Source organism: Dipteris shenzhenensis, chromosome 28 (assembly GCF_047967505.1).
Source record: "Dipteris shenzhenensis isolate YYH24624 ecotype China chromosome 28, Dip_SZ_1.0, whole genome shotgun sequence".
Classification (NCBI taxonomy): domain Eukaryota; kingdom Viridiplantae; phylum Streptophyta; class Polypodiopsida; order Gleicheniales; family Dipteridaceae; genus Dipteris; species Dipteris shenzhenensis.
This window is the reverse complement of record NC_141623.1, coordinates 24,262,245-24,334,333: the sequence shown is the minus strand read 5'-3', so window position 1 is coordinate 24,334,333 and position 72,089 is coordinate 24,262,245. Positions and strand designations below refer to the sequence as shown.

General features: G+C 41.8%; 1 pseudogene; it reads right to left on the bottom strand.

Moving 5' to 3' along the window:
* Window positions 1-32,432: 32,432 nt before the first annotated feature.
* LOC147883357 (putative dynamin-related protein 4A) lies at window positions 32,433-37,802 on the bottom strand (annotated as a pseudogene).
* Between the last annotated feature and the right edge of the window lie 34,287 nt (window positions 37,803-72,089).

Here is a 72,089-nt window from a genome sequence, read left to right as displayed (position 1 = left end):
ATAAGAGAATCCAACCCGTGATCCCCTAGCCATAACTAGATTGCCTCTAGCAATCTTCCATGCATGCATGATCACCCAAAGAGACATGATAACCTGCCTCAACCAACTGTCCAGTACTGATCTTGCTCGTAGCAAGTCCTGGTATATGTCTAACCCTCTGTAGAACAAGAATAGAGCCACTAGGCATAACAAGGTGGATATCCCCATAACCATAGACATCCATAGAATGATCAATGCCCATCAAACCACTCTTCACAATGCATTCCTGATATGCACTGAACCATGACCTATGAGGGGTCATATGACATGAAGCACATGGATCTAACATCCAATCACCAAGAATGGGTACATCAGTGGCCAAGAAGGAGGTGTCAGACATAGACAAAAGAATGCCTTCATCACTGCTACTGTCAGTGGAAACCCTGGCATCGATGCCTTGAAGCTCAACATGCTTCTTCTCCTTCTTCCTATCATTCTTAACCTTGCTCTTCTTCTTGTATTTTCTCAGCCATTTCCAGCAATACTTTTTCATGTGGCCATACTTTCCACAATAGAAACATCTAACACAAGTCCGAGAGCTAGACTTGCTCCTGGAATTCCCCCTTGAACATGACCTGTTTCTACCAATTGATCGACCTTTGGAGTGCATATCAAGGCTGTATTTCAGCCCATCAGGACATTTCAGCCCATCATGCTGTAACATAACACTATCATGGTCATACATCCGGCATATACGAGTATAAAACTCATATGCATGGTAGTGTACACCCTGTACACCATCCTGTACCTGCAAGTAGACTGACTTCGAGAGTGATGCCTGAATGATAGAGCATGCTTGCTCATCCATGTCATCCCAATCACTCTGTTTAATGCTATTAGGCTTGACACCTTTGCATTGAATGGGCTTATGCTTCCTCTTCTGCACTAACACATCATAAATCAGCTCTTTCCAATACTGAAAGTTTGAACCATCTAACCTCTCAATATCAAAGAGGGCACTACCAGCTGTAGATGCCATATCTGTGGCACAATAGCTCACAACCAAAGAGCAGTATAGTGCAATAGGCAACCCAAATGACCAAATATATAGTGTTGTCCAGACCAATCAGGTCTCCAAATAAACTGGCTGATCCAATGCTTAAAAGCACTCAGCCATAAAGAGGAATAAACAAGAATATATGCAGCCCAGTAACCTGCCAATGCTTGGCAATTGAAGTCAGAAATGCACTGAACCAAATAAGCAATGCCTGCTCAACCAATGGCAATAGGAGCCCAGCTCAACTATCCATAAACATTAGTGTGGCATCCACCAATGCAAATCCATAATGCATCGAAATGGCATTTACTGCATCACCAATGCATCACCTCAAGTGTGCAATCCTTTGGCAACAAAATCAAGCATTCACCACTTGCCAAATGTGCCAAAGTGACTTGCCAAAATGCCAATAATGCCCTTGGACTGAAGTGAGATCCCAATCACTTTTGTAATTTACTGTGAGTTCCCAATTCACTGTTGTGCAAGAGAAATCCCTACAACAATACCTCACAGCCACTTTGGGCAAAATAACACGTTGTCCCTGTCTTTGAACAGCAATATCTTTTCACTGAAAGACCGGATGCCAAAGCTGTAAACAGCAAATTTGTAGCTGGTAGAAAGATCTATAACTTGTTAGTTGACCTCAAGAGCCAAATCCTTCTGGATTCTTAGATATTCTCACCTGAAAAACAGCTTCCTGCACATTGGTCACAAATAGACAGTAGACTGCAACTTTTTGTGGTTTTGCAGAGGCTGTAACTCTTGCAGCTTATACCGGATCAACTTGCTTCCAAAAGCAAAGTTGTAGTATTTTCTGTGAACTATAACTTTTCAGTTCAGCACAAAGTGCAATTCCACACCAGGAAAGAGATATTCAGTCCTATAAATGACTGTTCTGTCATTAAAAAAAACAGCAGCAACTTTTCAATGACCTGTCAGTCAAGAATATCAATCATTTTCTCGTGGGCTTCAAAGCATAACCAGATATTGAACATCCAATTTCTGAGCAAAATACTTGCATATACTGTGGCATCCAATGCATAAACCGCTTTCTGGAAATTGCATACCAGAGAATAAAAAATGCCTTTCAAGAGTCCCCAAAATGCATTTACTGCATGTATATGGCATCATTCTATTGGCATTCAAGTGAACATCAAATTGTATGCATTTGCCTCTCACTTATGCATCCAAAATGCATCACCAATGGCATATACCAAGTGACATTTACTGCATCATTTTGCCAAAATGCATCAACTTGCCAAAGTGTATCAACATGTATGCATTTGCCAATATACAGTCTGCAAAATGGCTGTCTGCACACTAGCTTTTGCTCCACCACTTTTGGTGTCTCCTTATCCCTTTGTGTATGCTCTCCTCTCCCACAACTGGTATCAAAGTGCTACTGAAAATAGAACCTGAGATGCTTCAAAACATGGGCGCCATTGCATAATCGGACTCAGCAAGAAATCTGCAAATATCTCTCTTCTGCCAGAACTCCAAAATCCCAACCGATGAGTGAGAAATGGGAGTCAACACTTATCCACTGCCATGTGGCATAAATCTAAGGTTTCAAAACCTTAGTATGAAAAATGCATAACAGAGAGACGAAATCGAATACACAGAGATATATAACTCTGAAAATCCTCCACCGAATCATGCAAGAACTGATAGGTAGGGGTTTTTGGGCGTCCGGAACGCAATGGGACAGACGGTTTTGGAAACCGTGGTCTCAATCACTGGGTCCAACACAGGGGCTGAAAAACATTTTCTGAAATAGAGCTGTTTGTAAATTCCACCGGAGTGCGAATGATGAGCAACATAGAAGTTTTAGGACCTCCTGAGTCCAGCGGAACTGACAAATCTGCAAATGGTTGCTCCAAACTTGAGTTCCAACACCCGGGCAAAATACGCAGAAACTAACACAGTGAGCCAGAATTCCAATGAAATGATCCCAGATTCAAGAATGAAGGTGTTTCCAAGCTCCTGAAGTGAAGTGGACACCAAAAGCAAGCAATAGTTGCCTCTACAAGTCAATACAGAATCTCTATCATCGAATGGAACAGGGAAAAGCTCAAAAAACGACTTTTTCTTTGAAAGCTCTTAACAGGCTCTCAAAACCACTTCGCAAAGCCAAAATAACTTTTCCAAAGGTTCCTCCAAGGTCTCTGCATACTCGGATGCAAGTAAAGTCGCCCACAAAGCTTCCCACAAAGCTTCTCCTTCCTCCCACAGAGCTGCTGAGCTACAAGCATTCACGCACGCTCAGCTACATCACCCGGGCTCTGATACCAGTTGTGGGAGAGGAGAGCACACACAAAGGGATAAGGAGACAACAAAAGTGGTGGAGCAAAAGCTACTCCAGCTTATTTCTCTATCATATATATATATGAGTATACATGGGCACTGTACAAGTGGGTGGACACACTGCCCTTTACCCAACAGTGGAAGTAATCTTGACTAGATTTCAAGGAACTTGAGCATGGATGGATAGAACATTGAGGCAATCAAAGGTAGAGGGAAGAATCTTCTTCAACATGATGGAAGTGGTCATTCTTTAGCATTTACCACTACACCCATTAATATTTTTATGTCTTGTATGTGTTCTTTTCCTTTAGAGGACACCTATTCTAGTATAGTGTATCCTTTTGTAGACACTATATTTTGGCTCCCCAATGGAGGTTGCTTGTACTTGCCCTTTCTATGGTAATTGATATTATTTCATTCTTAAATAAATAAATGTCATCATTCTCATGAAATTGAAAGTAAAAATCATAATCTATGTTGTTTTATTATTGTTGTCTTATTCTTGCTGCTTGATGAAGTTTACCCAAAACTCAATTTCAGAAAGGCCTCTTGGACTCAATGTGCATGTGGGTGTGCAATTGGATCAAACAATGTAAGTTTGGCCCAAATGTGTGCTTGGCCAAGAGGACTTTGTTGTATCTTATGACATTACTTCTTGTCCCTAATCAGCCCCTTCCTCTCTATAATGAACATCGGTACACCCCATTAGCCACACATCTATACAAAAAATCAGTTGAGCCAAGAAGAACAAGTATTATGTAAACAAAGAAAGGAAACCACTTGAACTAGGCTTCAACAAGATTGAGCCCCAAATAGTGGTTCCCAACAAATTAAAGAGAAAAAAGATGCTTGGGAAAAATATTAGGCAATCTTGACCCCCCCCCAAAAAAAAAAACTATTAGGCATCCTTGATTTGTTGAGAACCAAAGTTTGGGGCATGGAGAGACATTCCCCCCAAAACAATTTGGAAAAAAATTGCCAGATGGCCCCATGTGTGAGAAGGCAGGCACGACTTTGGGCTAGATGGGGACCCCGTCTGGCCCAAAGTCATGTGCACCTGCTCACACCTGGGGCCATCTGGCCATTTTTTAAAAACTTTTTTGGGGTAATGTCTCTCCATGCCCCAAATACTATTGGGCCCAAAGTCATGCCTGCACACACCTAGGGCAATCTGGCCATTCTTTTCCAAATTTGTTTTGGGGGATTGTCTCTCCATGCCCCAAATACTGGTCCCCAATAGTATTTGGGGCATGGAGAGACATTCCCAAAAAAAAAAAAGGCAAGATGGCCCTAGGTGTGAGTAGTTCCGACTTTGGGCCAGACGGGGACGGCCCAAAGTCACATCTACTCACATCTAGGGCCATCTGGCCATTTTTTTCCAAATTATTTTTGGGGGAATGTCTCTCCATGCCCCAAATACTATTGGGGACCGGTATTTGGGGCATGGAGACACATTTCCCCAAAACAAATTTGAAAAAAAAATGGCCAGATGGCCCCAAGTGTGAGCAGGCACAACTTTGGGCAAGACGGCTCCCCATCTAGCCCAAAGTGGTGCCTGCTCACACCTAGGGCCATCTAGCCACTTTTTTTTTCAAAATTTTTTTTGGTGAATGTCTCTCCATGCCACAAATATTGGTCCCCAATAGTATTTGCATGTGCCACTTTGCATGGGACTACATAACATCTAATTTGAGTCTTTTGCAAAGTATCATGCCCATCAGATCTCATTTGCAAGGTCAGGATCCCATTTTCCCTTATTTCTCTCCATGCATGATACATGAAGGTGAAAAAAGATGCATCAGGGTGTGCCACTTTACATAGACTACATTCTTTAATGCCAATGCAAAGTGTTATGTTCATTGGATCTTATTTGCTTGGTCAAGATCCCAATTTTCCTTGTTTTTTATCAAGCACAACATAGAGGGTCAAAAAGTCACAATATCAGGGTGTGTTATTCAAACCTAAGAGTCTACAATGGATGTGCCACTTTGAACATGCCTATCAGATATCATTTGCATGGTCAGGATCCCATTTCCCCTTGTTTTTCACCATGTAAGACACATGTGAGTCAAAAAAGACACATTGCGGTGTGTTATTAAGACTTGTGAGTCTCCAATGGAAGAAAACATTTGTACAAGCATTAGTATTACCTAATCTATAGCTTGTATAAAGTATCGTGTCCATCACGTCTCATTTTGCATGGTCAAAATCCCATTTCCCCTTGTTTTTCACTATGCATGACACATGAGGGTCGAAAAACACACATCACATGAGAGTCAAAAAAGACACATCAGGGTGTGTTATTCAAATCTGCAAGTCTTTGATGGAATAGACACTTTGTATGAGTCTTAATATTACCTACAGTTATCCCTATGTAAAGTATTGTGCCCATCGCATCTCATTTGCATGGTTGAAATTCCATTTTTCCTATTTTTTTACCATGCATGAACCATGACAGTCAAAAAACATGCATTGGTGTATCTTATTCAAATGTGTGAGTATCTTATGGGTGTGACACTCTACAAGGGACTCAATATCACTAGCTTTGATGCCCATGCAAAGTTTCTTGCCCATCGAATCTCATTTGCATAGTCACCATCCCAAATTTTCTTGTTTTTCACCTTGCATGAAACGTGAGGGTTAAAAAAGATGCATCAGGGTATGTTATTTGAGAGTTCGAGTCTTGGATGGATGTGAAAATATGTATTTGACTCAATCTAATCTACTTTGATACCCATGCAAAGTATTGTATCCATCGGATCTTATTCACATGGACATGATCCCATTTTCCCTTGTTTTCCTCCATGCATGACACATGAGGGTCCAAAAAGATCCATTGGGGGGTGTTACTCGAACATGCGAGGCTCTAATGGGTGTGCCACTTTGCAGAGGATTGAATATCACCTAATTTGAGGCCCATGTAAAGTATCGTGCTTATCAATTCTCATTTGCATTGTCAGGATCCCAGTTTCCCTTGTTTTTCTCCAGGTGTGACACATGAAGGTGAAAAAGATGCATTCGGGTGTGTTTTTTAAAAGTACTAGTTTTTTATAGGTTCAAAACTTTGAGTGGGAATGAATCCCACCTACTTTGAGTCCCATGCAAAGTGTCATGCCCATTTGCATGGTTAGGATCCCAGTTTTCCTTGTTTTTCATTTGGCACGACACATGATCAAGGTCAAAAAAGATGCATAGGGGAACTTGCAAGTCTTCGATGCATATACCATTATGCACAAGCCTTAATATCACTATTTTGATGCCTATACAAATTATCGTGCCCATTGGATTTCATTTACATGCTCAAATCCCATTTTCCTTTGTTTTTCACCATCATCGTCATCTTCTTAATCATATTCTGGATCATCTACATATTCATTTTCTTCTTCATGAGAGACATTTGGATAATCATCATTATGTGTGCTTTTGACTCCATGATCTGAATTGACTTCATCATAATGCTCCTTAGTTTTATCTTCACCATCGTTAGAATCTTCATCTACATGCTCTTCATGACTAGGGTAGCTTCGTCTTGGGAATTTTTCTGAGTGCCATCATCGTCACCTTGACATTCAGAATTGTCATTTGATTCTTTAGCATTGTCATCCATTGATGATTTGCTCTAGCACTACATGCATCATTGCACCGTTTCATCTGCATCTCGTTCGTTGGAATTTATTGATGCAGTCGAGCTATTGTGAAACATCCCTTGCATATTAGGGCCAAAGGGATGCTTGATTGTAATGCATAGAAGAAGCGAAGTCTTGTTTTTCACCCTAAAAATGTGTCTAGGCATCATATGAAGTGCCAATCACAGGATACATTAGTGGAAGGGGATCACGTCTACTTTATAAAGATCAAAAAATTTCATCGATGGAATTGAAAATTGAAAATGAATTACCGAACATTGCTCATTGAAATTTGCCATCTTTCTCATGTTGCACAATAGATAATCTTGTGGTATTGGGGCAATTTGTTTCTACCTATAGATTTTGATATGCATCTAATTGACTTGGTAGGAGTGGGCCTATGCCAGGGTCTATTTGCCCTTCTTTTCAGTTTTGTGGCTGGAGTCTCTCTTTGTTGGGGTCTTTGTGCCCATTGCATGTGTGCAGAGCATTGCCTGCTTCCCCTATTTTTTAGCTAAGTCAGCTTATATTGTCTAGTTTGATGATCAGGTATTTTCTTCACCCTAATTTTCTTTTTCTTCTTTTGGTTGTAGGTTACCTTGGTTGATTGCCTGGTCTTTTTGATAATCCAAGTCGTCAAGGTCTATGCCCTTGCAAACTTCTACATTTTTTTGCTGTAGGTCACCTTGACTTTGGTCATAGATTCATCCATCATTTGGGGCATGCGGTTCTTTGTCTACACGTCTCCGTATCATTGATGGTTCGTGCAAATTCTTCTTGGATGCTTCATGTTTGTCAGGTTCAAGGATGATGGAGAGGCCTCTATCATGGCAAAAGCCATACAGGTCTTGGGCCCCAAAGTGAATTTGATGCCATGTAGAAATTAGAGAGGCGAACATTGTACGAGTTGTATTGAGTAGAGGATGAATAATTTACATAGAGCTTGAGAGAACCTTTCGCAAGGCCTCTTGACATCACATGGTGTGTGTGTGTGTGAGAGAGAGAGAGAGAGAGACAGAGAGACAGAGAGAACGTGTGTGTGCATGTGTGTGTGTGTGTGTGTATGTGTGTTTAGATTTAAAAGTCCGATCAATAAATGAGCCATACAGTAATTCCACCATTTGGATAAAAAGTTATATATGAGACAAGTACAAACATCCAAGTTGGGATTTGCAAAAATTTGCTAGTTTGCAAAATTTCTAACAAAATTGAGAAATTATAATTATATTGAGTTTAAAATAAGAACCCAAGATTAGAAAAGGGTGTTGAATCCATCAGGTCATTCAGGTTCCAAGGTCAGGGTCCACTTACCTACTACCACCATCCAAACCAACCAGTTGTTTATTAGTTCAATGAGGTTGAATTTCGGTAGATAGGTAATGCATGTATCCCCTTGCTTGTTATCGATGCTTTACCACAAAACTTGAACAAACCTTTAGGATTTTTAAAGGAATTTAAGAAAGAAAAGAGAGGGGGTTTATAATTTAGAGCCAAAAAGAAATTAAAATATAGTTCTATAGGCTAAAAAGTGAAGGTGACAAAGGGGGTTTATTCAACAAAAACTTACATTAGTTATACAATTTAGGTGCCCAATTATTTAAGGGGGAAATCCACTCACTTAAAAAAGTGTAACGAGGTGCCCCACTATTCAAGGGGGGAATCAACACCTTCTAGTAGTTAACAACTAGGTGCCCAACTGTTTAGGGGGGTCCTCTAAAAAATGCCTAATTTAAAATAATTTATCAAGGAAATAAATGAGAAACAAATAGTTTGACCATAAATTAAATGAGAAAAATGAGGAATTAGCTAGAAAAGAGAAAATTTTAAGAATAAATTATTAACGAGAACTATTAATGAAAAAAATTGAGAGGCTAATGAAAATTTAAAAAAATGTGCCAAATCGAATAGTTTTGCATGCATGTGTGTGTGCCAATTTAATTGATATTGGGGGTAGTCCACAACCAATAGTGACATTAAAATTTCTTTAAGGTAGTCCACAACTTTCGAAGACCCACTCATTTATTTGACAAAACTAATCAAGGAGGGTGTTCCACATCCTTGATTAAATTCATAAGTAAATCATAAATGGTTATATAATGAAACAAAAAGGTTAGATAACAAATCAAAGCTAAACTATAGTTGTAAAAAAATGAAGCTTGAAAAGTACCAAGGAAAAGCTGTATGAAATTCCTTTTCAGTAAGACTTTGAAAGAGATGAGGAAATTACGTAAAAATAAAGGAGAAACAAAATACTAAATGTAATACTTGAGAAAGTCTACAACTAACAAAAGAGGTAAATAAAGCAAAGTAAAACCCTCTTTTAAAGGGAAGAAAAGGGGAAGATAAACAAGGAAAGAGGGAGATAAAGTGTTATATATATATATATATATATATATATATAGAGAGAGAGAGAGAGAGAGAGAGAGAGAAAGAGAGAGAGAGAAAGAAGAAGCAAAGTAGTGGAGCTAAGCTACCCTCAAGGGCGCATCACGGAAGAACACCGAAGGAAGAAGGACTATGCAACCACCAGACTAAGGAGAGCCAGAACTTAATAATGCAGGTTGCTTATCACCGAGTTTTAAAGAAAGAGAAGGTGTTGGGTGGCCGTTCGTAGCTAGCAATGCATCTACTCTTGGAGTGAGCTCAGCAATAACTGCAGGAAGTGGTGAAGCTTGTGACTTGAGGCAATGTTTGTGTGTCGCTGAAGATCATCAACGTGAGAAGTCAGTTGACGGCCTGAGGATAATCCTCATTGTCCTCACTTTGTCTTTTGTTGGCGTAGCACTTGCATGGGTCCCTCCTTCCATCAACGGGCCTGGAGCCTAATGGAGTTTTCCAAATGGAAGGGCAAGCCTGCATTTATCTGAGGTGAATTATGGGGAAGGTTAACCGCCATGCTTACCTGCCACAAACCAGGGATTTCGAAATCCCACCTACTGCACTCCATCCCGCTCCACTACCCCTCGGTGCTCCATTGCCCCTACTGCTTCACTTCCTTTTGCTCTATTCACCTCCATCATCTGTGCTCCCTATAGCTCCCTTCTGCTTCATCCTCCTCCATCGCTCCCTTCAGCTTCATCGTCCCTACTTAGTTGTGCTTCATAGCTCCACTTTGCTGCGCTCCATTGCTCCAGCCACAAAGTTGACTCCCTTCGTGCATGTCCCCTTCCACCAATACTCCATGTGTCCCCTTCCACCAATACTACATGTGCCCCTTACTCCCCAAACATTACTTCCCTCCATTAATCCCCCCTTTGGATCTCCTTCTTCCTCATAGTTATTTACCTCTCCTTGGCCCTCGCTTGCTCTATAGGTTTGGGAGGCCAGCAGGTGGGCATCCTGCAAGAATTACAAAAGCATCTCTATGAAGATTACCATCCACCGTTGACCCCATGGCTTCCCTCCCAATGATTGCGTACGTATTGCCTTTCTATTCAATCATGGTGGTTGTGTTTTTTTAAAATCCTTTTTACCTATTTCTAAACTTCTTCGATGATAGGCTTCAAGACATTGAGAAAAGAACAATTTGCTTAAAATAAACTTATTCCGGATACCATATTAGCAAATTGCACACACCTCCCATTGGGTTATTTATTGCAAGCAACCTGCATTGGGATCTTGTTGAAGACCTTGGATCTTGATACAAGATCTGTCGCATAGCATACATCAACATGGATCGTGTTGATGGCTTCATTGAGGGAGAGAACCAAAACTCGATGTCCCCTACAAGCTTTTGCATCTAGAAGATGGAACATAAAAAAGATGGGTGTCTCAAAAAGTCAAAAGACAATTCTTGGTTACTTAAAAAAATGTAAGCTCTTATCACACCTTATAACTACATTTTTCATTCTCATTCTCATCCTATATTTCATTCTCTCTCTCTCTCTCTCTCTCTCTCTCTCTCTCTCTCTCTTAGCTTTAAACTCATTATCTCTCATAGTTTTAGATTTATAATGCATAGCAATATTAAACTTGCAGGAAGAAACATAATAAAGAGTAGAGACTAATATGATTGAAAAGATCAACATGGACAATAAAGGAAAGCCTTGTATTATGACTCATAATAAATAAGCCTTACAATTCTATTTCCAAATAGAGATTATAATAGTTGCATTTTGAATACAAAGCACAAGTCGCAAATAGTTCCTTAGTCCTCCTCTGAGGAATCATCAACAAAAGGATTATCACACTTTGACTCAGGGACAAGGGATGTAGCCATGGAGGCTTGACAGGCTTGCTTCTTTCTAAGAACCTTCTCGAAAGTTTGGGACAAATGCTTCTCCTTACAAGCTGGAGCATCCTAGGTAGCCATGATACCTTGAACATGCTCCTCAATCCACTATGCATCATCTATCCCTTCTTTTCAAGGCAAGGTTATCCATAATTTTTTGGCACTAAGATTTGCCGTGTACTTTGCCTAAGCCCTACAATTGGCATACCTCTCTTCGACCAAGAATGAGTGCTTTATTGATCGTTGCAGGTGACAAGAAGCACATGATGCACCCTCACTTTTCTTATCTTTGCATACTCGCTTTATCTTCTAACCGCGCTTCAAGTGTGGAATAGGAGACATGTTGTGTGTAATTACCTGTGGTTGTTAAATGTCCTCAAAGTTGTAAACTTCTTGCATTGAAGCGGGTATTTTTTGACCAAGCAAACAACCAATAATGCCCTTCATCCTCCACTCCACGCTTGAAATTTTTACCAGCCATGGTTTGTGACATTGTTGGTGGCTAAGATAAGCTCCTACACATATCCACACCAAATTCACATGGGTGTGTGACTGGTTATGAAGGTTTACATTACCAAAAAATATATGTTCTTAATGCAAAAATTATATTCACACATCATGCTATTACATGCAACATTGAGAGATTGGCCAACAAAATGAAAAAAGAGATTGGGGGATTTTAAAACTTTTGGCATTTTAAAAAAAAAAACCCAGTCCCTTGTTTCTCTCTCCCTCACACTCTCTCTCTCTCCCATACCTTGCCCCCTCACTCTCTCTCTCTCTTTCTCTCTCCCTCCCCCTCACACTCTCTCTCACTCCCCTCCCTCCTCTCCCCTCTCTCTCCTTCCGCTCCCTCCTCTCCTCTCCCTCTCTCTCTCTCCCTCTCTCTCCCCGCTCTCTCCCTCTGCTCCCCTCCCCCCCTCCCTCCCTCCCCCGACCCCACCCTCCCCCCCTCCCCTCCCCTCCCTCTGCCGCCAGAACCCCCCCCATCCCCTCCCCCTCTCGACCCCGCCCCCTACCCCTCCCTCCCTCCTCGGCTCCCCCTCATCCCTCTCCCTGTGGCCAGAACCCCCCCCACCCCCTCCCTTCCCCTCCCTCCCTCCCCGGCTCCCCTCCTCCCCTCTCCCCTCCCCCCTCCTTGGGTTCTGGCGGCTGCGGCCACCAGAACACCCCCTCCCTCCCCTCCCCCCACCCCCTCCCTCCCCTTCCCCCTCTGGGAGGTCTGGTGGCCATGGCCACCAGACCCCCCCTCCCTCCCTCCCTCCCCCACCCGGCTCCCCTCCCCCCCCCCCCTCCCCTCCCCCCTCCAAGGGGTTTTGGCGGCTGTGGCCACCAAACCCCCCCTACCTCCCTTGACCCCTCCGACCCCTCCCCCCCCTCCCCTCCCCCCCCTCCCTCCCCTCCGCTCCCGCTCCCCACCCCCTCCCTCCCTCCCCTCCCCCCTCCCACCCCCTCCCTCCCCTCCGTTCCTACTCCCCCACCCCCTCCCTCCCCTACCCCCTCCAGGGGTTCTGGTGGCCACGACTGCCACCCCCCGCCCCCCTCCCTCCCTCGACCCCTTGACCCCCCCCTCCCCCCCCGCTCCCGCTCCCCCACCCCCTCCCTCCCCTCCCCCCTCCAGGGGGTCCTGGTGGCTGCCAGAACCCCCCTCCCTCCCTCCCCCACCCGGCTCCCCTCCCCCGGCCCCCTCCCCTCCCCTCCCCTCTCCAGGGGGTCCTGCGGCCGTGGCCGCCAGACCCCCCCTCCCTCGCTCCCCCACCCGGCTCCCCTCCCCCCCTCCCAGGGGGTTCTGGCGGCCGTGGCCGCCAGACCCCCCTCCCTCCCTCGACCCCTCGACCCCTCCCCTCCCTGCCTCCCTGCCTCCCTCCCTCCCCCCCTCCCCCTCCCTCCCCCCCTCCCCTCCCCTCCGCTCCTGCTCCCCTACCCCCTCCCTCCCCTCCCCCCTTCAGGGGGTCTTGGTGGCCGCGGCCGCCAGACCCCCCCTTCCTCCCTCCCCCACCCGGCTCCCATCCCTCCCTCCCCCACCCCCCCTTTAGGGGGCTCTGGCGGTCGTGGCCGCCAGACCCCCCCTCCCCCCCAGGGGTTCTGGCGGCCGCGGCCACCAGACCCCCCCCCCTTTCGCCCCCCTTCCCCTGCTCCAGGGGGTTTGGCAGCCGGGCCACCAGACCCCCCCTTCCGCCCCCCTTCCCCCCCTCCACCAGGGGGTCCTGGTGGCCATAGCCGCCAGACCCCCCCTCCCTCCCTCCCTTCCCCACCCAGCTCCCCTCCCCCCCCTCCCCTCCGCCCCCCTTCCCCCCTCCAGGGGGTCCTGGTGGCCGTGGCCGCCAGACCCCCCCTCCCTCCCTCCCTCCCCCACCCGGCTCCCCTTCCCCCTCCCCTCCCCCCCCCCTCCCTTGACCCCCCCTTCCCTCCCTCGACCCCTCCCCTCCCTCCCCCCTCCCTCCCCTCCCCCCTCCAGGGGGTCCTAGCGGCCGCGGCCGCCAGACCCCCCCTCCCTCCCTCCCCCACCAGACCCGCCCCCCTCCCCTCCCCTCCCCCCTCCAGGGGGTCCTGGCGGCCGTGGCTGCTAGTCCCCCCCCTCGAGGGGGTCTTGGTGGCCGCGGCCGCCAAACCCCCCCTCCCTCCCTCCCTTCCCCACCCGGGCTCCACCCCCTCCCTCCTCTCCCCCTCCACGGGTCCTGGTGGCCACGGCCGCCAGAAACCCCCCCACCCCCGCCCCCGCCCTTCCCTCCCCCCCTCCTCCCTACCTCCCTCGATCCCGCTAGAACCCCCCCCCTCCCTCCCTCCCTCAACCCCGCCCTCGCCCCCGCCTTCCCTCCCCCCCCTCCCCCCCTCGACCTTGCCCCCGCCTCTCCCTCCCCTCCCCTTCCCTTTTCCTTCCTCTTCTCCTCTTTTCCCTCTTCTTCCTCTTCTTCCTTTCTTTCCCTCTTCTTTTCCTCTTTCCTTTCCCTCTTCTTCCTCTTATCCTCCACTTTCTCTTTTCCCTCTTGTCTCCTCTTCTTTCCCTCTTCTTTCCCTCTTCTTCTCTCTTCTTTCCTTCTTTCCTTTCCCTCTTCTTCTCTCTTTCCCCTCTTCCAATCTCTTTTCCTTTCCCTCTTCTTCCTCTTTTCCTTTGCCTATGCCTATGCCTATGCTATGCTTATGTTTGTTTTTTGTTTTTTGTTTTGTGTTTATGTCTATGTTAGACATGGGATCACGTCGCACGTCCGACGAGTACGGACAACCTCACAGGAGGAGACATCATGATCTATATGCTCCTAGAGGACTTTGATTCCTCTCAGGTGACACCTGAGGGGACTACCCCTGGTCCCTGACTCCTCTCAGACCTAGCACTGTGACCACCCCTGGTCCGACTCCTCTCGGATGTAGCACTGCGACTACCCCTCGAGGAACTCCTTTGTTAGCCGTGCATGGCTTTATCGGGAGTCCCGACAAGTTTGTAGTACAGATGAGTGATATTCTTCTCTCTGCTATCTTAAAGGACCTCAACAATTCCCTCCCCTACACTGATGGCTGGATGTACTGTCCAGCCATCCCCTCATGTCCCTTCGACTGAGGGGTCATCACCTGCGTGTGCCTCTCATAAGGAAAGGAAGAGTAGGAGGGGAAGCTTATGTTATGCTGACTCGGGAGATGTAGACGAGTCAGCATACTCACATTCCTATAGGTCTCCACTTGGTCTGGAGACACAGTATCAGTCAGGTCCCTTGCCCTCTCCTACTCCCACTGCTACTCCTCGCTTTGGAAGTGCTCGCACAGCATCCACTCCTTTTGACTCTGCTGCCATCAGTCCTCCTTAATCATCAGAGGATCTCTCCTATCAAATCACGGCTGTCGGAGAGATAATAGAAGATGGAAAGGGCAAAGTAGTGATGGCCACCATGAGGCGATTGATGAGCCATCACTTCAAGAGCGGCATTGCTACCAATTGGCAGTATCAAGATGACCAGAAGAAGTAGGTGGTCATCGATGAATTGAAACAAAAATACCCTAACCCGCCAAATCGAGAGTTTAATGAGAATTATGTGCGAGAGCGCATGGGTTTGGTCTTGAAGCATCGTAGATCAACCTTGCGTACTTCCATCACAAAGGGGTTGGCTAAACCCAGGTGGGCAGACAAAGCTGATTGGAAGTTCTACAAGAAGCAGAATAGGGACCATCATGAAATGTTCGAGGGTCAAAGGAGGGCTGCGAAGAGATGGCTGGACATCGTAGGTACTTCGTACTTTGGTGCAGGTGAACGTTTGGCATTCAAGGCAACCGTGGTAAGTCTACTTCTTCTCATTTAATGTATTGTTATATTTGTTTTACTATATATTACATGCACTTTATCTAACTCTAACTCTCGTAAATTGGATCCACAACAAGCTGCCATGGGTTATCTTCCTACAGATGTAGAGACGCAAGGTGCATTTTGCATAGGAACAAAGCCGTGGTTTATTGAGCAAGAGGCAATGGGAGTGATGGTGGATTGGGCTGAGGTGGCTACTCGCATGGTATAAGTCTACTCCTACTTGTAATCTCACTTTTTAAATTATTTTATTCTTTAAGTTCCTATCTAATTTTCAATTTATATGGTTCACTCTTAGGGTCAAAGCTCGAGCGTCCCATCATCGGAGGCAAGCGATCACCAGGGCCAGGGATCAGAGGCATGTGATGAGGATCAGGGAGAAGGTGCAACTCATGAGGACCAAGGATCAGACCAACAAGACGAGGACGACGAGGACGATGAGGACGATTCGAATGAGTAGTAGTAGTAGTAGCAATTTGCATATACTTTGCCATGTATGTTATTTTGTATATCCGCTCGTTTGAGCAATTTTGTATCACCCTTTTCGAAAGGGTAATTTTGTAACAAACAATGTTGTATATGTTCGACATGTATATGCTTTTGTTGCTCGATCATTTCATTTGAGCGATTTTGTATCACCCTTTTCGCAAGGGAAATTTTGTAATAATTTTTTTTTTTGTAATTACAAAAAAAAAAGCATTAATGGGACAAAACAGGGCTTGCTATGGCCCTGTTTAGCCCCACTAATGCGTTTTTTAAAGTTCTATTAATCGTCGCTATATAGTGACGTTTACCAGTGTCGCTATATAGCGACTATTATCATTGTCACTATATAGCGACATTTAACAGTGATACAAAATCGCTCAAATGAGTGGATATACAAAATGACATATGCAAACTGCTACTACTACTACTACTACTACTACTACTACTACTACTCATTCGAATCATCCTCGTCGTCCTCGTCCTCTTCCTCATCTTGTTGGCCTGATCCTTGGTCCTCTTGAGCTATGCCTTCTCCCTGACCCTCGTCACGTGCGTCTGATCCCTAGCCCTGGTGATTACTTGCCTCCGGTGATGGGATGCTCGAGCTTTGACCCTAAGAGTGAACCATATAAATTAAAAATTAGATTGGAACTTAAAGAATAAAACAATTTAAAAATTGAGATTACAAGTAGGAGTAGACTTATACCATGCGAGTAGCCACCTCAGCCCAATCGACCGTCGGTCCCATTGCCTCTTGCTTAATAAACCATGGCTTTGTTCCTATGTGAAACGCGAGTTGCGTCTCTGCATCTGTAGGAAGATGATCCATCGCAACTTGCTGTGGATCCAATTTAGAGAGTTAGAGTTAGATAAAGTGCATGTAATATGTAGTAAAACAAATAGAACAATACATTAAATGAGAAGTAGACTTACCACAGTTGCCTTGAATGCCAACCGTTCGCCTGCACCAAAGTGCAAAGTACCTACGGTGTCCAGCTGCCTCCTTGCAGCCCTCCTCTGACCCTCAAATATTTCGGGATGGTCCCTATTCTGCTTCTTAAAGAACTTCCAATCAGCTTTGTCTGCTCAGCTGGGTTTAGCCATCCCCTTTGCGATGGAAGTATGCAAGGTTGATCTACGATGCTTCAAGACCAAACCCATGCACTTTCACATATAATTCTCATTAAACTTCCAATTTGGTGGGTTAGGGTATTTTTGTTTTAATTCATCGATGACCGCCTGCTTCTTTTGGTCATCTTGATACCGCCAATCGGTAGCAATGCCACTCTTGAAGTGATGGCTCATCAACCGCCTCATGGTGGCCATCACTGCTTTGCCCTTTCTATCTTCTATTATCTCTTCGGTAGCCATGATTTGATAAGAGAGGTCCTCATCTAGGTAAGGAGGACTGATGGTAATGGCAGAGTCAGAGCGAGTGGAAGTTGTGCGAGCACTTCCGGAGCAAGGAGTAGCAGTGGGAGTAGGAGAGGGCAAGGGACCTGACTGATACTATGTCTCGGGACCAAGTGGAGACCTGTAGGGATGTGAGTGTGCTAACTCGTCTACATCTCCTGAGTCAGCACAACATAAGCGACCCCTCCTACTCTTCCTTCCCTTATGATAGGCACGCATAGGTGATGACCCCTCGGTCGAAGAGGCATGAGGGGAGGGCTGGGCAGTAGGTCCAACCGTCAGTGTAGGAGAGGGAATGGTTGAGGTCCTCTGAGATAGCAGAGAGAAGAATCTCGCTGCCTCCTCATTGGTCATCTGTGCTACAAACTCGTCGAGACTCCTGACAAAGCCATGTGTTGCTAGCAAAGGAGTTCCCCAAGGGTTAGTCACTGTGCTACATTCGAGAGGAGTCAGACCAAGGGTAGTCGCAGTGCTAGGTCCGAGAGGAGTCAGGGACCAGGGGTAGTCGTAGTGCTATGTCCAAGAGGAGTCTAGTCCCCTCAGGTGTTGCCTGAGAGGAATCAAAGTCCTTTGGAGCATAGAGATCGTGATGTCTCCTCCTGCGAGGTTGTCTGTACTCGTCGAACGTGTGACGTGATCCCATGTCTAACATAGACACAAACATGAAAAAAAAAAACAAAAAACAAACATAAGCATAGGCATAGGCATAGGCAAATACACACTACAAGGCATAGGCCCTTTTCCGACGAAAATACCAATGGTTTTTACAAAATTTTTTTAAAAAAAAATGGGCACAAACATCGTTATTAAAGTCATTAAAAGCATCGGAAAAAAACCGTCGCTATATAGCACATGATGTGTCTTTGACATTGGTTAGACTGAATGAATTACTAGATTTGGGTATATGATGAATAAATGAATGACTTGTTTTGGGTACATGTGGGTTAAGTAGTTACATGTGGGTTTAATTTCAAGTAAATGGAAAGTTCCTCAAGAGTACTAAATCTACTTTTTATGCAAATAAAATATTTTTCAAGTAATTACAAGCACACACATTAAATTATTTTCCCATTACTTTACAGTACAATGTAAAAAGCATAGTGAGAACACGGTGACCAATTAAAGTAGTCTACACATTCTACGATTTACAATTATTATTTTTTGTAACCTTTGTACATCATCAGAGTTCATCCAAAAGGAGTGAGCTGTCCTCATACAAATTTAACCTCTTACAAAAAGAATACTAGTAGCAAAGAATATTAAAGTCCTCAGCAATTGTTGAGAGATGCATCAGGAACATGGAAGGAGAAGATGAATCGAATGGACAAACTGAAGTTACAAATAGTACTATTCTAGATATGATAAAAGCTTATGCGGGAAGTCAACCAAAGACTTGGGACAAATATCTTCATCTCTTATAGTTTGCTTATAATAATACTCCTCATTTTGCAACTAGAAGAGCACCCTTTGAGATTATCTATGGGAAGGTTTTACCTAAAAACAGGTCGCACCTTTCTTGGATAAAAATAGCAGTCACTATTTCGACCATAACTTTTGATTCCGGACTCGAATTGAGGAGTTCTTCTTTTTTGTTGGAAAGCTGAGATTGTGATCTATAACTTTACAGAAGAGGTCGAGATCTAATGCCATGATCTATTAAGTTGAAAACTCAGAATATGCAGATGCAGCAAGGTAGCATATTTCCGAAGCTCTGAGATTGAGAGTGAGAGTGCGAGTGAGATTAAAGCTTACTTGAGTTATGCATTCAAACTTGCATTGCTCCATCCATAGATGGTCTGCAAGTTTAGTAACTCAAGGGAGGCACCCCTCAAGCAGTGGAGTCGATGCTGTAGTAAAAAGATCGTCTTGCTTCATGCTATCATCCCTACCTGAGGATTGATGGACATATAAATCCCACACCATATCATCAAACACCTCCTCCTCCATGGCCTCATGAGGTAATGGTGGAGGGCTACTATCACCATTACTCCATGCATCCATAACAGTCCCTCTTGAAGATCCCACCTCATATCACTGACGCTTTGCCTCCTCACGATGAGCATAGGGCAACATATGTGAGTGTGGCACTGCATCCTGTATCAAATTAAAAAAGGATCATATATCAAACACATGAACACCCATAGGTATCTCAATCAACCTTAACTCTTTAACACTTACCATGTTTATGATTGCATCCCATTCTCCATACTTTGAGACATGATTGAGTGTAATTCTGTGTGCACGATACATGTTTCCTCGACATTGAACACGTACATTTGATTTTTTGCTCTAACCACATTTTGCGATGGTGGATACGGAGGGATTCATCCTCACTGGAGCTACTTCTTAAAGATGAAGACATCCTACAAATAAACAAACCAAAAAATGTATTCTTGCATGAATTGTAAATGTCAAAACTCTATGTAGCATCTAAAAATGCATCTAACACCGCATCTGTACATGGAACACATCTATAGGCACATCTAAAACATAGTGTAGCCACATTTAGATGCGCTTTTAGATGCGTGTTTAGACACGCTTTTAGATGCACAGAGTGCGAACTGATTTTCGAACCTACTTTTAGTGCGCTTGCTTTCCTTCACATACTTTTAGCATCGTGCAGCTTGCTTTCCTATTAATAGACATAGCTCCAGGCATCCACACTTATCTCCAGGCTTACACAGTCATCCCCAAGCATACAAGAGAAGAGGGTGAACAAGGAAGAGAAGAAAGAGAAGCAGCTTTGAAGAAGGACAAGAAGCTTCCATACCTCTATCCAAGGTAAGTCTCTTGGTGGTTAGTCTTCTTTGGAAGTTGCTCTCTTTGGATTCGTCCTTTGTCGTATGCAGGGAAGGGATGTTTTTGGTACTAGTGTTGTTCTTTTTGGGGTCGGGCGCATGTCCTTTTCAGTTTCTTTTAAAAAGGTGTTTGTCGAAGCACGTCTAATGATGCATCTAATTTTTGGAAAAACAGACAGCCGCGCAGATAGACACATCTATAGACGCACTACGACAGTTTTTCTTGTGTGTTCTTCCTTTCCCCTTCCCCTTCCCATTCCTTTTTCTTCTCTTTCCCTTCCCCTTCCCTTTCCTTTTACTTCTCTTTCCCTTTCCCTTCCCCTCCCCCTTCCCCTTCCAAGAAAGGGATTGCATGAATGATGAAAATAAGTGATTGCATGAATGATGGAAAGGGATTGCATGAATGAAGAAAGGGATTGCATGAGTGATGGAAAGGGATTGCATGAATGAAGAAAGGGATTGCGTTCATGAGGAAATAAGGGATTGCATTCTCTTTTTCTCTCTTTTCTCCTCTCTTTCCTTCTCTTTTCTCCTCTCTTTTTCTCTCTTATCTCCTCTCTTTTTTCTCCTCTCTTTTGCTCTCTTTTCTCATCTCTTTCCTTCTCTCTTTTTCTCTCTTTTATCCTCACTTTTTCTCTCTTTTTCCTTCTCTCTTTTATCCTCTCTTTCCTTCTCTCTTTTTGTCTCTTTTCTCCTCTCTTTTTCTCTCTTATCTCCTCTCTTTTTCTCTCTTTTTTCTCCTCTCTTTCCTTCTCTCTTTTTCTCTCTTTTATCCTCACTTTCTCTCTCTTTTTCCTTCTCTCTTTTATCCTCTCTTTTCGTCTCTTTTTATCTCTTATCTCCACTCTTTTTCTCTCTTTTTTCTCCTCTCTTTTCCTCTATTTTCCTCTCTTTTCTTCTTTCTTTCCTTCTCTTTTTTTCTCTCTTTTATCCTCACTTTTTCTCTTTTCACTTTCTCTCTTTTTCTCTCTTTTTTCTCCTCTCTTTTCTTCTTTTTTTGAGATTTTTCTCCTCTCTTTTTCTCTCTTTTTTCTCCTCTCTTTTCCTCTCTTTTCTCCTCTCTTTCCCTCTCTCTTTTGCCCCATGTGAAGCTTCAATAGCCTAGCATTGAGCAAGCAGATATAGACTTCTGTCACTCTAATTCAAAGAATGTAGGAGTCTATAAATGCTTGTTCAATGTCAGGCTGTCACTCTATTTCTTATTTTGCATCTCGTGACGAGGGCATGCATGATGGAAAGAGGGCATGCTCAATGGTAATCTTCTTCTTTTCTTTTCTTCAGTTCATCATGTGGCTAGGAAGCTCTTCAGCCTCACCTGATCTTTGGGATGCCATTTTTTGGGAGTTATATAACATCTTGGGGCACCCTCCCACTCCTGGGGAGTTATACACATACATGAGAAGTACTCCAAACACACCCCAGGAGTCGGCAGTACAGACTCCAAACTAGCCCAACCCCACACCAGCTGAGATTACCCCAGTGGAGTCGAGACAGCCCAGCCAGCTATAGATCCGAGCCCCTTCTCCCCCCCTGTGGTCAAGAGGTCCTTCTGCCTCGCAGAGCCATCGACGTACTCCCGTGCAATCGAGAGTCACTTCTCCAGCTACGAATGGCCAGCGTACTCCCATGCAGTCGAGAGTCGCTTCTCCAGCTGCGAGTGGCCAATGTACTAGCTCGATACGACAGGGTAGCAGGCGTAGTAGTAGGGAGAGCGGTGGGGGATGCATAGCGGAGTGCCTTGGGGGGTAATGGTGGAGGCGGGGATGATTCAAATGATGCAAACATGCTAAAGGGTGATGGTACAATCTTCTATGACATTACTCAGATAGGAGGCATCTTGATGGATGCACGGGGGAAGGACATCATGGCCTTCAGGCACTCTATAATTGCTAACAACTATAGAGATTGCTTTATTCACTACAAAGACTAGCCAGAAAAGTTGGCTGATGAGACCCTCACTGTTGTTCGCTCTAGATATCCCAATCCCCCCAATGTTCAATTTATAGATAAATGGGCCAAGTCAAAGATTGTTATGATACTTACCAATAAAAGATCTTCGCTTAAGAGGCAGGCACTAGCTAAGATTGCCAACAGAGAGGGAGGTCAACCACCAAGGGGCCAGCCCCACACCGCTCACAAGCGTGAGTGGAAGAAAGCAATGAAGGCAGCGAAGGTGGACCCCAGTCTGTAGCACTTGGAGGCACGAAGGATCCAAATGGAGGAATATGGAAATGTGCATTTTGGAGCAAGGGGTGTTGAATCATGGGAGGCCCAATTTGTAAGTATCGATCTCAAATTATATTGTGTTTATGTGGTTTATTAGGAGGTTATTTCTTTGTACTAACCCCTCTGCAAAATTGTGTCATCTTGTAGCTTGATATCGTGGACAGGTACCCTACTCCTGCCGAGACAGCCTACCACCGCCACCATCGTAGAAGAGATATATGGAGGCACTTCTATGATGATGGGTTGATTACTGAGGAGCAGTATTTTTGAACTACTGGAGCGCCTCCCCAAGTATTTAAAAGTAATTAAATAATATCAATATTGTAAATAAACATTTGATTTCTCATACATTAATACATGTTTTCCCTCGTTTACAGGGCCCTATGGCTGATCAGGAGGAAGAAGATGAGGAAGAAGGGAGCAAAGAAGGGAGCGAGGATGTGGAGAACTTAGATTAGTCCTAAAAGTAATGCTAGCTACTCTTTTTTGTACTTGAAGCCATTGCTTTAGCTTCGTACCTCTCTTGTATATACACTCCTCTTATTTTTTGTACTTGAAGCCATAGGATGTGGCTTGGCTTCGTGCTATATGTACATACAAGTACTTTTTGGGCTGTGAATTAATATACACTCCTTTTATTTTTTTGGCTTTCAATTTCCTTGTGCAACGTTCTATCAAGGAATGCCTTGTGAACTAAATGTTTTAGAGTCGAAATGTTTTATTCGGAATTGTAATCATCGACTATAGATGTGCTTGGAATCATGCTAATCAAAATGCAGTTGGCCGTAAGAATTGAATTGCACAATGTGGAAATGGGATTCTTGTATAACCACATAACATACACAACATATACAGCATTCTGTTCAACCACACAAATTTCTGCTTTTATTTAAAAAAAAGATTCTGTAGAGTGTCTATAAGCACATCTATGTACGCGTCTCTCTATTTTTTTAAAATTTTTACAGAGCGTCTAAAAGCGCGTCTATAGGCATGTCTGTTTGTTATATAGATGCACCTATAGACGTGGGTCTGTAGACGTATAAATAGATATGCCCATAGACGCACTCATAAGTTTTTTTTTAAGTTAAGGAAACGCGTCTGTGCGTGCTTTGTCTTGTTGTGATTCTTGCATTGTGAATTTGTGTTAGCCCTATAGCATGTTAATGCCACCAGTAGTGTATTAGGAACAATGCTGTGTGTGTGTGTGTGTGTGTGTGTGTGTGTGTGTCTCTCTCTCTCTCTCTCACACACACACACACACACAGACACACACACACACAAACAAACAAAATTAGACTCTATACACACACACAACCTTTAAAAAAACACTCTATAGGGACTCATAAAATATGAACTCTTTGAGACATAGTTTGGTTTGCCAACATAATTAGTTGTATTGTATCTTGCTCTACATAAAATTAGACTCACAGGAGAAAAATTAGTTGAGAAAAAGATACCTTTTATAGTTTGATTTATCTTGCTCATGTAATCGATTATATCTTGGTAAGCAGCTGAGGTGTTGAGGGGCAACATCGATGAACCCGATCGAGCTAACTAAGACTTATCAGCAGCACCGGTAATAAGGCTATAGTCCAAAACAATGTTATTGGCCATGCATGTCGCCCAGTTGGCCCCTAAATCTATAAACGTATTGAATGTTTGCCCGTTCAAGTATTGTGGACTAAACGCTCTTTGAAACCGGTCACGCAGAGACTCCGCTGAGACCGTTATTGAACATAGGAACAAACTGAACTCCACACAATCAGCCTAACGAGAACCTTTCTTCCATTACCCAAATCCTCAACAATCGATGTCACCAGCCCAGGAGTATATGGAGTTTCTGATGTAATTCCGAAGTTTATGAGCTGTTGGAAAGCACTCCATATACCTGGTGCCACCGCTCTTAGATCGTAACTCGAATCAGATGTTATTAAAAGCCAATCGACCTATCATCACAGCCAATTCGTGGCAAGTTAGCTCGCCTTTGTAAGACTTCAATTTGGAGCTCCAATGTTCAACATATGAGCACTTGTGAATCAGACAATCCACACTATTATAATTGCTTTCACTTTCTCGACTCTCCATCCGAGAATATATTGTTAAATCAGCTGGAATAGCTGCGAGAAATGTGGATATGCACTAACGTAATTTCTGAAAGAAGTAAATACAGAATTCAAAGGCCAGCAAGCTGCACCTGATGGGATAACGTGGCTAACGTAAGGGATATTACAGTTATCTAGAATGCATTAGCCATGCTAACGGGCGCGCAAGCAGAGAGTAAGAGCAAGAGAAATAGAACGAGAGGATCAATCTGCAATCGAGGACATCTCATTCGGACGGCGCTTTGTAGTGTGATTCGCACATAGATTTCTTCACTTTCGTATTTCGGAATAATCGGGCATCTTACAATCGGGCGGCGTTTTGTAGTCTCATTCGCCCTTAGATTTTTTCACTATAGTACTTTCGGAACAATCGGACGGCATTTTGTAGTCTGATCCGCCCCTAGATTTCTTCACTTTAGAACAATCAGACGGCGTTTCATAGACTAATTCGCCTTAGATGTCATCGATTTGGGGGCTACATTCCTAAGGCTCCCTAGATTTCTTCACATTTGTGTTGTGGAAGAATTGAGTCTTCGCAAGTCCATCGAGCCAAATTTTAGAATATCCGCCTCGTAGGTCGGATGGCGAGGGCTCGTCGGCCGATTTTGACCTTGGCATTACCATTATCTGGTAATACTACCTCATTATCCACTCCCTTCCCATCATGATCTCCCCTCATCATCAAGGTGAGGGAGCAACCGAAGACCATCCCCTGCCATACGATCAACGCTAATTCTTTTCAGAAGTTTCAACATCCGCTGCCATATGATCAACTCTAAATAGATCCCTTCCACTCTGCACATTTGTTTTACTGAATAGAAAACTAAAGCAAGACTAGATATAGCACTTAGTCATGTTCTTCACAAAAAAACTAGATGGTTCATCAAGCCAAAAATGTAGAATTCCTTCGAAGAAAAAAGCTGGAGGCATTTCACTTCAAGGAATGGCTACCTATGTTGGAAAATGAATCTCAAGAAGACCCCTTCGCATCGTGGGATGTCGCTGAGATCATATCTAGGGAGGTTGATCAAATGATTGACCCCCCTTTACTCCATCCCCCTTTTTACCTCACCTAGAAGCCTTGAGAACACGTGGCCAGCTTCTGCCATGTGTCAAGCGTCTCAAAATTTTAAATGAACATCACATGAAGGCTGGATGCGTGAAGTGACATGAAGAGGATACTTGCCCATTGATGGTTCGGTGGGGAAAGCCATTATCACAACTACTTCCTCTAATAGATTACTGATGCTACTAGGGTGTGATCTTCCCGCCCATAAGATGTCTGGGGCAATTGAGTAGGGCGTGAGGCTCATGTTCCATTAATGCAAGCCAGCAACTGAGTTAGCTGATGCACAGACACACATATAATGAAGCTTACTATACATTTCTACATATATAAATCGTAAGAAGGAGGAAGGAAGAGATCCAAACTCATTTCCGTTGTGAGCTTGCAACCCTTGCTCATTTCAGTACAATATACCATCCCCAGCTCCATTATTTCCACGCTTTGTAGTCAATATGTTTGAGATCACGTCCTCGCCAAGTAGCCCCTACCCCCCCGGATAGTTTGAACCTCGACTCTAATCTTGGGTCCTCTAATCCGACATGCTCTGTAGTTTCTCAGAGCTTCAATGAACACATCTGCCCTTTGCTCGATGATGTTGATCAGCTTTACAGTTCAGAATTATGGGAGAGGGCATCAACCTGCCTAGCATTGTTGTTGTCGGCGATCAGTCCAGCAGCAGATCTACCATTTTAGAGTCCCTTGCCAGCATTGCCCTGCCCAGAGGTCAAGGCATTGTCACACGAGTGCCCCTAATACTGAGACTCCAAACATCGAAAGAGCCCACCATTACTATCCAGTATGAGGGTGTCAAGAAAGAGATCAACGAGGAGTAAATTGCCTCTACTATAGAATCTGCAACACAGATTCTTGCTGGCAATTCCAAAGGCATCACAAAAAAACCAATCACTGTGCATGTCAGCAAGCCGAACGTTCCCGACCTCACCATGGTTAATCTCTCGGGTATCACAAGAGTACCCTTTCATGGGCAACCGGATGACATCTACGATAAGGTCTCCCGGATCATTCGCCACTACATCATGCCGGAGGAGAGCATCATCCTCAACATCCTTTCAGCCACTGTGGACTTCCAAACCTGCGAATCTATTCGAATGTCTCGTGACGTAGATAAAAAAGGAAGCAGAAGTCTAATAGTGGTGACAAAGATCGACAAATGCCCAAAAGGGCTGTACAACAAAATCATGGACAATACTGGAAATATTTGTCTTGGATAAATCTGTGTTTGCAATAGGACTGATGAAGATGTCCCGATGGAGGATGCCCTGCGGAAAGAACAAGAGCTGTTCCAAACACATCTTGAGCTCATGAAGTTGGATGGATCTGCGCTTGGTGTTTCTAGCCTGGTAGATCATTTAATGCATTTGCAAGCAGATAGCATCATAAATTTGCTTCCAAAAGTCATTGCACAGATCGATAAGATGCTAACAAGTAAGTGCAACGAGCTAGAGGCTCTCGAGGAAGGCATCTACAGTGGAGTAGAAGCACACTTGGGTTCTTCAAGGTTATTACTGTCCTGAGAAAGAGCATGGAACAGATTTTGCTACAAGGTAGCACGGATGTGTTTTTTGGCATCCCGGACCTGCATTACACTGCCCGTTTGCATACTTTTTCCATGGCATTTTCTGAGCAGCTGAAAAGTGCCACATGAGGGCTTATGGAGAAGGAATTTATCGAGACGATCAAGGTACTGATAGCTGAAACTCAAGGGGTGAATCTGCCCAATGTAGTGCCACAGGTAGTGATTGACAAACTATTGCGACATGAGCTAGATATCGTGACAGGAATATGTAAGAATCTGGTAACAGAAGCTTTTAAGCCCACGCAAATGTTATGCTCCAATGTGATACAGAAGCATGCAGGCCAATACCCTAATTTGCTGATGCTGTACGATGAATCTTGTAGTTTGATTCTAAGAGATTGCAGAGACAAGTGCGTGAAATTCGTTGATCGGTTTCTGCAACTTCAACGCAGCGTAACGTTCACCTCCAATTCGTTGTACATTACGACCGTGAAGGATCTGAAGGGCAGGATGGATATGTACAAGCGGAGAATAAATAAAAAAATTTGCTATGTAGCTGGGAAGTTGCTGGATCTATCCATGATCCCGAGCGAGGAAGGGGTGTGGAAGCGATGTGCAATGCGATTGCATACTGGCTGGTAGTGGAGGGGAGGCTAGCAGATGACATTCCGATGGAGGTGAGGTTTGCGTTTAACGATGTGATGTTGGAGGGCATCGAGAGGGAGGTGGCAAGCAAGGTGCTTGGGGGGAGAAACAACAGCATGAGGAGGAGGGCATCGATTGGTGGTAGTGGTGGTAAGTATGCGACCCCAATTTGTGCAACCAGCGATGGTGGTGATGTAACACCAGCCAGCTTCAAGGTGGTGGACATGGAGGACATTGAGATGGACATGGAGGAAGTCATGGCAGAAGACCTTGTGGTTGCTCAGAAGTCGTCTCCAACGTAGTGTAGATGTGATGAATGTGTAGAGCACAAAAAAACGAGCGACTTTCCTTTTTAGAGCGCCCTCAAATTCTTCCTAGATCAAGAGATACGGCTTGATCTAGGTGGAGGGACAAAAGGAGTGCAAATGGTGCTCAATGATGATGTCACTGTGGGTCACATGCAGTGTGATGTGGCACTGTGCCTAGCAGGAGGTGTGCCAATGGAGCAGTGTGCTAAAGTGGCAGAAGTGGTCACATGCAGTGACTATGGAGCACTGTGTGTGCCTGTAGAGGTAAGTGCTGACTGGACAGCTGAGGTGGCACTGTTGAGGTGGCACAGATGATGATGTCAACAGATGATGTGGCAATGATAACATGGTAGATGACATGGCATTGATGATGTGTCAATGATGACATGGCACAAGTGATGTGGTAGATGTGACATGGCAGATGATGTGGCCAAATGATGTGGTAGATGATGTGGCTAGGTGACATGGTAAGCTGACTCCCTTGATGACATGGCACAGAACTCGCACAGAAGGAGATAAGGTCACATGTCACAGGGAAGAGATAACGGGATAAGGCCACATGTCAGGCTCTAGTGCACCAAAATCTAAGAGATTCTGGTGGTGAGGATTCCATCGCTTCTTCATCTGAGGATTTCATCATGTAGAGACGCTAAGGCTCTCAGGAGCTTGGCATCATGTGCTAGAGCTCATTGTTGGAGCCTTCATACGCTGGTGTCACGTGCCGGATTTGAAGCTATGTGAGCAAAAGCTTGGCACTAGGTTGGCACTTTGAGCAATGCTCCTTTCGTCGATGGAGGTGAGGAGCTGTATTGTCATGCAGGGGTCTTGAAGGCGTAGCAATGGAGGTAGCTTGGCACTGTGGGAGCCACTTTGTGAAGTGGGCTAGCATCGCTATTATCGATGTTGGTCGGTCGATTGATGTTGTTGGAGGAGCATTATGGTCTGTGTGAAGGTATATGCACACCCTTGCCACCCTGCTCATCCTATATGTAAATATAAAAATATTATCTCAAGGTTTCGTGTCATGTATGCATGCAATATTAATCACAAACTCAAATAGCATTGATTTTCCCATCCATCACCATGTGCACCACCAATGGTGGGTATTGGTGTAGGCTCCTCCTTATACATCCGTAAGTGGCGCATGATAATATGGCATTGATGTCGTACTTCTTGCTTGCAATGAGTGCAATGAAAATACAATTTCTCTGTAAGCCACTCTACTCTCTTGGGCATTGGTACATGTGATGAGCTTCCACTCACGCCCCTTCCATTTGCACACCTCCAAAATCACAACACAAAATGCAAGGAAATCCATTAAGATCCAAAAAACAGGCACCCATGAGCTCCTTCCCTCTCTCCTTGGATTAAGTGTCCTGAACTGTCTCTATATAGTGACATTATGCCCTATTTCATCGCTATATAGTGACGCTTTTAGGATATAAGTGTCGCTATATAGCGACTGACCAGTGTCTATATTATAGCAATGCTGGGGACTAAAACCCAAAATGCCATGCGACGTTGTCTTTCACAAATCTATCGTGGGAAAAGAAAAATTCTCTCCTCCAACCTTATATTTGGTGACGTTGCTTTCCTCCAACCTCTTCCCCATACTCCTTTTGCTCAATTTGGTGATCGTCTCGCTATTGAACCTACCAACTTCTTAATTGGACTCAACAAGGTTTTTCTTTTCCAACTCATTTTGAGAGACAAGTATTGTTGGCATTTGAAGAGATTTCATTGCTTGAGAGGGAGAGAGAGCCCGAAGCTCTACCTACATCCACCTTAGTCTAGCCCTCTTGCAATGACTACGAGCTCCGAGAGATCCGTCGCCTCTAATCAAAGGCTATAGCTTCAACTGCGCTCTCCTCCAATTCGCTCCAACAGAATGGCATCAACGGCCATGACTCTCCTAGAGCTCAGCCTAACAGTCGGCAGCCAGCCTATAGCAAGGAGCTCCACCCAGCTATTCTCATGCAGCACGAGATGCTCATCACAATAAAGGTCTTGAGACACTTTCCCATCATTGCTAGAATACAGCACATGTTCTGATGCAAATCCATAGCGGTGTTGATGACTTGGCATGCTACACATCGGTCCACTGCTGACACATTAAGGATTCCCATAGATTGTGCAGCACATAGACAATCAGTGGCCGGACTTTGCGAGGGAACCACACAACTTACATCTTAGACTTGCAATGGACGCCGTGAACCCTTTCGGGTTATGCTCGACATCTTGGTTGACATGGCCCATAGACTTGGTGAATTACAATATCCCACCATGGCTAACAATAAAGAAGGGACACCTCATGCTTGCACTGCTTGTGCCAGGGAAGTACAAGGCCAAAAATATGGATGCTTACCAATGATTAGTGCCCCATGCACGGTAAATGTCGACGCTTAACTATCGAAATAAGACCCGTGTGTAGTAGTGTGTTTCATTATATATATAATTTTTTTATATATGGTAAATTTCTATAAAACGTCGCTATATAGCAACACTTTTTTAAACCCATTTTGCTTACCGAGGATTAGTGCCCCATGCACGGTACATGTCAATGCTTAACTATTGAAATAAGGCCCATGTGTAGTAGTATGTTTCATTATATAGATAATTTTTATATATATGGTGAATTTCTATGGGGACCGATTCTTTACATAGATAAAATTTTCCTTCTATATAATGAAATTGTATCTATATAGTAAAATTCTCATAAGGACTCTCTATATAGTGATTATTTTCCCCATATATTTATAACATCATTCTCTTAAGAAATCCCTATGTAGATAATTTTTTTCCTAGTCTAGTGAAATATTCTTTAGGTAAACTATATAGCGACACTCTCACTCTCTCTAGTCTTGACCTTTACTAGATGTGTATTTCTTTCTAGTAAATAATCTAGCAAATCCTTTTCTTTTTCTATACAGAGACTGATCAAAAGTTCCTTGTGAATTGGAAGTTGATAAGTGCCTAGAGGCTTGGAAGTGAGGCTTAGAGTAGAGGTGAGTGAGGTTTAGAGTAGACTTGAGTGCATTGCTACAATCATTTGAAGCATTCAAAATGTATCTTCCATTAATAAAATGTCGCTATATAGCGACTCTTTTTAAAACCCATTTTGCTTATCGAGGATTAGTATCCCACGCATGGTAAATGTCGACGCTTGACTATATTCGAAATAAGGTCCGTGTATAGTAGTGTGTTTTATTATATAGATAATTTTTTTATATATGGTGAATTTCTAAAAAATGTCGCTATATAGCGACACTTTTTTAAACCCATTTTGCTTACCGATAATTAGTGCCCCACGCATGATAAATGTCGATGCTTAACTATCGAAAGAAGGCCCATGTGTAGTAGCGTGTTTCATTATATAGATAATTTTTTTATATAAGGTGAATTTCTATGGCGCCATTTCTTTACATGGAGAAAATTTTGCTTCTATATAGTAAAATTATCATAAGGACTCTCTATATAGTGATTGTTTTCCCCATATATTGATAATTTCTCCATATAACATCATTATCTTAAGAAATCCCTATGTAGATAAGTTTTTTCCTAGTATAGTGAAATATTATTTAGGTAAACTATATAGCAACATTCTCACTCTCTCTAGTCTTGACCTTTACTAGGTATGTGTATTTCTTTCTAGTAAATAATCTAGCAAATCCTTTTCTTTTTCTATATAAAGACTAGTCAAAAGTTCCTTGTGAATTGGAAGTTGATAAGTGCCTAGAGGCTTGGAAGTGAGGCTTAGAGTAGAGGTGAGTGAGGTTTAAAGTAGACCTAAGTGCATTGCTACAATCATATGAAGCATTCAGAATGTATCTTCCATTAATAAAACGTCGCTATATAGCGACACTTTTTTAAACCCATTTTGCTTAGTGACGATTAGTGCCTCATGCACGATAGATGTCAACGCTTAACTATCGAAATAAGGCCCGTGTGTAGTAGTGTGTTTCATTATATAGATAATTTTTTTATATATGGTGAATTTCTATGGGGTCAAATTGTATCTATATGTAGTGTGTTAAACGCTACTTTGCTGATACTAAAGCTCTTCAACATCTCCCAAGCTCTTGGCTACGTTTGAGTAGTGTGCTAAATGCTACTTTGCTGATACTAAAGCTCTTCAGTACTTAGGCTAACATGATTTCCTCAGACAGTTCTACACTTGGGATGCGATGTATCGATAGGTTCTATTAACCTTTTCTTGCATTCGTGTACTGGCATACACTCCTTTTTTGGTTTATCCTAAAACCTTAAGCAGACGATGGAAGATTGAAATGAGGTTGATATCATGACAATGTGCTGCCCAAGATGCTGCGAAACAATAGCTCTACTCTTGGAGAGCACATTTACACTACGTTGGAGACGACTTCTGAGCAACCACAAGGTCTTCTGCCATGACTTCCTCCATGTCCATCTCAATGTCCTCCATGTCCACCACCTTGAAGCTGGCTGGTGTTACATCACCACCATCGCTGGTTGCACAAATTGGGGTTGCATACTTACCACCACTGCCACCAATCGATGCCCTCCTCCTCATGCTGTTGTTTCTCCCCCCAAGCACCTTGCTTGCCACCTCCCTCTCGATGCCCTCCAACATCACATCGTTAAACGCAAACCTCACCTCCATCGGAATGTCATCTGCTAGCCTCCCCTCCACTACCAACCAGTATGCAATCGCATTGCACATCGCTTCCACACCCCTTCCTCGCTCAGGATCATGGATAGATCCAGCAGCTTCCCAGCTACATAGCAAATTTTTTAATTTATTCTCCGTTTGTACATATCCATCCTGCCCTTCAGATCCTTCACGTTCGTAATGTACAACGAATTGGAGGTGAACGTTACGCTGCGTTGAAGCTGCAGAAACCGATCAACAAATTTCACGCACTTGTCTCTGCAATCTCTTAGAATCAAACTACAAGATTCATCGTACAGCATCAGCAAATTAGGGTATTGGCCTGCATGCTTCTGTATCACATTGGAGCATAACATTTGCGTGGGCTTAAAAGCTTCTGTCACCAGATTCTTACACATTCCTATCACGATATCCAGCTGATATCGCAACAGTTTGTCAATCACTGCCTGTGGCACTACATTGGGTAGATTCACCCCTTGAGTTTCAACTATCAGTACCTTGATCGTCTCGATAAATTCCTTCTCCATAAGCCCTCGTGTGGCACTTTTCAGCTGCTCAAAAAATGCCATGGAAAAAGTATGCAAACGGGCAGTGTAATGCAGGTCCGGGATGCCAGAAAACACATCCGTGCTACCTTGCAGCAAAATCTGTTCCATGCTCTTTCTCAGGACAGTAATAACCTTGAAGAACCCAAGTGTGCTTCTACTCCACTGTAGATGCCTTCCCCGAGAGCCTCTAGCTCGTTGCGCTTACTTGTTAGCATCTTATCGATCTGTGCAATGACTTTTGGAAGCAAATTTATGATGCTATCTGCTTGCAAACGCATTAAATGATCTACCAGGCTAGAAACACCAAGCGCAGATCCATCCAACTTCATGAGCTCAAGATGTGTTTGGAACAGCTCTTGTTCTTTCCGCAGGGCATCCTCCATCGGGACATCTTCATCAGTCCTATTGCAGACATAGATTTATCCAAGACAAATATTTACAGCATTGTCCATGATTTTGTTGTACAGCCCTTTTGGGCATTTGTCGATCTTTGTCACCACTGTTAGACTTTTGCTTCCTTTTTTATCTACCTCACGAGACATTCGAATAGATTCGCAGGTTTGGAAGTCCACAGTGGCTGAAAGGACGTTGAGGATGATGCTCTCCTCCGGCATGATGTAGTGGCGAATGATCCGGGAGACCTTATCGTAGATGTCATCCGGTTGCCCATGAAAGGGTACTCTTGTGATACCCAAGAGATTAACCATGGTGAGGTCGGGAACGTTCGGCTTGCTGACATGCACAGTGATTGGTTTGTCTGTGATGCCTTTGGAACTACCAGCGAGAATCTGTGTTGCAGATTTTATAGTAGAGGCAATTTGCTCCTCGTTGATCTCTTTCTTGACACCCTCGTACTGGACAGTAATGGTGGGCTCTTTGGATGTTTGGAGTCTCAGTATTAGGGGCACTCGCGTGACACTGCCTTGACCTCTGGGCAGGGCAATGCTGGCAAGGGACTCTAAAATGGTAGATTTGCTGCTGGACTGATTGCCGACAACAACAATGCTAGGCAGGTTGATGCCCTCGCCCATAATTCTAAACTGCGAAGCTGATCAACATCATCGAGCAAAGGGCGGATGTGTTCATTAAAGCTCTGAGAAACTACGGAGCATGTCGGATTAGAGGACCCAAGATCAGAGTCGAGGTTCAAACTATCCGGGGGGGTAGGGGCTACTTGGCGAGGACGTGATCTCAAACATATTGACTGCAAAGCGTGGAAATAATGGAGCTGGGGATGGTATATTGTACTGAAATGAGCAAGGGTTGCAAGCTCACAACGGAAATGAGTTTGGATCTCTTCCTTCCTCCTTCTTACGATATATATATGTAGAAATGTATAGTAAGCTTCATTATATGTGTGTCTGTGCATCAGCTAACTCAGTTGCTGGCTTGCATTAATGGAACATGAGCCTCACGCCCTACTCAATTGCCCCAGACATCTTATGGGCGGGAAGATCACGCCCCAGCAGCATCAGTAATCTATTAGAGGAAGTAGTTGTGATAATGGCTTTCCTCTTCATGTCACTTCACGCATCCAGCCTTCATGTGACGTTCATTTAAAATTTTGAGACGCAAATAGGGCCCCCCACTTAGTAAGAAATCGCATTAGTTGGGGGGCACGGTGTGGGAGTGTGTGTGGGGAGGGGGGAAAAGGCCTCTTCATGGCATTTTGACGCATGGCAGAAGCTGGCCACGTGTTCTCAAGGCTTCTAGGTGAGGTAAAAAGGGGGATGGAGTAAAGGGGGGTCAATCATTTGATCGACCTCCCTAGATATGATCTTAGCGACATCCCACGATCGATGCGAAGGGGTCTTCTTGAGATTCATTTTCCAACATAGGTAGCCATTCCTTGAAGTGAAATGCCTCCAGCTTTTTTCTTCGAAGGAATTTTACATTTTTGGCCTGATGAACCGTCTAGTTTTTTTGTGAAGAAGATGACTAAGTGCTATATCTAGTCTTGCTTTAGTTTTCTATTCAGCAAAACAAATGTGCAGAGTGGAAGGGATCTATTTAGAGCTGATCATATGGCAGCGGATGTTGAAACTTCTGAAAAGAATTAGCGTTGATCGTATGGCAGGGGATGGTCTTCGGTTGCTCCCTCACCTTGATGATGAGGGGAGATCATGATGGGAAGGGAGTGGATAATGAGGTAGTATTACCAGATAATGGTAATGCTAAGGTCAAAATCGGCCCATCTCGTAGGGATAATCTAGCCATCCACCCAATCCTCCTCCATCTTCTTCACCCCCTGCATCCCCTCGTGCCATCGCTCAGTGCCACGTGACGTCGCCCCCCCCTTATTTTTAAAATTTATTATTAATTTTTTTTATTTTATTTAAAAAACTAACCCTAGTCCTAACTAACCTAGGTTAGCTTAGTACTTTAGGTTAGGTTAGTGTTGCTAGTGGTTAGGTTTGCATTAGCTCTAATCAGGTTACTATACTAACCACTGTTAGTTAGACAGATATAGGTTAGGCTAAGTCTAACCTAACTGTTGTTAGGATAGGTTAGCTATTGTTAGGTTAGGTGAAACTTGTTAGGTCAGTTAGTACAAGTACCTGTAGTTAGTTAGATCCATAGTTAGTTTAGGTACAGTTAGGTTACTTAAAGTAACTATCTAGGTATAGTAACTAGGTAGTTGGGGTTATAGGTAGGTTAGACTAACTGGAATTAACCTAGTTTAGACCCCTCCATTGGACTTAAAGTCCATTCACACCAACCTTAAGACCAAGGGAATCCGCCCCCCCCACCCCCACAAAAAAGGTCCATTTTTCCCCTTCTTTAATCGCTTGTAACTCATCCGTTTAAGACCCAAACTGCACCCTATTTGAACCAAAATTTCACACACAAAAACACCACGCTACGGGGCATTTTTTTAGCCCATTGCACACCAATTTGGCATCCCTAGCACTCACATATTTGTGCCCTCATGTGGGCCTAGTCTCGCACTAATTCGTTCATATCTTTACACTGTGACCTTCGATTAACAATTCATCTACACCAGCACATTTCCCTACACACGTGGGACAATCTTAGGCACATTATTAACATGATGGTACCTATAGCACTATCACAATTCTAACCCTCCAAACATAACTACATCAACACCTGCACTTGTGACAGAGACACCCTTTACAACTCTCGCCCAATCTGCATGCAACTACGCTCCGGACCAATGCCTTCGACTCCAACGCTCACTAAATCTGCATACAACTCTGCTGAAACCACCGCCTACAACAATCCTCTACCCCGATTCCCCCCTGAAATTCAAGAAATCTCTCCTTTGACTCCTCCATGCCACAACACGGTGGGACGCCCTCACGACGATGATGGGGATATGGACCTCGATGCGGAGGCTAACAATTTCTTTAATCGTAGAAATAATAACAATCAAGGCAGGCACCCCTTGGGAAAACTGGAACTTCCCAAATATAATGGTAGGGGAGATCCAGCCCATTTCCTCCAGCATTCTGATGCCCATGCCGAGCAGGTGGAGATCAATCCAATGAAAAAGGTCGCCTAGCTTCCCATGGCCTTAACCAATGAAGCATCTAAATGCTACCTAGACCTCCTAATGGAAGAGCGAGCCACATGGGACGTGCTTCAAACAGAATTCAAAAGGTGCTTTCAAATGAAGAGACTACAAGATGATCCCGCTCTCCAACTCAGCAAGATCGAACAAGGCCGTCAAGAAGATGTACGCACGTATCTAGGCAAGATGAAAAGATAAATTGCCAAATATGACCCACGCCCCAATACAAAGTACCTCATGGCCTGGTTCATTATAGGACTAAGAAAGAAAATCCACACGAATATGAAAAAGATTAGCAGTTATGAAACGTTCAGTGCTGCTCATGCGACAGCCATTGACAAGGATGACATGGCCGACTCTGACACCAGCAGTGATGATGGCAGATCTAGTGCATAGGATAAGTGCTCTAAAAAGGGAAAATCCAAGTCCATTTCCAAAATGTCAAATGAGGATCGCCTAGAGGCCATGACCATGAAGCTAAAAGACGAAATGATGTAGGCCATGGAACAAAAGCTTCACTTTCTTAGCCGCCATCTCAGACTAATCCACGGCGAGAAAATGTCCTGTGTCCACACTGCATGGCCAATCATATAGCAAATGAGTGCCCGATACTAAGAGCCAAGATCATTGCACAAGCAAATTTACTGCCAAGGTTGTGGTGCCATATCTGCATCATCAGCGGCAATGATGAAAATAGTTGCATCTTCAACATGCACAACAACCCACCTCAACCTCAACAATACCAAGAGGCACCCATGATCCCCCCACCTCTGAGGCTAAATCATGTTCCTGTTCAGACACAAGTCCCACAATTACTTAGGAATCCGAATCCACGACCATATCCAAGAGTGCCAAATTTAGCTCCTGAGGCAATTCCAATAGAACAATTGCAAGCCGAGGAAGTAGAATTGCCATTCGAGTATGAAGCAGAGTACCTAGTGTACTATGTAGAAGGTGCAGAGGGTCTAATACCAGTCTACGCAAATCAAGTTCAACCCAATACATACCGAGCACCAATCAAGTGCTACGGTTGTGGAGAAAATCACTGGATCACAGAGTGCCCTCATTGTGGTAGCCCCGCTACTTTCCAACCACTGTTTAGAGATTGTGGCATAGAACATGCCTGTACGGATTGTCCCATGAAAAATAAGGTCCCACAATAAATGGAGGTTAAGCTTGATGTCCCAATCGGCCTCATTGGGATGGACCATCAAAGTTTGGGGCTGGCAAGTGTAATATCACAGCCTGTGAATGTAATTACATGCGAGCAGAAAGAGGCCACCAAGGACTCTAACATTCCAATCCAACCAAAGCGACTTCTTAAAAAAAAGCACAAGTGCATCCACCTCCACCAAGCAATGAGCAGCCAAGCTCATCCACATTAGCTCCTGAGCCTCAAATAAAAGAAGCTCCATATCCAAATGCAAAAGCAGAGAAAATTCATTTTCAGGCACATCAACAATGGGTACAAAAGGAACAAGCTCAATTTAAGGCTGAGAAGCAAGAATCAGATCAAATCCATGACTTGTCCCCACAGAGTGTTGATACTATACTCAAGCCTCTCCTCCAACAATAGACTCCACAACATAATGTACTGCCATGTCAACTTGAAGGAGCTGCGCTCTCTAGCATCCTAGGTTTCCCTGTGCCAATTCCCATTGAAATACTCCTATGGAATTGTCCCAATCTCTAGGAGAGTTTCAAAGGCTGGATTGAACTCGCAAGTCCCCTTCCACCCATGGACAACATCGAAGATATCCCTCTATGGATGAGTGAGAGAGATGACATACACAACATTACTCTGCCTTTGATCCACAAGGCATATAATGAAGTTCAAGCCATAGTGGATGGTGGAGCGTGTAAATGTCCTATCAAATGAGCTCTACGATGAATGGGGTCTCCCACCAATGCAAAATGCTAATTTCAACAGACACATTGCTGATGATTCATGGGCTAAACCCTTGGGAATAGTGAATGGCGTGTCCACCAAGGTCGCAGGAGTTCGCTTTTTCCTTCAAGTCACAATCTTGGATCTCCCCAAAAAATCCTATCAAATCTTACTGGGACGTCCTTGGTTACGGGAAGCATCAGTCCTCCATGACTGGGGAACTGATAGACTGACAATCCAGAATCGTGACACCGTAGTCATCGAATGTGGGGACAGGAGCTATAAAACCAATTGGGAATGGAGTGGAGATCGTACTTGATGTCTTGACAAGACATCAAGCCCATCTTTGTGTCTTGGAAAATAATGAAATCATCATGAAATGGAAAAGGTAATTTCTTTAACCAACTTGAACATCCAATCATGCTCTTTAAAATATTATGCAATTACATTCTCTTTATTATGATATTCTAATAGTATATTTGAAGAGGAGGCTGAAATGATGTTTCAACATTCAAGAAAGAAGGTCTCTCATAATGAAAGAATGAAATACTTGGGAACTTTTCCAATGTGGTTGAAACGAAAGGTGAGTAATAATACCATTGATTTGTTGGACTAAAAATAGTTCTAACTTTATTTATGTTCTTCCTATAGGTCACCGACTTAGTTCAAAGTGGAAGATTTGAAGATGATGACTATTTTACACTTCTTAATTTGGCAGAAGGGCCTAGTCATAAGGCAGTTTCTCATCAACAAATGTGTGTCAATGGATACCTACGGACAAAAGATGGAGATATTGGGAAAAAAAACACAAAATTGTGGAGTTGCAACATATTTTGATATGCTAAGCCAAAGTAGTATCAAAGATCAAAATCCAACAAGAAGCTTTATTTGTTTATTTGGAAAGATTGAGAAGATACTTCAATTGTATTTTTGGTCTTTCACTACCATCTTATTGTACTGTGATTGGTTCAAATCTAATACCAAAGGAAAGAATGCTACAATGAAAATAGATAAGTATGGATTCCAACTAGTCAACACAACAAGGAAAATGAGCTCTTCAAATGTTGATGACCAACCCTTTGTCATCATGACTGCAAATGTACAACAAGTTTTTTATGTGCTTGACCCAAAGGAGCAAAATTGGAGTGTTGTGCTTGATCAAATTCCAAGAGCAGGGGCAGATAGCGATTCCATTGTTGATTTCTCTATGTCTAGAGATTTTTCATGCCCATCATCATTTCCACATGATATATTAGATACTTATGATGGACCTAGAGAGGGATAGGAACCAATTTTAGTTGATTTGGTGAATATTGGAGATGATAGTGATGATGATGATGTAATCGATGAAGATTAAGCAATCATGTCACTTGGGTGATTTCTTTAAATCATGTTACAATTGTTTGGCTTGAAATAATACTTGAAAATTTAGGAGAATAATATTGTATAGACTTGTTGAATATTGAAGATAATGGTGAATATTGAAGATAACGGTGATGATGATAACATAATTGATTAGGATCAATCAATTATGTTATTTGAGAATGTTTTGAAACTTTTCAAAGCTGCATCATATAGAATTCATCTATATGTGTGTGCATATGTAGAGAGAGAGAGAGAGAGAGAGAGAGAGAGAGAGAGAGAGAGATGTATGCTTAATAAATAACTTTTAATTAAATGAATAGACACTATAGTCATGGATAATGTTGCTTGCCGTTTGGCAAATGTTTGGGCTGAAAGAATACCAAAAAATTTAGGAAAATATTGTAAGAGAACTAGAAAAGGATTCAAATTTAATCAAGATAAAGAGACACTTTCTTCTTTGATAGCCCACTCATCATCATCATTAGGATATGAAAATGACCAACGACATAGCATGGAAGGCTATCATTGTCAACATCAACTTAATAATTTGAAGAATAATGATATATCAGGTATACTTTCTTTATTTGTATTATTATTTGGATTGAATTTGATTGATTTCAATATCTTGACATTATCTTTGTGTGACTTATTTTTCTTATTTTTGCTATAACTTTTTTCTAGAAAAATTTTCAAATAATCGTCATGATCAAGAAGTTACATCACCAGTAACCAAAAAAGGAAGAATATTAAAGGATGATGCAATGATAGAAAGAGAAAGATATCTTAGAAGGGCATCTAGAGAGGCCAAGAAAGCAAAATTTATTGAGATGGGACATCGTTTTAAGGTGGATGTAAATGAGGAACAAGTTCCTTGTGGAATACACAAAGATTTATATGCTCAGACAATAACTCAAGCCGTCCGTAGCCAGTAGGTAGATGGATCTCTCATTGCCATTAGTTAAAGTTGTACCGATCCTTCAAAAGGAGGCAGTGAGAAGATATGTTGATGTAAGGCTTGAATTTTTTTTAATATCTTTTGATGGTCTTACTTTTAAATGTTTAGTATTTAAAATTTCTTTTATATTGATGAATACTTTTGTGTATATTTAATTATATTTGCAGGCTCGATATGAATGTAATTTAGTAACAAATGCTGGAAAACTAAAGTCTCAAAAGCATTCAGAGTGAACAAAAAGGCTGTATATGAATTTTTTAAGTATTCTATTAAAAACTTGTTTACTTTAACATTGATTTTGTTGGGTGTGATTTTTTGGTGAGCTTTTTGTCATGAGATTTTTTTCAATTTTCATGAATATTGTGAGCTTTTCATTCATCTGAGAGAGAGAGAGGGGGGGGGGTTCATGGAGTGGGTTGGGTGGAAAGTTTGGGTTGTGGTTGCAGTTAAGAGGAGAGGGGGGGGGAGGGGAGATAAAGGAAAAGGGGAGGGATGGGCGCATGGGTAAAGTGGCATGGAGAAGGGAGGGGAGGGGAGTTGGAACATATACTCGTTATCATAGTTAGAGGGGGAACTTATAAGGTATGCAAAGAGGAGTGCAAAGAGCAGAGAGAGGATGAGGAATGTGAAAGTTATGTTCATCTACTAAATGTAAAGGGGAAGGGAGAGCATATGGGCGATATATTCATTTTCAAAGTGTATAATTTGAAACTTTTGACCTCATATTTGGATTCCTCGTCCAATTCCGGTCATTTTGAGTACCAACATGACCATATTCCGATAAAAATTGGAAAAATGGTGTTTTTGTCATTTTGGCCTGTTTTGGGCCTATTTTGAGTCTGCGCTATCGCAGCCACTTTCTTCGGATCCATTTCTACCCCCTGTGGAGTAATTATGAACCCTAAGTATTCAAGCCTAACCATACACAGTACAGTTTTCTTTTTCACCTCGTAAGACATAAAGCACATCATTGATTGGAAAAAGCAAGTATATCAATTCAAGATGAATGATGTGCTTTATGTCTTACGAGGTGAAAAAGAAAACTGTACTGTGTATGGTTAGGCTTGAATACTTAGGGTTCATAATTACTCCACAGGGGGTAGAAATGGATCCGAAGAAAGTGGCTGCGATAGCGCTGACTCAAAATAGGCCCAAAACAGGCCAAAATGACAAAAACACCATTTTTCCAATTTTTATCGGAATATGGTCATGTTGGTACTCAAAATGACCGGAATTCAACGAGAAATCCACATATGGGGTCAAAAGTTTCAAATTATACACTTTGAAAATGAATATATCTCCCATAGTTCCTCCCTTCTACTTTGAATATGGACATATCTTCCATAATTTTTTACCTCCTACTGCCACTCATATCTGCCCCCCATTGTGCATAGTATACACTCTTCCACCCCTTCCACATGCTATGAAAATGAACATATCCTATATCCTCTCCCTCTCTTTCAACCTCCCCATCTTTCTTATAACAAAAACATGTATGGATTTCTAAAAAAAGCTCACAAAAACAAAGGAAATGGTAAAAAAGCTCACATTAAAAAGCTCGCCAAAATATTTTTCCCGATTTTGTTGAGTTTTCATTAATGTGTTGTTTGTTATGAGTTGATGCTAGGCTTGTAGTGTTTACTTATGAGATGGAGATGATGCACAAAAACCAACATGGCTACTAGATGATGTATGGGAAAGAATAAAGACACTGGTAAATTCAGAGGAATTCAAGGTACACACACACACACACTTACTTTATTGTGAGTATCATATGCTCTTTCTTTATTCTATTTAACTTAACTACATTTTGACATTAACTTTTCAGAGATCTAGTGAGAGAAATAAGAGAAATAGAAAGGCCCAAGAAAACGTTAAAAATTAAAGGAGAAAGGGTTATGTTGGAATGAAACAAGAACTTGTAAGTTTAATAGTATTCTTTCTTTCCATAATTTATGTTTTTATAGTGGTACTCCTTGATAAATCCACATGTATGACAAATATTTTAAACATGTAGATCTCTAAACATTGAAGGTCTCCTTCATATCGAGAGGTGTTTTTATAAGCTCATACCTCCAAAGGATATGGGATGAAAGGAAGAGGAGTACTACCTGACTATGCATTGTCTAAAGAGACCAATGGTGTCGTTTCATTGGAGGTACTTCATGTTCTCTTTGTTTTATGAATAGGAATTATTAATAAATGAAACATAATATCAATTTGATATATTTCATGTTTTTTATTATGTAGGATCCTAATCCAAATGACAATGGGATAATGATGCAATCATCAAGGATGCTTGTATATTCAAAGCAAATGATAAGATACAAACATTAGGTCAAGCCATAGGCTTGAATGTTGCTTGGAAAACTCTTCATGTGATGTCTTTATAATTTTATATTTTATTTTGTTATGTAAAAATTAAATTATTTCTTTCTCAGTCAACTATCGAATAATATTTGTTATCAAGTAAAATGTGTGTGTTATAAATGGTAAAAATTATCCTTAGAATTTTAGATGACTTCTTCACACTGTGTAATATGAGTATTGATGCACTTTAAGACTTTTGATTAATCTTTCACACTTAGACAATAAATTTCATTCATGGATACCAAGTATCAAATGTAAAATTTTAGTCATTTAAGATTCCAATGGCATGTAACTTTTTGGCCCATTTTAAAAGCTAGTAGAAGTTAAATGTTTTTGCCCATTTTGAATGTTATTGTTCATAAAAGAAGAAATGGAAATTGTGATTCCATTTGTAACATAATAACCAGCATTTTGTGTGTCACTTTATTTCCATTTTCAACATGAAATCTTGTAAATTTTAAGTCATCTTTTGTCATTTTGAATATAATAAGTGACAATTTTTATGTCACCTTTTGCCATTCCTTTCACAGTTGGTCTTTATTGTAGTGCCATCTCATGCATTGAAAATGGTAAAAATATATGGTACTTTTGGTTGCCACTTCCATTGTGGAAATGGAAAAACTATATGGCACTTTTAGTTGCCATTTCATACGTAAAAATGGCAGAATATATGGCACTTTCGATTGCCATTTCAGACATCAAAATGGCTAGCACTTTTAGTTGCCATTTTGCATGTGGAAATGGCAATACTATATGGCACTTTTAGTTGCCATTTCATACATACAAATGGCAAAATATATGGCACTTTTGGTTGCTTTTTTGCATGTGGAAATGGCAAAACTATATGCACTTTTAGTTGCCATTTCATACGTAAAAATGGAAAAATATATGGCACTTTTGGTTGCCATTATGGACATAGAAATGGCAAAAACATATGGCACTTTTGGTTGCCATTTCCAAAAAATGGCACATGTGGGAATGGCGGCAAGAAAGTGCCATTTAATAATGTAGAAATGTCACTTTTGGGCTGCCATTTCTACCTAGTTTTGTAGTAGTGTACATGCAACTTGCAACTCCTACATGTAACTTCTATATGCAAGTTCTACATGTAGAGAGACAATGACTTACAATTCCTACATGCAGAGAGAAGCTCTCCAACTTGAATAAATACCCCATAATGGAATGAAGCCCATACTCGAGATACCACTTGATCTAGATGGAGGGGCAAAAGAAGTGCAATGGTGCTCAATGATGATGTCATTATGGGTCACATGCAATGATGATGTGGCACTATGCCTAGCAAAATGTTTGCCTATGAAGCAGTGTGATGAGTGTTGAGATATTGAGCTCCACTCATGATATGCCAAGGTGACCGTTGTCGACTTATGTCACTGACTTGTTAGCTGCAGATGTGGTTGATACACTGCCCATGAATAATAGCTAGATGATAGCTATCTTTATGTAGTCTAGTTAGTGGCTCAGTTAGTATGCCACCTAGGTTAGCTGAGTTTGGTTTGAGACCCACATATAGGGTTCACCTCTTCCTTTTGTACTTAGAGAGAGTTCTTTTAGCTTTCACAACTAAGAAGAGGAAAACTGTTTTTAGCCTCCACCTTTGTGTGTATTCCCCCATTGTGTGTGTGAGAAATCTACAAGCGAGACTCCTTACTTCTCTCCCACTCTCTTCACATCGTATCAGAGCTCGATTTTCGGGGCCATTTTGGGGCATGTTTTGGTGGCAGAAGTTTTTCGCAGGCAGTCTAAAAAGTGCCCTATTTTTTGCTGTGCGACCACTGTTCCACAGGTCAGTGAAAAGTTACCGCAAAAATTGCATGGCATGCCTATGTGCAGAGATATTGGGAGTGACAGAATCATTCTTATTGCTTGTTAATGCAAAATCGTCACTAGGAAGTGACTGTGTGGTCAAATACCACTTTTGTCAGTTTTGCAGATTTATAAGAGCGGGGAAAAGAAGAGAAGGAAGAGAAAGGAAGATGAGAAAAGAGAAGGAAAAAAGAGAGGGGAAAAGCATATGAGCATATGAGCATATGCTCATGCATATGAGCATAAGCATAGGCAAATGCATATGCTTATGAAAAGAAGAGAAAAGAGGATGAAAGAGAGGAAATAAGAGAAGGGAAAAGAAGAGAAGGAAGAGGAAGGAAAAGGGGGAAAAAGAATGAAAAAAGAGAGGAGAAAAGAAGTGGGGAAAAGAGCATAAGCATAAGAGAAGGAAAAAGAAGAGGGGAAAATAAGAAAAGAGAGGAGAAAAGAAGAAAAGAGAGGAAAAAAGAGAAAAAGAGAGAAAGCATATGCTTATGCTTATGAGAGAGATACATAGACAAATGAATATGCTTATGAAAAGAAGAGAAAAGAGGATGAAAGAGAGGAAATAAGCGAGGGGAAAAGCAGAGAAAGAAGAGAAAGAAAGAGGGGAAAAGAGAAGGAAAAAAGAGAGGGGAAAAGAAGAAAAGAGAGGAAAAAAGAGAAAGCATATGCTTATGCTTATGCATGAGCATATGAGCATGTGAGCATATGCTCATGCATAAGCATAGGCAAATGCATATGCTTATGAAAAGAGGAGAAAAGATGATGAAAGCTAAGAGGAAATAAGAGAGGGGAAAAGAAGAGAAGGAAGAGGAAAAAAGAGAAGGAAAAAGGAGAGGGGAAAAGCATATGAGCATATGAGCATATGCTCATGCATAAGCATAAGCATATGAGCATAAGCATAGACAAATGCATATGCTTATGAAAAGAAGAGAAAAGAGGATGAAAGAGAGGAAATAAGAGAGGGGAAAAGAAGCGAAGGAACAGGAAGGAAGAGGGGAAAAGATAATGAAAAAAGAGAGGGGAAAAGAAGAAAAGAGAGGAAGAAGAGGAAATAAGAGAGGGAGGGAAAGAGGGGGGAAAGAGGGAGGAAAAGAGGAAAAGAGGGGAAGAAGAGGGAATAAGAGAAGAGAGGGGAAGAAAGGGTCCCTACAACCATCACTGTAGCTAGTGCTTAAAGCACTAGCTGCAGGCCAATGCAAATAACGAAAACAAAAAAAGGAAAACAGAGAAAGCACTTTCTTACCTGGAAAAGTCCCACTCAGTGTTTCATGGACTAGCCCTACAAAAGAGAGAAAACATACCATTTTTCAAATAACTAGTTAGAGGAAGAAGGAGTTTGGAGAAGCAACTTTCCAAAGAGATTGGATTAAGGAGACAAGCATAAGCCTACAAACAAGGAGAAAGCACGAAAGGAAGGGAAAGAGAAGAAAGAGAAATACAAAAAAGAGAAGAGCAAATCTCTTTTTTTGTCTTAATCTCTGAAAATCAAGCATGAAAATTAGCACATAGGCTTAACAATGCAAGGAGAAACATGCTTCAACACTCACAAAATGAAATCTCACAAAAAATGAACCTACATTGCTTAAAGAGACACACCTTCTTAAAAAACTTCCTTTCACACTAGTAAAGAGGAAGAAGGGTGGAGAAGGAGCACAAGTGTCAATGGGAGAGGGGCTTGGTAGGGGTGACGAGTGTGGAAGGAGGAAAGCGAGGTTGCTAAATATAGAGATTTTTGCTTTTCTTGCAATAGACTTGTGATAGACAGTGTCGTGTGGGATTTTGGGTTTTGGTCCCCCAGCATTGCTATATAGCGACACTGGTCAGTCGTTATATAGCTATACTTATATCCTAAAAGTGTGACTATATATCAACACTCATGCCCTAAAAGTGTCGCTATATAGCAACACTCATGTTTTGCCTTGTTTGATGAGGGCGAAGGCAAATATCGGCGAGGGGGAGGAAGACAGAAGGGCAGTTATGGAAAGAGAGGAGGGGCTTAATCTAATTTTGGGCACTTTTTATGTCTCATCCAATTGCACCCGTGAGGAGGTCCAACAACCATTAGCACCTTCAACCCCTACATATAATGTCCTGTATAAAGCCTACCGACAAATACATATTAGAGAGTGGGATGATTATGGTTAATTTATGGCAACTTAGTACAAAAGGGGGCTTAATTTTACAGCGAGTTATAGGTGATGAGGGTTAATTTCGGTAGCTTGGAGGACAGGAGGGAGGCAACTAGCAAGGATGATATTAAAAAGCTAGCTTAGTGGTATTGAGAAGCATGTTGTGCATAAATAAGGCTAGGTTTACATGTTGTAAGAAATAATGCCTATCAACTTTTGGCCCACATGGTGATGGGGAACGTCAAGGCCATGTATAGTAAGGGCCCAAATATGATAGTCCCCCTAGAGAACTTTTATTCAAGCTTTCTTGTCTTTATATGAGAAATATATGTATCGTAACTATAGCTCTCAAATTTATGAGGGAAAGAAAATAAACCTAGGCAACAATAAAGCTTACAAGGTGAACGACGTTCAAAGAGCGAGACTGAGAGAGAGATGACGTTCAAAGAGCGAGAAAGAGAAAGAGAGAGAGAGATCTAGAGAGAGAGAGAGAGAGAGAGAGAGAGAGAGAGAGAGAGAGAAAGAGCTTGCCTTGAAATAGAAAGAGAGAGAAAGAGGGAGGAAAAGTTGCATCACATGCCACCTATTTATTCATAAATTAAGAAAACAAAATGGGATTTTTTGCTTCTTGGAGCGTCCCCTTCACCTCGTCCTACCCTTCTGGGCAAATAACGCTTTTGGAAAAGTAAGAATGCTTTGCAATTTGATAGTAGGAGCTCTTCCTTAGAAGGAAAATTAGGTCAACCTTGTGAAGAGTATGAGATGAAAATGTGTTGTAAGAGGCAACACGTTAATAAAGCTTTTACAACTACACGGTCAAAGTTTCGAAGCCTTTACAATTACACGGTCAAACTTTCGAACTTCGAAGGAAGGAGGTGCAAAAGTTTCCGCTCCTGGGACTTGTACCCGGGTCTCACGGGTGAGTGCCTAATATACTAACCAACTGCTAAATTATCATTGCAATAGAATACTTGAATCATTTTCATTTTAACCTTGTTAATTACTCAGTCGCAATCCTCTTCAACCTTATCTCTATCTGTCCTGCGCAGATTGTTGCACGGCCTGCACGACCGTTTTGATTAATATTTTCTTCCAAGTAGCATCAACCCAAGTACTAGCTTGCGCTACACTCCGTTGTCTGCATCCCGATGGCCAGGAGAGGTACATCCAACTTCAGAGTCTCTTCATTTCTTTTATTTCTCCCGTTCAACAACGATCAAACGTCCTTTAGTTGTTCGAGAGTCTCTTTACTTGTCTTGAATTGTGCAAGTAACCATTAATTTAGGTGTTGTGACTTGACCGTTCCGCTCTAGTCATACCGCATAGGTATACTTGCGTATCTTATAATGGCAGTACTTTCGTAACATTTGTAAACATAACAAGAGTTGTTTACTTTGCTGTTGTCTAGCTTTCTTGTTTCCGGATGGAAGCATTAATGCTATTAATTGTGGGCCCCTTGATTCATTTGTGAGATTTTGTGCTTGTCTAAAGAGGTTTATCGTATGAGTTGATAAATTGATTCTACATGCATCCAATGATTGGGGTCAGTCTCATATGTAGGCTTGTTAGCTCTCAAAGATCACACTCACCTTCGTGTTGTGACGTATGCAAAATGCCCATGGTTCATTATGAGACATGCAATGATTCTCTTATATCTTAACCCTAAAAGCTTAAGTTCTCGCATTACTTCTTCTTTTTTGGAGAGCAAGAATGGTAATTCATAAAGCATTTGGCATATACACAAGCAATTGCCTCATCTCATAAGATGACACATGAAGATTATAAAAGACAATATTGCTTCTTCTTTTTTGGAGAGCAAGAATGGTAATTCATAAAGCATTTGGCATATACACAAGCAATTGCCTCATCTCAAAAGATGACACATGAAGATTGTAAAAGACATTATTGCTAACTATTTTTGGGAACATAACGTTTAGGGCATATCCAAGAAGATAATGTTCAAATCCAAAATGTAAGAAGTTGAAGCACAATGATAAGAACAAAAAAAATCATTAAATTAGTCCAAGGCATGGTCCTGTGGTCCCATTCCGAGTCTCAAAAATTTACAGGTCCACCAAAGTGCTTAGGCCAACATGCAATCTCCAATAGTAGGACCTCAAGTCATGTTCTAGTCCAATTCATGTGTTTTCTCTTAGGTCATTTTCTAGTCCCATTCCAGTAAGAGACATAGGCACAAGTGTGAAGGAGGAGTAGTATTAGAAAGAGGTTCTTGCATTTAGAAGGGGTTCTAGCGTCTAGGTTACAAGGATGCTCCACGTTTTAGAATAAAATACATGGTGGAGAATTTGTCCCTGAATTTTTCTCCCTCATGGACGTTGGAGTGTGAAGAATGTGAAACTAATATGGAAGAATAGGGGTTTAGAGGAAGAGAAGAACGGGGAGATTGTTTTTATTCTAAAGAGGGATTCAAGAATTACCTAATTATCAAATGCTCTCTTTGTCACATCCACATGATGCAAGTACTCTCTACCAACTGCTTTCCCTAGCATGCCCATGGCCTTTTCATTTTTATTCTCCCACACTAGAATTTTGTCAACTTTGTTGATATTGCTCTTGGGTTCAGTTCTAGATGCTATATCCGATAATCCATTTTGCATGAAATAGAGACATGTTGATAGCTGCTAAGGGGAAACTTTCTTTATGTTGAATCTCATATATGCATGTGCCATTGTCTTTTCTTGCTCTTCCAAATACCCATCTCCCTATTGATATTTTTACTGGTCAGTTGACTATTCCTCACAATCTTGCAAGACCTCACAAGGAACCTCTTGATAGCTCACATATCCTCAATCAACTTGCTCTAATACCATATATTCAAAATCAGATGCGTGCAATGAGTATCTCTCAACCGATAAAATCTCACATAAAATGTACCATCAAACACTTGAAAACCTGATAATATTGATGCTATGAAGGACAAAAAATTGACACGATATTATCAAAGAGTAATAAAAAGCAACTAGCCACTAGCTAATTCAACGCTATGGGGTTTTTAAGCTTACACAAATGCTGATAACTTAGTGATAGAGCTGATCCAACTGAGAATAAGAGCATGCTCCTAGACTAAACTATGAAGAAAGTCAACTCTCATGTAGCTTCTCTGCATTGAGAACCAGGAACCTCATTGGTTGATCCCAAGTTTATGCCTAGAGCAGTTAGAATATGGAATGGAAGACATGATGGATTTGAAGTATAAGTTTTCAGTTGGCCTACTCTTACCCCTCTATGTAGATGATATGATTGTCTTTGCAAAAGAAAAAAAGAAAGGTGGCACCCAATAGTTGAGAAAGGAATGGTGAGCACATGTATGCTATTTTGAATATTGTTTTCTTTGCAATAGCATTCTATGAATGCAAGACACTTTCTAGTAGTGCTAGATTGAGGACAATACGTGAATGCAAGCATCTTTCTACATGATTAATCATTTTCAAAAAAGTTTATTGAGATCCAATGGAATAGACAATCTGGTCAAGTTTTGACCGGTGATATATAGGGTGTATGGACTTCTTCTATTTGATCTATTCCAGACCCATATGTAGACAACCTTCAGTATGGATGTGTGTAAATAAATATATCAATAGAGGACCATAATTCTTCTTAAACATAATTTGGATTTGAGGTGGGGGTGAGAGAGAGAGAGAGAGAGAGAGAGAGAGAGCACTGTAGAAAGTGTAGGCCATGAAGTCAATTTAGAGAGAGAGTGTTTTTTCATGAAAACCTCCAAGGTTGAAATTTTCCATACCAAACATTGTAGAAAGTTTAGGCCATTAATTCAATCTTTTATGCTAGAACTTTATGCAGGAACACTCTAAATCTTAAAAGATATGTATCAATCTTGTAATTTTGACTATCAGCTCAAGATCGCTACGAAAATATGAAGATTCTATTAAAGATTAAAGATAATGAAGAATACTAGACAGACTGTAAGAGAATGTCATTTTTATAGACTATGCAAATCTTCAAACATATATGTTATGTTGAAATTTTCCATACCAAACATTGTCGAAAGTTTAGGCCATTAATTCAATCTTTTATGCTAGAGCTTTATGTAGGAACACTCTAAATGTTAAAAGATATGTATCAATCTTGTAATGTTGACTATCAGCTCAAGATAGCTAAGAAAATATGAAGATTCTATAAAAGATTAAAGATAACGAAGAATACTGGACAAATTGTAAGAGAATGTCATTTGTATAGACTATACAAATCTTCAAACATATTTGTTATGTGTATAGAGCATGTCTTCAGCTCTTTCCCATCTTAAAGATTTGGCCAATGGTCAAATCTTATCTAGTATTTGTGATTTTTTAAACACATTTGTGGGAGGGATAGGGATAGGGAGAGAGAGAGAGAGAGAGAGATAGAGAGAGAGAGAGAGAGAGAGAGAGAGAGAGAGAGAGAGAGAGAGGTGGGGGGATGCAAGAGAGAGGTAGAAAGGATTTTGGATGGGAAAGAAGGGGGGAGAAGAGGGAGAGGTGGGAAGAGATAGAGAGAGAGAGAGAGGGAGAGAGATAGAGAGATAAAAATGTTATTTCATGAGAACCTCTAAGATTGAAACTATTCCTACCAAATATTGTAGAAAGTTTTGTCCATGGGGTCAAATTTTTATGCTAAAACTATAAAAGATTAAAGATAGCTAAGATCACAAAACACTATAAAATATTTAAGATTACTAATATGTCATTTTTTGTATAGAAAGTACATATCTTCAAACACCTTTGTCCTCTCTTGACAAAATATGAAGAGGGGAGAGGAGAAGAGTGGAGATGAGGAGAGAAGTCATAGCTATAGAGCACACCACAAATGACTAACTGTACACTAGATTTAGTTGAAAAAATAGAATATATACAAACCCAATTAGGGTTAGGGTTAGAAGATCTAACCCTTTCCTTTATAGCAATCTATAAGGTTAGTGCTATGCACATATGATCACATGATGGTATTATGCACACATGATCACATGATGTTGAGCATGAACTCTCAACACCTTCCCTCAAGATCAACATCATGAAGTAGGCCTTCCCTCAAGATGATAATTCTGGGGAATCGAAGAAGGACTGAGCATTACATTATATCACACCCCTTTAATGGGAATGTCCTTCCTCTGCATCAAACCAAGAGCTAGTTAGTGGTTCTCGAATAGCTCTTTACCGAGTGGTTTGGTAAAGATGTCTGCAACATTCTCTTTGCTATCACGATTTTGCAGTGTTATGTCACCAAGTAACACTATTTCTTTGATGAAGTGCTCTCTAACATCAATGTGCTTTGTCCTGGAGTGATATACTCGATTCTTGGCCAATGCTTGAGCCGATTGATTATCATAGTATATTGTTGTTGGCTTTGACTCATCAAAGTAATCTGTTTTTGACAATAGTCTTCTGAGCCATATAGCCTCACATGCACCTGTAGTGAGTGCTCTATATTATGCTTCAGTCGAAGACAAAGAAACAGTTGGTTGTTTGTTTGACAACCATGATATAGCGCCTTGACCAAGGAAAAATGCATATCCTTGTGTCGATTTCCTGGTCTCTTGATCTCCGGCATAGTCATTGTCATAGTATCCATGCAACCATGGATGACTTCCTCTATATTCTATCCCAAACTGTCTTGTACCTCTTATGGGAAGTAGCAAGCTAAGGGTGCACTTTTTGTTCACTCCCCAATCCTTAGGAGGTGGAAAAACAAGCTTTTTAGCGCACAAAAATGCAAATCTCACCTACTTCCCTATGGATCTAGTCTTTGAAGTCTTCTGACACAACATCACACTTGCTATTATGCACACAATCCTATAGTCTGATCGAAAATTCGATGCACACACAAAAAATTTCTTTGTGTCACACGGCATGGTTCCAAGGTGGTCACACGTTTGTCATGAACAGAGAGTGTCATATTAAATTCTAAATTTCTCACTCATTTTAGATTAAATGTTATTGAAACTTTGTAAGTGGTCTCTTTGCATTATGTAGAGCTTAACTTGATTTATTGGTAATTTTTTGAATGATTTATCTAATTATAAATAATTATTTATAATAAATAAAGTCATAAAATACATGCATTTTAGTAGCACACCACATTTTTTTAGTATTTTGAATAATTAAGCAAATCCAATTCGGTGGAAGGTTAGTAGGCAATAAGGGTGTGTGGTTGAATCATCAAATCCCAAATCCAACGGTTAGATTTAGGAAGATTGAAGTTTAATTTTTACTTTTACTCCTTAGAGGATCAACAAAGAATATTAAAAATAAATCTAGTAATTCTCAAACATAACCAAACATTTCAAAAATGTCAATATTTTTAGTCCTCTGCATGATGAATAAGAGGAAAAAATTTTGGTTAAAATTGAGTAAGGGAAACGTACGATATGGCCTCCAATAGTTAAATCTCCCTTTTGTGGGGGAAAAAGGGCCACCTAAGCCTAATACCATGACAAGGTAGGCTTGGTATTAGGCTTGGTGAGGTAGGCTAGGAGCATCACCGACCCTAGTGGCAAGCCTTTGGAGTCTGCATGCTGCCCATGTGGAAGGCTGAGTCATCAAAACCATGCCACGTTGTTAGACCACGTGGTGCCATCTCATCAAGGAGATGTGACATCACTCCATGCCATGTCACCTTACATTGCCACACATGCTGCCACATGTGCCACCTCATCATTTCACATCATGATCCATGTGATCACACAATGCCACCTTGGCATACCTCCTCAACCTTGCCACATCACCAATCCCTCCACCTCAATTTGCCATGTCAATCTACCACCTCATGAATGCCAATTCATCATGCCACATCACCTTTCAATGTCATGGAAGAGACTATATTACCACATCATGACCATGCATGGTGCCACATCAGCTAGATGTATACACATGATGATGTGCGAGGCATACAATACCTCGATCGAGGTATATGACCTAGGTGAGGCATACAATACCTCCATCGAGGTATATGACCGAGGACACCTAGGGATACCTCAATCGAGGTTTATACATGCATAATGCACTGAATACCTCGATCGAGGTATATGGTCTGATCGAGGTATATGATCGGGGCTCTGGGCATAGCAGACCTCGATCGAGGTATTTGAAGGTACAAAACTTAGCCAATTAGTATCAATCTTAGCACCAAAACTTAGCCAATTAGTTTCAATCTTTGCACCTCTCCACCAATAATAATGAAGAGTAATCTAAGAGCAATCTAGTGGATGAGTTGAGGCTCTCTATAAGACACCACATTTTGGTTCATTTCACCCATTCTTAGCCATTCTTGCCTCCTCATCACTTTGTCACACCTTCCATCCTACTTTCATTGAGAATGGGTTCTCAAAGTCGTAGAGCTAGTAGACGTGAAAGATGTAGGAACCCCCCCCCAAATCTCATTGATGAGGAGTGCAAGTGGAAGGCTCGTGAGCGCAAGAGAGCCTCTAGAGCTCGAGCTCGCACTGCCACCACTGATCCACCTCCAGCTCTACCTCTACATCCCACCTCCACCCCCACCTCCACCCCCACCCCCACCTCCATTGTCCCCCCATCCTCATCCGCTCCCCTACCTCTAGCCTCCGCCCTTCCCCTAGCCACCTACATTTTGGCCTCCACCTCTACCTCTTCACCCTCCACCCGCCCCCCTCCCCCTCCCCCTCCCCCTCCCCCCGCTCCGCTTGGTGCCTCCCTTCCCCCATCCACCCTACCATCTCCCATTGATCCCCTTGCCCCACCTTGTAGCAGCAATGTTGCTTCACGATGTGACTTGCCGAAGTCCACTATCCGTCATCGTACTAGCAAGATTGTGCAGTCTTTTTTTTGTGACCTCACGCCAGCTTCGCAGTCTTCTCTTCTCACGTCCCTAATTGATCACCCTGACTTGGTAGAGTGTAGGAGGCTTGCTGGTCTTGGTGCACGTAAAGATAGGGTTGTATCTAGGGAGGTCCTTAGCAGTGTTCGATGTTCCTATGCTTCTATTAAGCATAGGAACTCCAGTGATGCCTTGGCAGCACGTCGTGCTATTGTGGCTGCCATTAGTAGACCTCATATGATAGGCCATGTGTGTACCGCTTCACGTCTTCTTCAGATTGCACCGCGGACATTGCGAGCAGGCATCATTAGGAGGCAGAGTCTAGAGGTTAGTGAGACTGATGCTCTTTGGGGTTCAAGTGGTCGTGCACCTTGCAGCGATCGATTGTTGGATGATTCCACTAGGTCCTTCATACAATAGTTTTGGGAGGAGCATTGCAGAGCATCCCCGGTGTTCAAGAAGGCATTGTGGAAGAGAGTGTCACGCGGTGTGTACATTGAGCATGGTGCATGTTTTTTGGAGTGTACCCAGATTGAGTTGTACACTCAGTTTGTAGAGGCGCACCCGGAGTTCAAGATTGGGCAGAGGTCATTTGAGCGATGCAGGCCATGGTTTGTGCGATGCTCTGAGGAGCGTGACACATGCTGTTGTCACTACCATGTGGATTTTGGATTGATGTATGACGTATTCCGTTCCCTTGATGGTCATAGGGGAGTGGTTCCTACTAGCCCTCGTGACTTCATTCATTCCATATTGTGTACACGAGATGGTGATGCTTTATTCCACTCCCTTGATTGTGTGGAAGGCACGTGTACTTTGTGTGGTGACTTTGCTAGAGTGCCACGAGTTGCACTAGATACTTGTGATGTGCAGATGGTTCGTTGGCAGCAGTATGAGTACTGTACCTTGACATTAGATGGTGGTGCACAGTCGAGGAGGTTGCAGCTTGTGGGGAAGGAGACACCACGTGTTGTATTCATTGACAGTTTTCGAGGGAAGATGTACCGCTACATACGCCACTCGCACACTGTGAAATGGGAGGATCGTCAGTTTCGTGCATGTTTGAGGACATTTCCTATAGGGGTGGTTGTCTCAGTGGTGAACTTTGCGGAGAATTACACCTTTGCACCATAGCATGAGATCCAATCGGAGTATTATTTCTCCGAACAGGTGACGTGTGATTGAGTATTGATTTTTTCCCCGCCTCATTATATTGAATTATTTCAATAGTCATATTTTTTTTCAATGCCATATTGCAGGTTGCTATATTTGTGCACATTAGCTATCGTCATGCACAGGCTCATGTGGATGGCATTGATAGCACCATGGACTCACGCGTCATTGTGCGAGAGTATCACTTCTACATTAGTTATGATCGATCGCATGATGCCCATTTTGTTCAGCATTGCTTCACTTTGCATGATAGTTTCTTGAGGGATCATGGTGTCACATGGCAACGGCGCTGGATCTGGTCAGACGGTTGCGGTGGTCAGTTCAAATCCACTAGACAGTTTTATTGGTTCTGCAGATGGCATCATGAGACAGGCATTCTGATTACATGGAGCTACTTCGAGACAGGGCATGGTAAGGGAGAGCACGATGGTGTAGGTGCTTGCATGAAGCGTGCTTTGCATCGATACCAATTGCATCACAGTGCCGATCGCTTCAAGGATGCACATGATGTGGTGCAGTGGTGCAGCCAGCACTTATCCACTAGTGCTACCTCCTCGTTTCAGTCGCGTGACGATAGGGTGGTGAGCCGGTATTTTTGGTGCGTGGACATTGGGAGTCTTGATCGGTTTAGGCCTTTTGATTGTCGTTCTGTGCCTGGCACTCTTGATTTCCATTCCATCAGGAGCCTAGGTGAGTCTCACCCCGCGATCTTTTCTCGACGGTTTGCATGTTTTTGCTCTGCATGCATTGATGATGATTGGGGAGGGTGCTCCATGATACCATGGGCCGATCCATGGGTACGGCGAGTGCTTTCTCCCTTCCAGCCTTGAGAGGAGGTACATGATGATCAGGATGCGGGATTTAGTTCCTCTAGAGATTATGACCAGCTTACAGATATTTCGCGTATTGGTGATATCTTCGTGGTTATTGCTTCGGAGGGCAATGAAGAGGTGTGGATTATTACTTGTTGCGATGCTCTATGTTGAAGAGTGTGCTGAATGAGGATACAGTGGATGGGCATGGGATGCACTTCAATGCTCATAGCATGATCATAGGTGGCCACTATTTTCAGCAGATACAGAGGCGTGGTCGCTATATTGAGTTCCAGGAGAACATGGCGGATCAGGAGGCATACATGTATTCTCATCTTGTTGTTGGGATCAAGATTACTTTGAGTCGTGTTCGCACTCGCAAGGCGACGTCCACTCCACGATGGTGCCTTGCAGTGGCGGATCACGAGAGCATACTTGTAAGTATTGGCATGAGAGCTGATTCTGAGGAGTAGCACATTACATATCATATTTTTTGGGATCATCAGTTGATCAGATTGAATTTTATTGGGTATCACTAGTTGATTACACTTTTTTGTATTCGATATGTATAGGCTCACTGTGTGACCGTACCATTGTAATTTTCATGGACTCATTTTTTTTATTTCACTATGATGGCTGTATACACGTTCATACACATCATTGTATTAGATTCTATTTTTTACATGATGTCCGATGTCTTCTCAATGGGATTTGTTGTGTTTGTAAAACAAAAAATTGTTTATTAGTAGTAATGTTGTAATTTGTTTTGTGCTTTAGGACATTTTAAAACGTGACTAAGAAAATTCGCACAAGTACTAACGAAATACGCGTGTGGACTTACTTGTTGGGGATGAAACTTTGCACAACTCTTAGGCCACCCTAGACATACATCCACGCGAGATTTGGTCTGAACTGATTTGGTATGCGCCATGTGGAAGGTACAATGCATACATTTTTACAATCCCTACTAGCACGATTGCGGCAAAGCTATGGCGCATGTACTAACGAAATACACGTGTGGACTTATCTGTTGGGAATGAAACTTCGCACGACTCTTAGGCCCCCCCCTAGACATACATCCACGCAAGATTTGGTCTCCAACTTATTTGGTATGCGCCAGGTGGAAGGTATAATGCGTACATTTTTACAATCCCTACTAGCACGACTACGTGTGAAAAATGGCACACGTACTAACCAAATATGCATGTGGACTTATCTGTTGGAGATTAAACTTTGCACGGCTCTTAGGCTACCATAGACATACATCCACGCAAGATTTGGTGCCCAACTGATTTGGTATGCGCCATGTGGAAGGACAGCTGCGTACATTTTTACAATCCCTACTAGCACGACTACATATGAAAAATGGCACACATACTAATGAAATATGCACGTGGACTTATCTGTTGGGGATGAAACTTCACACGGCTCTTAGGCTACCCTGGACGTACATCCACGCAAGATTTGGTATCCAACTGATTTGGTATGCCCCACATGGAAGGACAGTTGCGTACATTTTTACAATCCCTACTAGCACGACTACGTATGAAAAATGGCACACATACTAATGAAATATGCACGTGGACTTATCTGTTGGGGATGAAACTTCACATGCCTCTTAGGCCACCCTAGACATACATCCATGCAAGATTTGGTCTCCAACTTACTATGCGCCACGTGGAAGGTATAATGTGTACATTTTTACAATCCCTACTAGCACGACTACGTGTGAAAAATGGCGCACGTACTAACCAAATATGCATGTGGACTTATCTGTTGGAGATTAAACTTTGCACGGCTCTTAGGCTACCGTAGACATACATCCACACAAGATTTGGTGCCCAACTGATTTGGTATGCACCAGTGGAAGGACAGCTGCGTACATTTTTACAATCCCTACTAGCACGACTAAACCCTAAACCCTAAACCTTGAACCCTAAATCCTAAACCCTGTTGGGGACAAAACTTCACACTCCTCTTAGGCTACTCTAGACGTACATCCATGCAAGATTTGGTCTCCAACTGATTTGGTTTGCGCCACGTACAAGCAATCCCTACTAGCACGACTAAACCCTAAACCCTAAACCCTGAACCCTAAACCCTAAACCCTGTTGGGGATGAAACTTCACATGCCTCTTAGGCTAACCTAGACGTACATCCACGCAAGATTTAGTCTCCAACTGATCTGGTTTGTGCCATGTGGAAGGACAAATGCATACATTTTTACAATCCCTATTAGCACGACTAAACCCTAAACCCTAAACCCTGAAGCCTAAATCCTAAACCCTGTTGGGGACGAAACATCACACGCCTCTTAGGCTACCCTAGACATACATCCATGCAAGATTTGGTCTCCAACTGATTTGGTTTGCGCCACGTAGAAGCAATCCCTACTAGCACGACTAAACCCTAAATCCTAAACCCTAAACCCTAAACCCTAAACCCTAAATCCTAATATCCACAAGGAGAGATGTGGATCAGAGGATCCCACAAGTGTTGACTATTCAAAGGGAACTCTCTATAAAAGAGGCCTATCATGTATTGTTGAGAACACACATTGCAATAGAAGAAATCCACATTCACTCAAGATTATGTTTATGAGTCCAAGCTAATCTATCTTGGAACCTAATTGACTTGAGGTACATGTCATGAGCATTCTCTTCATCATGTTTCCACACAGGTTCTATCCACCTTAGAGCACTCCATAGACCTTATGGTGTGCATGTTTTGTCATGGTATCAGAGCTTAAGTCTAGTCTCCTAGATCAGTTATAGGCATGCCTTAGGAGCCCATTAGTTCTCCTAGGTTAGTTTTAGTTTTTTAGTTGGAGAGTTCCTTCTTGATTTCTTGATGTTTTTGTAAAGGAGAGTTCTTATGAAATTTTCATCTCCCCATTCTGAAAGAGAGTGATTTCTTCATAATCTTCTGAGAGAGAGACAGAGGTACTCATTCTATCTTCGTTTCGGATTGGAAAGATTAGGATTCCATTTCCTTGAGAGATTGGAGTAGTCTTTCTAAGGTCTTTCATATTCTTTGAGACAAGTTTGAGCTTTTAGAGAAGGCTCATTTCATGATACATTAGATGTCTTCCTCTAGCCATTTCAGGTTTACTTCCTAGTTTTTTAGTCCTCTACTCCTACAAAGCCCTATCTATAGCCTACTCCATGCTTCTTCTACCTAGTAGTCATATAGTGACTCTAAAGCTATCCTATGGCTCCTCTACAGTAGCCAGACTCAACTCAAGCAGTGTGGGCTTCAATGCATACAACAATACTCTAAGCAAGAAAATCTACACCATCCTTCAATGTCTATTGGACAAGAGGATTTACGAACAACCAACACAAGCAGACTAGCTACTATAAGCAACAATGCACTGAAATGCTATAGTAATCAATAGTGACTAGTGCAGACTATAGCAGGACACAACTAGCACGAAATATAACGGAGCCACAGCTCTATGACCTCCTATGAAAGGCATCTCATTCAAGCATCACAAAGACATTAGAAATTGGTTTTCTTAGTTAGTTCTTCATAGGACCCCATCCAAACTAAGAGCGAACAAAACTACTCGTCGATCTCCTTTAGTGTTCCTTGTAAGTGAAAGAACAAAGACTTGACTACATATCTTTTGCTCTATTTGGAATAGTCAACATGCAACATGGCAATGCCATGTCACATGTGTCATGTCATCAATGCCTAATCAGTACATCCAGTCATCTTGCCATGTAAGCTGCACCATCAGTGGTGCCACCCAAGCATAGTCCCTTTGTAAGCACAATCCTACATGCAACATATGAACCCTTGAACCACATCATCAATTGGACCCCTCTTCTTCATAAAAAACTTCGACAAGGCGTAACTTGCAATCCAATAGGAATTTGCACTTGCTCCAAAAAAAATTAGTGATCGTCGTTTTGAGCTCTACGTGCCTATCCTATTCATAGCACGCAAGTCTTCCTTGTTGGGGACGAAACTTCACACGCCTCTTAGGCTACCCTAGACGTACATCCACGCAAGATTTGGTCTCCAACTGATTTGTTTTGCGCCATGTAGAAGCAATCCCTACTAGCACGACTAAACCCTAAACCCTAAACCCTAAACCCTGAACCCTAAATCCTAAACCCTGTTGGGGACGAAACTTCACACGCCTCTTAGGCTACCCTAGACGTACATCCATGCAAGATTTGGTCTCCGACTGATTTGGTTTGTGCCATGTAGAAGCAATCCCTACTAGCACAACTAAACCCTAAACCCTAAACCCTGAACCCTAAATCCTAAACCCTGTTGGGGACGAAACTTCACACGCCTCTTAGGCTACCCTAGACGTACATCCATGCAAGATTTGGTCTCTAACTGATTTGGTTTGCATCACGTAGAAGCAATTCCTACTAGCACGACTAAACCCTAAACCCTAAACCCTGAACCCTAAATCCTAAACCCTCTTGGGGACGAAACTTCACACGCCTCTTAGGCTACCCTAGACGTACATCCATGCAAGATTTGGTCTCCAACTGATCTGGTTTGCGCCACGTGGAAGGTATAATGCATACATTTTTGCAAGCACCTTTTCAATGCTTAATGTTTACAATTATGACACACGGGATTATTTTTAAAATACATTATGTATTAGATGTGTGAATTGAGATATTTGAAATTCAAAATCATACTCTTAATTTTAAATATGCACATGGGGATGAAACTTCGCACGGCTCTTAGGTTTAGTGTAATAATTGCAAGCATTGATATATACGAAATTCAATATGATATTCAAAATGATAAAGTTGGAACTTGAACACTTTTTCAATGCTTAATGTTTACAATTACTTCACATGGCATTCTTTTTTAAATACCTTATGTATTAGATGTGTGAATTGAGATATTCGAAATTCAAAATCATACTCCTAATTTCAAATGTTTATGTTACATTTAAACAAACTATAAACTAAGATAAACAAAGTGTGAAGAACATCATGAAAGTACGAAAATGCTCATACATCATAAAAGTGGGAACAATATCATGAAAGTACCAAAATGAATCTGTACATCATCATCATCATGCTGCAGAAGTGCATCCCTATACAAGAAACGTGTGAAGCCTAAATAATCAATCTGAATCCGAATCTGATAGCTCTACATATGATCCTCTAGTGGAACGCTGACGTGGCTCCTGTATGACCCGCTGCCCAACCGTCCGCTGTGTGCCCTCAGGCAAAACTGGCTCAGATGGGCCAGCCTCATCACCTACATGAGATGGGCCAGCCTCATCCTAATGAAGAGGAGGGCATGCTGCACACGCCACCGCTGCCATCTCTGCCTCCCTCGCCTCCTCTATGTACGCGCATCTCAGCTCCCATAGCCGTGCATCTGTGAATACTCGTGCCTCAAATCTAGCGCAAGTAATCATCTCTACATGTAGAAGACGCTGGTCTCGGCCCCGCCCTAGCTGCTGCTCCACCCACTACTACAATGATGTTTGCAGTACTGCCTCTCGCTCAATCCGGCATGCCTCCTTTGCTCATGCCTCGTCACCTGGCATGAAATCACCATACGAAAAGCATCGTGGAATGCATGCTACAACCACCGATGTATCAGCACCCTCTTGCATCAGCAACGCTCTCTGTGCCTCCTCCCTGTAGTGCTCTGTCAAGACTACGTGGGCAAATGGATCAACGGCCTGACGATGACCAAGATATAGATCATCCATGCCTAGTCCTCTGTATGTGGCCACATCAATGTCAGCAAAGCATACAGGGCACACTGATTGTGCCACCATGTGGCGGGTCATGCAATGGAGATGTGCGATGTGGCTGCACCCTAGTCCAAACCACCCTACGGTGTCAAACTCCTCGTGGCAAAGGACGCAAGTGGTAGTAGGAAGCCTGGCTATGACGGCTGCGTCTATGGTGTCCTAGTTGGCACATCTACAGGAGGAGCGGGGTATAGGGCCACGCTGGGGTCGATCCTATGGCGAGGTGGATCACGACTAATATGCCTCAACTGCAAAATATAGTGCTCTGCACAATGGTATGCTATGCGTGTCCGAATCCTCTGCTCCTCCAAATCTGTCTGCAATAGTCGTACGCGAGACTCCATCTCCTGATGCAATAGATGTGCCTGCAATGCAAACATGTCACGTACATGGTGAGAATTAACCAAAAAACTTCAGTTCAAAACACGCTACAAAAAAATAAACTAACATAATCAAAATAACTAACCTCATCCGTAGACTCGGCCAACAATGCCTCCAACTCTGTAATTCGTGTGTCTCGAGTCTCCAAGTCGTGCTAAGGTGGTGTAGATGTGGGAGGTGGTGTAGATGTGGGAGGCTCCATCGATGATCGAGGTGGGGGAGGTGGGATCGCAATAGATCTCGATAGGGCAGAGACCATGTGCTACAAGGATGATGCCACTGAATGAACATCCCCCCTAATCTGTCCTCCCACTGCTCGCAATGCCGGTGCAAGGATGGTGTGCAACTCTGGTGCCTCGCGTCGACGCCAAACACCTGCAATCTGATGCTCCTGATGCCCCATCCTACCACGTCCTGCTCCTGATCCTGGACGGGTGCTGAGGTAGTCCACCCGATGACCAAGCACAAACTCAGCGTATAGATGCATGGCAAACGACCTGGCTATCTGACGGTTGTGAGGCAATCGACCACCATTCGTAGCGAGATATCTCGGATAAATGTGTGCTGCTATGATGGGGTGCCTACAACGTAAAATATGCAAGGGGAGCCCTGATCGTGGTCGCATCGCCTCGGTGTGACCATCCCAAAACATATCCTCCAAGGCCTACTTGTGATGTGACTCATGCTCAAACAATTGTCGAATGGCTCTCCAATCCAAGCCACCACTAGTGATCTCCGCCTCAGCCTGTGCCTGAAAGCTATCCACAACATCCTCAACTGTGTCCAATCGACCCAGAGCCTCAATAACTAAATCTAGACTCGCAACCAAGTGAGGGGGTGCCCTAGCATCCTGCAGTGCCCTCATCTCAGCTCTCAGCATCTCTATCTCTGCATACGAATAGTGGTGCTAGAACCTGTGCGCTAGCTGGCGCATGCATAAAAAAAACACATGGAAGTTAATATTCTATTTGGGTAATAAAAATAATATTCTATTCAATATGACTTATAATCTATTTATGTAATGAAAACTATTTGTACGTACTCCTTGATGAGGTAGGATGTCGTTCGGATCATCCTATGCACCTACTGGTAGATGGGCCAAATGTGTGGCTCAATATTAATCAATATTATTAATAATTCTTAATTTTGATTAGAATTTTTTCAAACTCTAGTTGTTGCATTTTTAAACTTAGATGTCTCAAATATTTTTTCCTTATATGTTTCCCTTTTTTCACTTTTTATCCAATATGAAACTTTTCCACATGTGGTGTAAGAAACACATTGTCCACTTATGGCCCCTATACTAAGGACAGATAGTGGAGAGGTTTGGTTAATAAGACCTTCTTTGAATGCTTTACTGCCTTGGGTTTGCAATAGATATGGAGGAGATAGAAGGATACCTAATACATTACTTTGAACGATACACAAGCAAGGCGCATCTAGTATTTCTCGGACTACACATTAAAAAAGAGAGCGAGTTCACACTACAGACCTTTTAAAGCGAGAACTTTGAGAAAATAACTAAGCCTTTTTAATATTATCTATTTTGGTTGGGCAATCCACCTCAACTAGTGGCCATTCCTATAGATCATCACTTGGTTCCCATGCTTGGGGAGAGAGGAGACCTTTGGACAATCATAAATTACGTATGTGTTTTCGATGCGCTGGTGCATTTACAAGATCCAATTAGCCATATGCTTATGCATCTAACCACTCTAGTGTTGGGGTCTTTGCCCATGTGGTGTGGTGTTTTAGGGATAATGCCCATGTGGTGTTTTATACAGCCTACTTACTCTACCTAAATTATGAAACAACTCTTAACCAACTATATAATCTATAATATTCCACATAAACGATGATTTTTTAAAAGATGGTTTTGAAGACTAAAATTTAAACGTTTTTTTATTTAAATAAAAATAGCACCAATTTCAAAGATAGCATAGAACCTACTTTAATCTCTCTTTTTCTTGTTCTTGTTTTCTTGTTTTCTTGTTTTTAATACATGATTTTCTTATTTTAACAAAATTCTTATTTTCTTGTTCTTGATACATGATTTCTAAAAACAAAATTTAAACGTTATATTAAATTCAAAACATTAGTAATTTGTAAACTTCACTTATAAATTTTTTTTAATAGATTATTTTAAAAAACAAATTATATACTTTTTGACATTTAAATACAAACTTCACTAACTTAGACTCTTATTTTCTTTTTTTTTAAAGATCATTTTTAAAAATAAAATTTAAACGTTTTTTATTTAAATATAAATAATACTAATAAAAAAAATATCTTTAATCTCTTTTTTTTAAAAGATGATTTTAAAAAACAAAATATAAATATTTTCAGGCTTTAAATAAAAAATTACGTAATTCTAAAAATAATTAAAAAAACTTTAAAATGCATTTCAAATTTAGAAATATTTTATAATTATTCCTATAAACTAAAATTTAAACGTTTCTTTATTTAAATAAAAATAGCACTAATTTAAAAAATAACTTTAATCTCTTTTTTTTTAAAGATGATTTTAAAAACAAAATATTTACATTTTCACGTTTTAAATAAATAATTACGTAATTCCAAAAATAATTTAGAAAAACTTTCAAATGCATTTCAATTTTAAAAATATTTTATAATTATTCCTATAAACTAAGATTTAAACGTTTTTTATTTCAATAAAAATAGCTCTAATTAAAAAAAATAACTTTAATCTCTTTTTTTCCAAAGATGATTTTTAAAAACCTTATTTTTACATTTTCACATTTTAAATAAAAATTTAAAATGCATTTGAAATTTGAAATATTTTATAATTATTCCTATGAACTAAAATTTAAACGTTTTTTTTATAAATAAATTAAATCTCTTTTTTTTCAAAGATGATTTTAAAAAACAGAATTTTTACATTTTCACATTTTGAATAAAAAATGCCTCATTAAACGTTTTTTAAATTTAAAATTTTCACATTTTAAATTATAAATGTCGTAATTCAAAATTTTAAAAAAAATTTACAAATGCATTTCAAATTTATAAATATTTCATAATTATTCCTATGAACGTTTTTTTATTTAATAAAAATAGCTCTATTTTAAAAAAAAAAATCATTTTCACATTTTAAATAAAAAAGGTCGTAATTCATAAATTTCAAAAAAACATTAAAATGCATTTGAAATTTAGAAATTTTTTATAATTTTTATTATAAACTAAAATTTAATTAAATTTTACCAAAAAGAAAATGCTACATAAAAAAAACCCTACCTGGACTCTCCCGCTCCGTCCATCTCCGTCGATGTCCGTTGGTGGCTCTCCGTCACTCGCGCAATTCCGTCGACGTCCCGCAAATCCGAAATCGGTGGATGAGGAGGAGCTCGATCGAGGTATGCGGAATGAGGGGGGTCGCTCTCCTTTTATAAGAAAAATTAGGGTTTCTCTACCTCGATCGAGGTATTCTGCATGCATGCCACGATACATAACAAATATCTAGCTGTGTGATTGTCAGATATATAAGAGATTTGATTAGTTGCCTGTAGTACATGTCATTGACTGTAGGCTTTTCTGAATCTTTAGTAGTTTCAAACTCTGTTCCATGGGAGTGGCTTCAATCTTGCAATCTGCCATATGAAACTTCTTCAAGAGATTGTCAACATACTTGAGTTGACTCATGAATGTGCTATTTGAATCTCTCAAGAACTCAATTCCAAGAAAATAGTGCACAAGTCCAAGATTCGTTCATGTCGAACTCTGTAGATAAGTCTTGTTTCAATTTTCTGATGAAGCTGTCCTTGCTTCCTGTCACAATCAAATCATCTACGTACAAAAGTGTAATAGTAATGTCTTCCCCTTGAACTTTGTAGTAGAGAGTATGATATGCATTGGATTTCATGTATCCCAGATCAGCAAAATACTTGTCAATTCTGCTGTACCAACTTCTGGGTGCTTGCTTTAAGCTGTAGAGACTTTTCTTGAGATGGCAAACCTTATTCCCTTTTCCTGGTCAAACATAACCTACTGGTTGTTGCATGTAGACTTCCTTGTCTAGATAACCATTCAGAAATGCATTCTTGACATCGAAGTGGTACACATTCCATTTGCTGAGTGTCGCTAGTGATATCAAGAACCGTATGGAATCCATCTTTGCTACTAGAGCATGTCTCATCATAGTCCTGACCATAGTGCTCTGCAAATCCTTTTGCAACTAGTCTGGCTTTGTATCTTTGAATACTTCCCTTTGGATTGTACTTCACTTTGTATACCCATTTGTATGCTATGGCCTTCTTTCCTGGTGGAAGATCGCATAATTCCCAATTATTCTTATACAAAGAATCCATTTCTTCATTCATAGAAGTTTGCCATTCTGGCTTGTCTACTGCATCTTCAAAGTACACTGGCTCTTCTGTAGCCATGATGGTAGTCATAAGAGCATAGTTGGTGGTTTCTATGTGAATTGCTTTGCCTTTCTGAGCATATCTCAATCTGGTTGGAGGTCTCTTTCCCTACTAGAGCGTCTGAGCTGCTGTGGCTCTGCTTGGGGTGTTGCTAGTAATTCTTGCTCTTCTTGAGCAACTTCTTGAGCAACCTGTTCTATAGATGACTATGAAGTTGATGCTTCTATCTCCTGTGTAGGTGAGGTTTTCCATTCTGATTCCTCATCAAAGATTACATCTCTGGAGATAATGACCTTGTGGTTGATGCGACCATACAACTTGTATGCTTTGCTTTCTTCACTATAGCCAACCATGATGCATGTGCGTGACTGCATCCAATTTCGTGCGATGATCATCATGTATGTGGGCATATGCTATGCAACCAAATATGCAGAGATGCCCAATGTGTGGCTTGTGTCGAGTGAACGCTTCATAAGGAGTCATACCCTATATCGGTTCGGTAGGAAGCCGATTAAGCAAATAGTTTGCAGTGGCTATTGCTTCTGCCCAATACTGATTCGAAAGATGCTTTTCACTAAGCATTGCTCTAGCACTGTCTACTAAAGTCCCATTCATCCTTTTAGCTCTTGCATTCTGCTGAGGAGTATCTGCACATGTGAATTGTCTTCGAATGCCATGATCTCTGCAAAAGTTCATGAATGCTGAAGACATGTATTCATCTCCTCTATTTGATCTCATGACCTTGATCCTTCTACCTGTCTGGTTTTCTACCATGGCTTTGAATTCTTGAAATCTGAAAAACACTTCAGATTTCTCTTTCAGAAAGTACACTACTACACACGCATCCTATTGCGACGTTTACGTACCGACGATTAGCGCCCGCTTAGCGTTAATCGTCGGTATAAAAATCGGGTTTCGCAAATCGTCGCTATATAGCGACTTTTGCCAAAAGTTGCTATATAGCGACGTTGCCAAAAGTCGCTATATAGCGACTTTAAAAAGTCGCTATATAGCGACTTTAAAAAGTCGCTATATAGCGACACTGAGACAAAATATTATAGCGACGTTTTACAGAGAGGTTTTTTTTTTTTTTTAGGCCTTAAAAATTATTTTTTTCCAATGACAAAATTTTTTAAATTTTCATACATGTTTGAGCTCATAGAGAATTAAAAAATGAGAGCATGTACATCAAGCCTTTGAAGCTCATATATTCATGTCTAAGTTTGAGATGAGAAAAATCAAATAAGAGCATTTACATCAACTGTTTCATCTTGAGCCAAGTCTAAGGTGCCAAGCAAGTCTATCTCCAGCTCTATACCGAGTTGATCTCCTATATCATCATCGTACTCTAGTATCATACGTTCAACTAAAAGTATTTGATCATCTTCTTCAATAAAGCTTAAGTGTGGTGATTGATCTTGATGATTGTTGTCTTCCTCGTCAATATCGTGATCTCCATCCTCCTCCCGTCCGATGTCATTATGCGCATCTTCCTCTTGCCTCATATGGTGATCTACATCTTCTTCGCTAGATTCATCAATTGGATCCGGCATTGGTAGTGGCATCTCCATATCCACGTCTCGATCTTCAAAAATCTGCTTACTTTGTGGTGCAACTTGGATCATGTACCACCATCTTGGATCAGAACGATCCGGATGAAAAACTACCTATATTGAAGATGAAAAATCACGTGCCAAATGTCGTCAATTATATATATATCAATGGACTTAAAAAACGAAAGCTTCGACTAATTAAATCATTAGTATGCACCTGCTCACAGTGCTCGGGAAGAACAAAAGTATCACTTTCATCGATCCAATGTTTGGTGGAGTCTATTGCAAAGAGACCGCTACTATCTTTTCTCACTGTCGCATGGGGACCTTTGTAAGTAGTTCTAAACCATTTTACATCAAGAATGAAAATAGTAAATCGTCTGAAATCAATTTCATAGATGTCGCGTATGGTTCCACAATAATCCAACTGTGAGGAGAGAAGATTGGTATCCGAAGCACTTGCTCGGCTATCTTGTGTGAAGTTAGCCATGACTCCACAATCATACGTGACTCTCTTTGAATCGATGTGTTCCACGCGAAAATGTCATCCATATGACCATAATGCACTGTACTTTTTGTACTGTAAAAGAGCATCATTAAAACAATGAAGATGCACCTATTTTATAGCATATATTGCCATAAATAATTACTTAATTACGTCAAGAGATAAGAAACTTACATGCACCATACATCTAGATGATAACTCCCGCTCGCGCTCATTTATTGTCTCTCCATCATGTTCGGCTTTACGTACAGCTAGTTGTAGCCAATCAAGTGACATGTGAGTAGGGAGAAGAGCCAGATCTCGTGGATATGGTTGTGATCGTCTTTACATTACTCTGAATCTTGTCCTTGCATTTATTCTTTCTGCTTTGGCCACTTCATATCTCTCAATCCACTTCTGCATCTCAGGGCTATTGAGGATACAAAACTTATTGAATTTCTCCATTTGCTCTTCGCTCATCTTTCTTTCAATCCCTTTTCCTTGGGGAACCTCGCCAATGATGCGATCATCATCCTTGTTGTGCCAAGCTTGCGGCATATCAGGATCCGTGGATGCAAGAAACTCTATGATATATACTAATGACTCTTGCACAAGCCATCCCTCTACCATGCTTGCTTCTGGTCTTGCTCTTTGTCTTACAAACCCCTTTAAAGTTTTCATAAACTGCTCGAGAAAAAACATCCATCGATTATGAACGGTACCTGCTATAGCCACCTCATCAACTATGTGCACAAGCAAGTGGACTTGAGTTGTCATAATGCTTGAGGGAAAGTGCTTCTCAAGCAAGCATATGGCTTCGATGGATTCCACCCTAGCCTTCTCGATGCTCGATATAGAGATCTCTTTTTGAGATATCCACCTATTTCACATGTCCATGCATATGTAAGATATTTGAGATATCCACCTATTTCACATGTCCATGAAGAAAATACATAATGCGAATTGATAGTAAGCATACCTCACAATACCACAGATCTTGAATATAGCATTTCTAACATCTTCTTGTAAGCACCCTATTATTGTAATTGGAAGGATGAACTATCAAAGCAACAATGAAATCATGTCAACAATATAACATAATAATAATTACGCTAATGCATCACTATTATTGGTACACTAATTCTACTTAGAATACCTGTAAGACCTTGTGCCAATCATGGGACTTGAGGCCACTAAGCTTATTGTCCTTTGAAAATGCTCCTTTCAAGCAACGCATGTACCCTGTCGGTCTTTGAAAAGAGGCAATGTCTGCCTTGATCACTGCCTCCTCCCTCGTAGAGAGGATCCACGTTGCTTTCGGGAGGACAACTTTTCCTGAAGCATGCACTTGGGGCCACAAACGAGACATCCTATTCATAGCACGCAAGTCTTCCTGCACTCCTCTCGAGTCCTTGGAACCAACCAAGTGTGCCCAAATGGTAGCCCCCACATTCTTAAAGATATGCATGGGATGATATGCATGGGATCTAAGAGATGATTGATTTGTAACTGACCCCAATAAGGAAGCTCATGAAAGATCGATAGCCTCTTCATACCAGGAGGAGGTTCCTCTCCATTCTCCCTCCAAGCTTGAATCCAATCACTTGCTTTCAAATATGATGGTGGTGGATCAAGCTGACCTCCACGTGCGAGATGGTCGAGCGGAAGGTATCGAGCATGACCTTCATAAACATTTTTTCTCATATGTTTGGAGTAGCGTGCAAGCGATTTCAGAGCGGGTCCACAAACAGGACAAGCATGGTACCCACTTGTAACAAGTCTTGCACGCGTGCATGAATATGTTAGTACAAGACATGCATGCAAAAGAGAGTAAAAAAAGCATAATCCCTCATTGTACATGTAAAGACATAACCACGTACCTGCGCACTCTCCATATCCTGGGTAGTCATCATGCATGGTCCACATCAAGATACCCCTGACCAAAATATCATTGGTATGCCTAGGAGCTCTGGAAATATCAAAGACCTGCACTCTTCTCCATAATATCTGTAACTCCTCTATCAAAGGTGCCATGTACACGTCCATGTTTTTTGCCTTGTACTTTCCTGGCACAAGTAGTGCAAGCATGAGGTGTCCCTTTTTTATTGTTAGCCATGCTGGGATATTGTAATTCACCACGACTATGGGCCATGTTGACCAAGATGTCGAGCGTAACCCGAAAGGATTCACGCCGTCCATGGCTAGCCCAAGATGTAAGTTGCGTGGCTCTCTCGCAAAGTTCGGCCACTGATTATCTATGTGCTTCCAAGATGCACAATCTGCGGGAATCCTCAATGTGTGATCAGTGGACCGATGAGATACATGCCATGTCATCAACTCCGCTATGGATTTGTATCGAAACATGTGTTGTATTCTTGCAATGATGGGAAAGTGTCTTAAGACCTTTACCAGTATCCT